Raw genomic sequence first — 66,881 nt, 5'->3', positions numbered from 1 at the left:
CATCCTGAGGAAACATCAGAAATAGTGATGAGACTGTGATGAAGGTAAATAATGTGTAGAGGTTGTAGTTCAATAAGCCCAATTCACTGCATTTTTATCAAACAGGAACATTTCTAATCCATTCTGGATAACAACTGAATCAATAAATCAATGATGTATCTGTATAATTTAAGCTGCTTTTTTTAACTGTTCCCTGCAGTGAGAAAAGAACTGGCACCTTTTCCAGCCCCTCATCCTGCAGCACTGAATGTGCTCTAAAGTTCTTTCCAGAGCAAACGTCTCTGCACTTGCAGCAACATGTTGTAGTCATGGATCCGTGAGGAGAACCGGATACAGGAAACGCCCCCACTTTGATCCCAAAACCCAACTGGTGGCCAACGGTGGTCCGGCAACGACGGGGACGCTGGTCCATGGGGGCCGACAACACTGGTTTTCCACAGGCCAACATGGTGAAAGGACTGTCTTCAGCTCAGCCAATAAATTATCTGGTGCTACATAAACATGCTAGTCAGGACTTTTTAACTTCCCCTCATTTGTTCCCCTCTTCAATTATTTCTATGATCCAAGTCCTCAAAGATCACTGCTCTATTTAAAATAGATGAAAGAAATGACACCCACTCCTGCATTTCTTTCACAGTGGTTCCACAACATAGAACAATAAACCACTGTGAGAAAACGTGCAACATGAACCCAAAATCCTGTTGGTGTCCTGTGATCCTGTGTTGATTTATTTAATTATTTTTAAAGTTTATTGTCTTAAATAATACCAAAATATCCAGCTGTAACCTGGACTGTTGAACAACTCTAATAACTTTATGAGCTTTTCACCTGTCACAAAATGTCGCTCTTCCTGCGTCGTCTGAACAGAATAGTTTCACTTTTAAAACCTAATCAACAGCTTCATGGCGTATATATTACTACCATTAAAGCATTCTGGGAGGGTTTAAAGTTCTTTTAGAATCAGTAGCAAAGAGCAGAAAAATAAACTAAACTTCACTTAGAAAGACTATTCAACTATAACTAAAGCCAGACTATAAGAATGTTAAATAAGACCTATTCATTTATAATGTATAACGATGTTTTGTGCTAAAACTAAATATGAAGTCTAGTTGAATCAAATCTTGATTTTATCTCCAAACACAACTGTCAATTCTCTTCAATAATGCTCTTCGTTTCCACTCACCTTGTCGGTCTTCAGTCTTCCTGCTTAGTCTGAAAGGAATACTTTGAAAAACTGGTTTGTTGGGTTCCCAGTTTCTGGGACCGTTGTTGCTGGTGTCTACCTGCAGGGGGCGTGGAGGAGCCGCTCATCAGCCACAGCTGGCCCCGCAGACACACGCACCTGCGGTCTCTCTTCAATCTCCCGTTAGATTTAAGGACAGAACTCCCGTCTGCCAGCGGCGGAGTGTTTTCATCGCCAAACCCTGACTTCTGTGGCTTGACTATTTTTGAGAGTTTTCCTCGCGGACTTGTTTTGGACTCTCTCGAGGTCTCTCCGCCTCTCTGTGAACGCGGACCGAACTGTTCTTGTTCACTTTAAAATAAAGACGCTTTTCGGACACCATTCTCCGCCATTATTCAACCTGGTTAAATAAATAAGATTTATGATGCTTGACAGATTTGAAAGACTTGTAAAAGCATCATATTTCTGCAGCCCTGGAGTCCAGGAGGAGCAGCAGAGGTCAGAATGTGTCGGAGCGCGTTTAACTAGTATCTGCAGTTCCACGCGTGTCCACCGGGTGGCGGTAAAGCACCACATGATATTTCTCCTTTTTGGAACTTCTTCAGCTGCGTTGAGCTTTAAATCTTCACCTGTCGCTCCCTTTAAGCTCTAAACTCTGTGGTTCTGTGTGTAGTTTGTTGGTTTAAATATTTCTGATGAATTCTGATGACGATGAGTGAAACTGTCAATGACCAATAGAAAGTTCGTCCATTGTTCTACTGCGTCACACATTTTCATTATTTATTGTCATTTTTGGGTCTAAACTGGACCAGTTCTGTGAGCTGTTTTGCTTTTTCTGTGGACCAGATGTTCCAGGCAGGTTCCATCATCGGACACAGACGGAGACAGGTCACGTGACAACAGTCAGCCTTTAGTTCTTTATTCCAGGAGGATCTGGTTTATATACAGACACGTATCTGCAAAATACTAAAAAGTCTATGAACCCAAAGTACTAAAAAGTCTACATCCACGCACACGTGTGTATTAAGTGTTTATACACACGTGTGCGCGTACGTGCACACTGTATATTCATCTAATAACTGTTAGTTTCTAAAACAGCAAAGTAGAGTCACTGAGGCACGGCTTCACCTCCTTTACACCGAGGTTTCCCTGAGCAGGTGTGATGAACTGTTGCAGAAGGAAAAGCATGGAACATGTTAATAACCGGACACAAAAACACTCAGGTTTATTGTCTGACGGCATCAGTGTCTCTGGTTGCATCTGTCTGAGGAGCATTGTGAAACCAGGAGCAGTGTAAATGAGGGGGGGGGGGGGGGGGCAGTGAGTGGATGCTGCATTCATCAAACACACAATAGTCAGAAGAGAAGAAGGAAGAACAGAAGCCCGTGTTCCTCAGTGTTGGTGTGGAGACGCCTGTTTGGAGGAGCAGGAAGCAGGCTGGACTCTTCCAGCTGGCTTTAATGCCACTTCTCTTCTGAGAACCTCCCAGCAGCTTTCTCTCCACCATCTTTTTACGCTGAAGGCTTTTTGATCATTTCAGGTCAGATGTTCTTGGACTGAGGTTAAACATGTTTGTTCTTGTGCTCGGAGCGAACCGACTGATCCTCTAAAGTCAGGCATCCTAAAGGTGGATGTTTTCTGAGGCCTGGAGGCTTTAAAGTGGCGCTTTTACCCACTTGTCCTCGTTCTGTTGGAAACTTGATCCAAAAACCTTTTCTGGAGCTTCATGTTCTGCTTTTTTGAAGGAATGAAATGGTTTCATCAGCGCTGCCGGGGGCTGAGCAGGCTTCATAAATCTGAAGCTCTGAGATCCTTCAAAGATCTCCTGGAATCAGCAGATGGGGGTTTGATCCAAAACTGTAAGAATCAGTCAAGCTATCAAATCTTGACTCAGTCCAAGCGTGAACCAGTCCATCCAGAGCTGATTATGGCTCAGCCAGGAGGAAAGCACGGCCTGGGGGGGTTCATATGGAGCAGGCACACTCTGGCTCTATTGCTACTGAAAACAGCCCTTCAGCACAGCAGCCTGAAATACAGTTCTGGAGAACACCTGTTCCCAACAGAACCTGTTTAAAACGGGACCAGTAAAGATGCCCGGCGTGACCACGACCACGGGGAGAGAGGGGGGGGGGGGGCAGAGACAGGCGGTAACGCCGCTGCCCACCGATTCACCTGGAAACAACAAAAACCCCAGCAGCTTGGACCCAATATGGCAGCGTGTTCCTCAGAAACGCTCCTCAAACTCTCCCCACAGCTTCATTGCTAAACAGGATTTGGGTTTTTTTGTCCGTGCTAAATGGAAAGTGTTTGTCCTTTGGTGGTCCAACAGGACCACGACTTGGATGGATGGATGATTTGATGTTATTGAGAATAAAAACAGCTGAAAATGGAAGCGGAGATGTTTCAGAGCACCAGAGTTCAGAAAGAGTTTCTAATCAAACACCGCCTGTTGGGAATGATGAATGGATGGATTTTTATTTAATCTAGACTAATTTAGACTAATTTTAACATCCTTTATGCCAGTTCCATAGAGCGTGCGCGCGCACACACACTAGCAAAGATGATATCCAAACAGCCAAATAAATGGGAGTCAAAAGAAATCATTTAAAGCTCATATGTCAGAGTCAAGGTCGAGGGTTTTCTATGGCCCCCGGGATGATATTGATTTATTATTAGAACCGGCCCGCAGGCCGCAGATGTTTTACACAGGCCAATACTACATTTCCCACAATGCAACGGTGACAGTCTGAGCAGGGAGGTGGCTTCATTTCATTATTTATCAGTAGTCAATAGCATAACAGCAAAAGTTAACTTTCAGATCCCCATAAAATGGCAAAACGGAAGGTGGACACTGAGAACCGGGGGTTCAAACAAGGTGGGAGTGGGAGCACATGTTCACGGAGGCAGCTGGGAAATCTGGGTGTCTTCGGTGTGGAGAAAGGGTGGCGGTAATGAAAGAATATCATCTGAGATGCCATCATGAAGCTAAACACGCGGACAAAGACAAGAATATGGACATGGAACAAAAGCTACAGAAGGTTGAGGAGTTAAAACCAGGCCTCAAATCTGGACAGGCTCTGTTCAGAAAAGCCAAATCTCAAAGCGAGGCTGCTGTCAAGGCCAGTTTGATTCTGGCAGAAGAGATCGCTCAATCAGCCCGGCCATTTCCAGAGGGGGATCTCATCAAACACTACATGCTTAAAGTTTGTGAGCAAGTTTGCCCAGACAAAAGGCAACTCTTTTGAAACGGGAGCCTGAGCAGAAACACCATTGTTGTCCCTCAATCTAAAAGAGCAGCTGGAGAAAAAGGGGAAAGATTTCATGGCATCTTCCCTGGCTGTGGATGAGAGCAGCGACATTAGAGGGGACTCCAGCCTCAACGTGACAGAGGAGTTCCTGGCGTTACGTCCTGTGCACGGCACAACCACAGGACAGGATTTGTATGAAGAGGTGTCCAGATGTGGAAATGAGATGGAGCTGCCTCGGGAAAAACTGGTGGGTTGGACAACAGACGGAGCAGCTGCCATGTGTGGACACAGGAGTGGACTGGTGGCCAAGATACGGGAGAAGATGCAGGAGGAAAACGTTACGCTGAACTGACAGCTCATCATTGCATCATACTCCTGGAATCGTTGTGTGCTGAAGCCCTGAACATGGAACATGGAATGTTCACCATCACGCACGCAGGGAACTTTATCAGAGCCAAAGGTTTAATTCAGCGCCAGTTCAAGGCGTTTCTGAGCCAGTGGCAAACGCAGCGTGGTGATTTGCCCCATCACACTGAGGTGCGATGGCTAAGCCAGGGAAAGGTGCTGCAGAGATGTTTCCAGCTTCCTGAGGAGATCGGATGTTCTTGGACAGCAAAGGGAAAGACACGACTCAACTCCCAGACCAAAGGTTCTTGTGTGAAACGGCTTTTCTGTGGGACATTCCGAGTCATCTGAATGCAATGAAGCTGCAGCTGCAGGGTCGGGGTGGTGTCCCCTCTGATATGTACAGTACAGTGAAGGCCTTTAGAACCAAACGGACTCTGTGGGAGGCACAGATGCACAAAGGAAACTTGAGCCACTTTCCCAGCTGCCAGACCCTGAAAGAGAAGCTCTCTACCAGCGTGTTCCCGAGCACAGTTTGCTGATTAAATGAGTGTTCTGGCCGCTGACTTCCCACGCCGAGTCACTGACTTAAAAGCACCAAAAAGCAGGTTTGAACTGCTCAGCCGTCCGTTTGAGGTTGAGGTGGAAAGCTCAGCACCAAAGCTCCAAATGGAGGTGATTGAGCTCCAATGCAGTGATGCCCTGAAGGCAACACATGGGGCAGTGGGTGCTGCGGAGTTTGCCCGTTTCCTCCCCGACACACATCCAGGCTGCTCCAACGTTGCCTGTGTTGGGCAGCACAGACCTGCGGGAACAACTGCTTTCTTTGATGAAGCTGAACAAAACATCACACAGAAGTGGACTTCCTGCTGAACACCTTCACTCAATTGGGAGGAGTTCCTCAGCTCAGAGCCGGACCCCCAACATTGATGAACTCGTCCAAAAGATGAGACACCACCAAGTATCAGCCTCAAACAAGTGAACATTAAGCTGCAATAACACATTTACAATTATTACTCAGCTCAAGTTTAAAAGGTAAAGTTAAATATTTTTCACTGCACATGTGCCTTTTCCTTGAAGAAAGTGTTGTTTTTGCTTCATAGATTTTTGCACTTTATGTTATTGTATTTCAATCCAATTATGTTCTAAAAATATTTCAGCTGAGTGAATGATAGAAAATTGCTGTTATAATTTTTTTCTTTGAAGTAAATTTAGCCCACTTTTGCTAAATGAGAAAATCTACTGATGGTGCCTTGAATAATACCGCTTCATTCATTTAATGTTCATGTTATGGGGATTTTTATAGAAAGCAAATTTGTCTTTTGTGCCTCTTGAAAATTAAAAATGACTGACAGAGCCATAAGAAACTATTGCTTTATTTATCTGATCATACTGTAAAATATTTGTTAGGTTTTCAGTTGGCTCAGTTTGGTTCACTAGACCAGGGGTCACCAACACGGTGCCCGCGGGCACCCGGTCGCCCGTCAGAACCACATGAGTTGCCCACCGGCCTGCTCTAAAAATAGCTCAAATAGCACCACTGACCAATGAGCTGCATCTAATTTATTTTGTTTGCTCTTCTTGTTTAAATCACACTGACACATAAACTGGAAATAACAATAAAACAATTAAAAAAAACTTTAAAAAATGTTTAATGAGCTATGACCTAGTATAGTTCAAAGGTCAGTATGATGCGCATGACCAAAACGTAGCGTCTACGCAGATCGCTACGACCAAACAGCCTAGCGGGCGCAGCCAAAACGAGGAGATGACTGACCCATAAAAAGATGGCAGAAAAAAGAAAGAAGACAGATCATTTTCACCACGAAAGTTTCTTTCTCCACAAGAGAAGAACTTCTCACACTACTGCCCCTAAAGACAACTACGAGGGGAGTTGACATATATAACGAGGGCAGTTGACACATATAACGAGGGGAGTTGACATATATAACGAGGGCAGTTGACACATATAACGAGGGCAGTTGACATATATAACGCGGTGAAGGAGTTTTTGGTGGAGAAAAAAGTGCCGCTGGAAAAGCTGGTATCAGTGACTACAGACGGGGCTCCCGCTGTGAGCGGCCCACTACAGACGGGGCTATGAGCGGCCCACTACAGACGGGGCTCCCGTTGTGAGCGGCCCACTACAGACGGGGCTCCCGCTGTGAGCAGCCGACTACAGACGGGGCTCCTGCTGTCTGTAGGCCTCATGTGCCAGAGTGATGGGCTTTGAGCACGTGATGACTCCTGTGGTGAAGATCATCAACAGCATCCGCTCCTGAGCCAAACAGCTCAGAACATTCAAGGTTCTGTTGGAGGAGCTGCCAACTGAATATGGTGACCTGCTCCTACACACAGAAATCCAATGGCTCAGCAGGGGACGGATTTTGCTTCCTTTTTTGTCCCTTTTGAGTGAAATAAAAGAGTTCATGCAGTCCAGAGGGGAAGACGCCGTGCTGCAATCAGGTCAGATGGTTCAAACAGAGTCCTCAACCCAAAGTCTGATTTAAAAAGATCAAAAGTGGCGTAAATGTCTGGTCCTGACAGGAGAAGGATAACTGGAGCGGCATCGCTCGTACAGTAGACCGACTCTGCCTCTTCCTGGTTACCCCGGTGATGACCTTTGGCACCGTAATCATCTTTCTGAGGGGAATCTGTAACCAACCTCCTCATCTGCCCTTCAAAGGAGCCCCGCATGACTCCAGAGAGGAGAACCCACGCCTGCTGTGATGCACACACACAGCCAGGGCTTTTTCCATCGCCATCGCTTCTCTGGGGGAAATGTTGCATTTCTTTATCTTAATAACAACAAATCTTTAGTTTGTTCTATAGGAGCTCCATATGTTTAGTGTCAAAGACTTCTTAGATTGTGTTCATTGCTGGCACATAAAGAAAAATGCTTTGATTTTACTAAAGTGACACAAACCCATCTCTACACTGTTTTTTATATCCTCTATATTATTGTGCGTAGTCTGTGTAACTGTTGTGCTTTATTTCTGCTGGCTTCTTTAATGGGATGTAAACCAGCCTGACATAATACCAGTTGAGTACTTTATTTGATGTTGCCAAAGGTTTAAAAACAGCCTGACAGAATAAGAAATTGTGAAAATTTAGAGGATGAATTATACCTGGTGGTATCTGATCTTGAATGGCAAATTTTAGAGTATTTTATAGGGAAGTGAAATAATGTTTGGACCACTTATCAGGCAAAGAGAAAGTAGTTAAGAACTGCTCTAAAAACACCACTTCAGGGGGACTATATCCAAATCTCTCCGTTTACTGATGGGACGTTGAAACGTCAATACGCGGATTCATACATTTAGAACTGGACGTTGCACCAGAACTGGAAGCGCGGACTGATACATTTTTAACAGCGGTCCTGCTTCAGCCCTCCGGGGTTTAATAACAAAATACGAAAAATACGAAAATTTTAATTTTGAAAACATAGTTGTCTGTTGCCGGCTTTTGCAAAATTGCTAAATACACGCTAGCATGCATGTTTTAAGCTATCGTAGCGGTATGTTTTACCATGCCCGCGCCCTATAATCCGGAGCGCCTGATGTATGTGTTAAATACAGAAACATCACCCGTAACTGAGGCTGCACCTTTTAATACCGTGCGCCCTTTGGTCGCGAACATACGGTATATAGAACATAGGGCACGTTTGTGCGTGATATCACTCCGCGTCTGCGCAACGACAACAACCTCCAATCTTTAGTATTGCTGCGCCAACTGGTGGTCTTTTGGGTTGAGGATAACGGTGATTTATATGTACCTATATGTAGCTATAGCGTCATTGGCCTCCACTCCAGCCACTCCTGGTAGTTCCTCAAAAACACTGAGTTTCTAGTGGATGCACAATCTGTGGAAGCCAACATAGAAACTTCTGAAGAGCCAAAGTTCTTGCAACAAAAATATAGTCCCCAATTAGGTTGTTTTGTTATCACACGACCCCGTCTCCATTATCTTAAGAGAATATAAAAAAATGAGTGGAGACAGAAGAGAGAATGAGACGTTTCTGGCGCGTGTCGCTCTTGATTTTGTGTTTATTTTTGCAGTAAACTTAAAGGAGGCCTTTTCACTTTATGTTTGATTAAATTTAAGCTGATATTCCATTCTTGACATCTTTAAATTTACAGTATTCATGGGAGTTTTATTTGGTCATTTTGCTTCTTTTTATTTCCTATTTCCCACATTTATTCATAGTTTTTATTAGATTGCAATAAATCCTATAACATTGAACAGACTGACTAAAGTCAAATGACCTGTGGTTCCCACCGATAGCCGTCATTCTGATGGGTTTTTGCTGGAGCTGAAATATTCCAATGCTCCATGTCACAGAGACAGTAAATACTAAACCCTAAAGATTCTGAAGGCATGATATAAAATAGTAACGTATAATACAGACATTTGAAGAGACAATTAAGAGAATGTTTCCATGCTTCTAAGAGTGGCCGAGGAGCCATTTAGAACTTTATAAAGATGCATCGTGTGATACCAGGAACTAATTTAACTTCAAAGCGAAGCTGCTTCTGCTTTGTCGACCATCGACTGATCTCCTGAAAGTCCACCAGCGCTTTTTAAAAACTGAATTTTTCATCTATGGAGGGAGTAGACGGCAGATGTTTCCACAGACGCTCTTCACCAGTGGTCAGTGAGTGATGCAGCAGATGAGCGGAGAGTTGACTGGCTACAACCAGAAATGTCTCAGTGTCTCCAGCCCATAGTCTGGATTCTCAACGAGATCAGACAGCAGCTTCACTCCTGAATCCTTCAGCTGGTTCCCACTCAGGTCCAGTTCTCTGAGATGGGAGGGATTGGACCTCAGCGCCGAGGCCAGAGAGCCACAGCTGATCTCTGATAAGCTGCAGTCCCATAATCTAAATAAAGAAGGGAAACTTTTATAAGGTTATAAGTGAAACCAGTATTAATCTGAAAGGTTAATCAAAGGCATGATCTGTAAATATTTAATTTAGTTACAGGTTAAAAAATGATAGTAATATGTAATTACCACAATTCCAACCTCTCAGGTTTGCACTGTTCCAAAGGAGAATATATATTGTTCTGGCCCTCACTCTTCCCAGGTTCTCCCACCTCTTTCCCTCCCATCTCATCATGGAGATCCATCTCACCTGTGGCTCATCTTTAAAGGCACAACCTGTCTTAGATGACTTCCTGTCTCCCTCACCATCTCCCTCCTCGTTGGCTGGTGTCTACCAGGCACCCTCACCTAGTTTTGTCTAATTTTGGTGACCATCTGTCGGCTTTTTCATTGTCCTTAAATCAATTTATCATGAATAAGTGGTCCCCGTGTGGCCCTCCCTCCTGAAGGAACTGGGCACAACACACACACTCAGAAAGTGTGAGGACCCTCGGATGGAATAATGGACATTTTTGAGAATGGTGTTTACCTCAGAGTTTCCAGTCGGCAGTTTGGAAAGTGGAGAAAACCACAGAGCAGCTTCACTCCTGAATCCTTCAGCTGGTTCCCACTCAGGTCCAGTTCTCTGAGATGGGAGGGATTGGACCTCAGCGCCGAGGCCAGAGAGCCACAGCTGATCTCTGATAAGCTGCAGCTAATCAATCTGAAAAATGCAGGATGAGGTTATACGGTGCAGGTCTGCATGTTATCTGCGTCAGTACTAAACCTACGTTAGTTCTTAGTTGGGTCAGACCTGAATTCACAATATTACAAGGAATTTTTTTAATGTGGTGCATCACAGCAGTGTTGAGAACAGCCTCACTTCACCATCTTAGCAGCTGGTATATAGGTAGAAAAATGAAGACTGACCTGAGCCTCTCCAGTTTACAGTTTGGACTCTCCAGTCCAGAACAGAGCAGCTTCACTCCTGAATCCTTCAGCTGGTTCTGACCCAGGTCCAGTTCTCTGAGATGGGAGGGATTGGACCTCAGCGCCGAGGCCAGAGAGCCACAGCTGATCTCTGATAAGCTACAGTGCCTTAATCTAAATAAAGAAGGGAAACTTTTATAAGGTTATAAGTGAAACCAGTATTCATCTGAAAGGTTAATCAAAGGCATGATCTGTAAATATTTAATTTAGTTACAGGTTAAAAAATGATAGTAATATGTAATTACCACAATTCCAACCTCTCAGGTTTGCACTGTTCCAAAGGAGAATATATATTGTTCTGGCCCTCACTCTTCCCAGGTTCTCCCACCTCTTTCCCTCCCATCTCATCATGGAGATCCATCTCACCTGTGGCTCATCTTTAAAGGCACAACCTGTCTTAGATGACTTCCTGTCTCCCTCACCATCTCCCTCCTCGTTGGCTGGTGTCTACCAGGCACCCTCACCTAGTTTTGTCTAATTTTGGTTACCATCTGTCGGCTTTTTCATTGTCCTTAAATCAATTTATCATGAATAAGTGGTCCCCGTGTGGCCCTCCCTCCTGAAGGAACTGGGCACAACACACACACTCAGAAAGTGTGAGGACCCTCGGATGGAATAATGGACATTTTTGAGAATGGTGTTTACCCCAGAGTTTCCAGTCGGCAGTTTGGAAAGTGGAGAAAACCACAGAGCAGCTTCACTCCTGAATCCTGCAGCTGGTTCCCACTCAGGTCCAGTTCTCTGAGATGGGAGGGATTGGACCTCAGCGCCGAGGCCAGAGAGCCACAGCTGATCTCTGATAAACTGCACTTAATCAATCTGAAAAATGCAGGATGAGGTTATACGGTGCAGGTCTGCATGTTATCTGCGTCAGTACTAAACCTACGTTAGTTCTTAGTTGGGTCAGACCTGAATTCACGATATTACAAGGAATTTTTTTAATGTGGTGCATCACAGCAGTGTTGAGAACAGCCTCACTTCACCATCTTAGCAGCTGGTATATAGGTAGAAAAATGAAGACTGACCTGAGCCTCTCCAGTTTACAGTTTGGACTCTCCAGTCCAGAACAGAGCCGCTTCACTCCTGAATCCTGCAACGTGTTGGAGCTCAGGTCCAGAACCCTCAGATGGGAGAGGTTGGACTTCAGAGCCGAGACCACAGAATCACAGCTGGTCTCTGATAAACTGCAGCGACTTAGGCTAAAATAACAATTATTTTGAGAGAAGACAAATAAAAATGAACATGTACCAGAGCAAAACACAGCTTACAAGCAACAAACCTCTGGTCCTGCACCGGCTTATCTGCCGTATGTTCCTATTTTGGGTTCTTTCAGGGCGGTTGGACAAGATCTCCACCGTATGTAAAGTGTGTGTGGGTCAAAATACCTTCCAAGTTTGTGAGACCACATTTCTCAATAGCACTCAACTCTTGTCAGGAGTTGGGACAAAGCGACCCACTCCTGATAGCTTGTGGGCGATGCTGCAGCGACCCTGCAATCCCTACACTCTCTGGTGAAACCAAATCAAAGGTTTTAGACACTGCTGGATGCTGGAAGGGTGGCTATAGTCTGGACGCATCGTTCCCCTGACTGCACATTTCTCCAACAATGATTGGCAGCTGGCGTCACTTGTTCTCCAGATGAGAGAAGGAAAGAGAGCCCCCCCACAGTGTGTTTGATTGCCCCACTGCAAGCTCAATGCTGCCAGAAAACATTGCAGGAGCATCAATTCCCCTCAGGGCATCAACAAGGAGCTCAGGAAAAGGTGCAGCTGCCACCTACTAGAGACAAGCACACTGAGCTGAGATTCAAAGCCCTCTCCTCCCAAGAGAAGAGCTTGTTTGTTGGAGGCTCTTCTGGGCGATACCTGGTGCCACAGCTCCAGCTCAGCCCGTCTCTGGAGCTGAGGTGGAGCTTAGCAAGTTTCATGGTTCTCCACCACTTCCTCTCGCTGAGGACCTTCTCAGCTGGTGGTTTCTGCTCCACCTTCCAAGTTGAGCAGGTGATACTTCTGCATTCCTGCCACCAGTGTCTCTGCAGAAAGAGTCTTCTCTACTGTTTTATATTAGATTGAATAAAATTAGGATTTTTGGTTGATGTCTTAGATGTTGTTGACTAAGAGCAGATTTTTCTTTAATACCATAGAAAGATTCGATGAGAAGAGCAAATGTATTATTTTATGAGCTCCTTCCACTACTATTATATACACATACTTCCATATTGTCTTAGATTGCAAGCTGCATTTATTGCATCGTTCATAGAAAGTCATATTTGTGAGGAGAAAAACTCCAATAAGGTCATTTTCTTTAATGACCATTACAACAGAAGGAGGCGATGAACAAACAGATTTATCTAAATATTCGTGAAAACTTATGGATGGAAACCTTTTTAAAATGGTTGCATTGTGTAGAATCAGTGTAGAATCAACTTGTTGACTTCTGATTTGGACTCCAATGGAAGTGAGGTGCAACAATTGTGGATGCTGAAAGCTTCAGATCTTCATGAAGGTTTCTGTGGTTGGACTGACCTGCTGCCCCTTTAAGAGGGAGGCAGGTTTGGGCTTCTGGCTGGAATGAAGCCACCTAAGATGAGAATGACTGCAGGCTTTCGGTACCAAGGTTTAACAGGGTGCTCACTTCACACTTGGGCTTTTCTCTTTTTTGGGATGGCTTTTCTCAGGAGAGAAGGGGCATGGCACACTGCAGCAGCTTTCTTTTTGGGGTTTCTAGTTTTCCTTCTGATCTTTAAAAGACAGGAAGAACCATTTTTGATTGGTCTGAATGTTTGGGCGGTTTTGTGGCCAGCCTAAAATAAAACAAGACAAATCTACAACTGATACTTACTTTCTAGTCATTGATGACCATCCTCACATGGGACAGATTTCCACAACCAATTTAATACTGCAAATCTGTCCTGTGTGGTCTTTTTTCTGAGAACTGTAACACTACGTTTATAACAAAGATCAAACATGTAAACAGTTATTGTCTAACTAGTTACACCTGGGAAAGTACTGGATCATCTCTGACTGACCTGAGAGTCTCCAGCTCACAGAGAGGATCCTGGAGAAAACCACAGAGCAGCTTCACTCCTGGATCCTCCAGCTGGTTCCAACTCAGGTCCAGAACCCTCAGATGGGAGGGATTGGACCTCAGCGCCGAGGCCAGAGAGTCACAGCTGATCTCTGATAACCTACAGTGTGACAGCCTGGAAAAGGAATCATGGCAAGAAATGATCTCTTATTGGAGGAAAAGTCATATTACACTTGCTCAAAATCATTATTTCATTTTATTTCATTATTTAATCAGGGCCCTTGGAGTCAGGAGAGCTCTGCCCCCACTGATAAACTGGGATATTACAGCAACAACATAGTTAAAAAGTATCTATAAAATTGACTTTCGATGGCTCATTTAAATTCATACTACACTTCTCTTCTCCAAAAGTCAATGGAGTTTATCTTGAAGCCTTTCATTGTTTAGTTGTTATGTCGAAGATAAAAGGAAGCTGACCTGAGAGTCTCCAGCTGACAGTTTAGACTCTCCAGTCCAGAACAGAGCAGCTTCATCCCAGAATCCTCTAGACTGATGTAGCTCAGGTCCAGAACCCTCAGATGGGAGGGATTGGACCTCAGCGCCGAGGCCAGAGAGTCACAGCTGATCTCTGATAAACTGCAGCACCCCAGCCTGGAAAAGGAATAAATGGGGCAAATAAAAACACATTTCTAAATCTGAAAATGAAGAGAAAAGTAGAAAATGTAAAGAAATTTAGAAAAGACCAACAGAGGCCTCCTGACCTGAGCGTCTCCAGTCTGCAGTTTGGATGCATCATTACAGAAGACAGTAACTTTACTCTGGCATCTGTCAGGTTTTGGTTCATGCTTAAGTCCAGCTCCCGTAGATGAGAAGGGTTTGACGTCATTGCTGAGGCCACAACTTCCCAATGACTCTTTGAAAGAACACTACCAGACAGTCTGTTGTGTATGAAACAAAAATAGTGAGTCAAACTTTGGGATTTCTCATCAACTTATCTGAGAATCTACCTCAACACAAATGTAGCTCATTTCCTGGAAAAGCTAAATTCAACACCGTAGAGCAACAGTTTGAACGACCATCAGATCTGAAATGCAACTGAATTATTCTCAACATTTGTCTTATTTTAGAACAGCTCATAATTACTCAATATTTAAAATGATTGTAGCAAATGGTTTAAAGAAACGTGCATCTTTTTATCTGTCTATCGGCTCTTTGGATATTTTGCATTTCATCCAATTTGTACGATGGTGCGTCAAGTCTTAATTCAGCGATCCGATCGATGACATCAGAGTCTCTGGTTGCATCGATTGCCCTCAGCTTCTGTTCTATCTGCCCGTTTCCCTTCAAATCATTTTCACTGCACCTTTTGTTGCTAGTGATGAAGTTGCCACCTAACGGGTGTGGAAAGGGTCAAACAACTTTGTGGGTCACATAAAGGCTCCAAACAGAACCGCCACAAAGACCTAAAACACCCATTTAAATCAACGAGGCCGGCTGTTTTTACGTTGAACAAATGAAGCAAAATAGTCACGTGTCATTAGTTAAAATGTGTTTTTCTGTCGTTAGAATACGATGTATACAAACAAACAAAAGTGATTTAATGACATGACAGTAATTTCATGATAGTCAGTTAACTTGTGGCTCCTATTATTCCTGCCTTATGTTGGTTTGTCTGGATTGACCTTTGAACTTATATCCAGTGAAGAGAATTGTCTTTATTTTATTAGCATGTGTTGTACCATATGTTTCTGTTTTCTGTTATAAGCACTTTAGAAGTTAGGAATAGTAGAATGTTTAATCAGTGGAATAAAGATAAGCAGTCAGTTGACCCTTCCTTGACATGAATGTTGTTTAGACAGTTGGAGCCAGGAGGAGACAGTCAGAAGGAAAGTGGTAGACCCCCATCGTAAAACGTGACAGAATAGTTTACTGGTGTTGATAAGTTCCTCGGCGGGAATGACCTCTGACCTGGCTATCTGGGAAGATAATGGAGAAGAAGGACTGCACCAACACCAAATGAGGCGGGAAGAAGAAGATGAGGTCATCCAAGAAGAAGGACTGGATTGGACTGAATTAGCATCAATAATTTACATATATTGTTCTATAAAAGACTGGGCCAAGGGATAGTTAGGCGGTCAGACTTCATGCCCTGACAATTGACTTTGTTGTTGCTAGGGTTATGAACTGGCCCGGAGCTCTGTAATATTTGTATCTTGAATTGATTCTGTTTGCTAAATACATTTGTTTGCTAAATACATCTGTTTGCTAAATACATCTGTTTGCTAAATACATTTTGAAATTGACATTTGTTTACTTGAAGTCTTCATTTAAAGAACACACGGATTGGCAGTGACACACGAGAGGTACTGCAATCCAACAATTTGGTGACCCCGACGTGATGAAGACAGAGAAGTCATCTGAGGCAAAGAATTCAACAACGGTCACTTCGGAGGACAACTGACGACAAAGGGATCCCTAATAAAAGGTAAGCAGACACCTGTTTAATCAAAAGTTCTGCACATTGGCAATTTCCAAAAAATTGTCGTCACTGTCAATTGAAGTGTCCTAGTTATAAATTCCAGATACAATATTGCAAATATTGAAACGACTGCAGTAAGTACGGTTAGAGTCCGTAAATTTGAACGGTTAGAGTCCCTAAGTACGGTTAGAGTCCGTAAATTTGAACGGTTAGAGTCCGGAAGTACTGTTGAAAAAACAGGGAATAGACGGTTAGAGTAAACCGGAACTAGTACAGTGCTGTATTGCATATACAGTGCACTGTATATGAAAAAGATTTGGGTTGGGACTCGGAGCGCAGTTGACGGGACGGACACTCCCGACGCCCGAGATTTGTGTTTTGTGTGGGTTGGAAAAGTGACAGTGAATTAAAAGGCTCTTTGTCCTTGGGAATTAACCCCCAGAGTGGAACCGGACCAACGAAGTTTGGTCTAGAAACTTGTTTCACTAAGGCATTGAGTTGACCGTTGGAGTCATTCACATTCAATCTCACTTGGGAGCATAGTTAAAGATGGAACTGGAATGTGGTAAAGCGTGTTGGGATCAGGGAGAATGTTCTCCCTATCCCCGGTCTGTGGAAGAACAGTGGAAGTGGACTCTTGATCAGGTGGTGAGTGGCATGAAAGAAGAGGACAGGGAAGGAGAATTGGATGCAATAAAAAAGTTGTGGAAAGAAGCTCAGAAGCAAAAGGTACTTCCCCCTCCAGAGGTGAAGGTTAATTTAGCTGAAGCATTGTGTAAGTGGGAGTCAGAAATTCACACTAGATTACAGGATCATTTGGATAATCCAAAATCCAAAGGTTTTATAGCAGGAAAATCATGGAAAAAACAGGGTAAGGAGTTAGAAGATAAGCGTCGAAGGATACATGTTGTGGCTGTGGCATGTGCAGCGGTGCACTATTGCAGATCGAGGGGGGTCACACGAGTGCCCAATGTGGAGAAGCCTCCATTAGAAGATCCAAACCAGACACTGACACTTAACACCACTCTTTACCCAGTATTACCTACTACCTCTTCCTTACCCCCATATCAATTGCCAGTTTTGACTACTAATAGTGGTCAGTTAGATGTGGACAGAAATGAAGAAATGCAGGAGTTACGTGAGACAGTGTGGGACCTTCGGAGACAGGTTAGCAGGATCAAACAGAGACAGGAAGAGGTTGAGGATAGCTTGGGAAAATTTGAATTTAGAGAGAAAGGTCAAGTGGTTCGCCCTAAAATCTCCCAACAAACTATATTTAAGAAACAGGACAGTCAAAAATCTGCATTAAATGTCTTTAAAAGACTTAACAATCAAACAAAACAAGAGAAAAGAGCTGATCCCTCAGGAGGATTTGCCAGGGCTGAGCTCAGGGAGGAGAAGGCAAGACTGATTTATGGCAGTGATAAAGAGGAGAGTGAGAGTAAGACAGACACCCTCAAACTTCCAGCTACATTTATGGGAGAATCGGATCTTCAGGAGCCCGTTGAAGCTCAGACAAAATTATATGAAAAAGACCCAGCTTCAAGTATGGAAAATTATGAATCAGAATCAGGGGAAGAGAGTGAGTGTGAGGATAGAGGTGTACCGTTGACAGGGGCCATAAATAATGAGGAGGCAGGTCAAACAGGAATACACATGAGGAGTAAGGGGCCCGTTTCAGGAATGCCGCAGTTCCAGGCCCCTCTGATACAGAAAAGAGGAGGACAGGAACCAGTATATGTTCCGTTTGCTATCACAGACATTAATTGTTTGGTGGATAAGATGCCCCCACCTGCAGAGGGAGGCGGCAAGTGGATGTCCAGCCTTTTCAGTTTAACACAGAGCATGCAGCTGGCGATGGGAGATTTTAGAGGAATTCTAGGGAGACAAGTGTCTCTCTGGGATTTGGATAAGGTCGAGGTAGCAGCAGGTATTAAAGACAGACCTAACGCTGCACGTTTTGGCCCTTGTGCAACCAGGGTTGGTGAAGCTATGAGACAGATATTTCCAGTATCTCCAGGAGCAATGCAGAACTTAAGATTTAAATGGGAGGAAAGTGAGTCGGCACATGGATTCCTTGCGAGGTGTAAAGAGGAATGGATGTGTGCCACAGGTTGCCATCCTGGCTCAGATAATCTACACACCATTTTGTTCCGTCAGGCAATAATTTTAGGACTTCCACAGTCAGTAAAAGAAGCCATGGAAGGAAATCCTGACCTTCCAGGCAGTACGGCGGATGTCTGGGAGAGACATCTTTCACACCACATCAACACATTTAAAGTTAAACAACAGGGAAAGAAAGAGGAGGTGATGACAGCGCAGGAACAGCTCCTTAAAATGCAGTTAGATGAGGCACGGAAAAAGCTTAATGATAAACAAAAGGAAGAGAAACAGATGGTTCAGCAGTTTTCTCGGCAGGTGCAGCCAGATCAGTTAGGTCCGCCAGAAGATTTTGCTCCAATAAACCCTTATTGGGTCAGTCCAAGGGGAGGCATGTGTGGGAGACACGGCGGGCAGGGATACGGCTTGATAGGCGGGTACTTAGGCCAAGATCAGTGTCACGCCTGCAAAGGGTACGGTCATTGGCAAAGGGACTGTCCATATCACAACTACGCGGAGGTACCAGGCAGTGTTCCACCATCTCATGGAATTTATCACCGGAGCCAATCTCATCTGACACCGTCGAGCTTGTGGGGTTCTCAGGGAGACCGGAGAGACTGCCGTTTTCTGTGCCATTAGTGACTCATTTTGCCGGACAGACTGTGTTGCACCCTTTTTTGATTTCACCACATTGCCATATAAACCTGTTGGTACGAGATCTCCTGGTGAGGACAGGAGCAGCTATTCTGTGTGGAGATAAAGGTCTTTTGGTGCAATTTCCTAATGGAATGAAACTGAACTGCTGTATTTCACACCAAGGTGTGAAGGGACAAATGCTGATGAGTCCGACACCCTCGCCAGAACAGGGGGTGTGGGCGGACATTTATTGGGGAGAACTTGAGCCTGAGACCTCACCTGGTGTCGGTGTTGTGGCATTGTTTCAGAGCTGGAGGCCCTGGTTGTCGATGCTAAGTCCTTTTGCCCCGCCAGTTGATCCCTATCATGTCACCCTATTTTACGACCGTGAGAATAATGAGGTGTATCAGGATACATTTAGAGAAAAGTTATAGGGAAATTTCTGGATGATTACATCACCGTGTTTGTGTGTTGGGCCTGAAGGTGTGGCTGCGCAGGTCGACTTTGCTGAACAGAATGAGTGGCATGAGAGACTGTAAAGGAAATGTTGTTATTTCTGGGTCTCGCGAGCTATAGTAGATATTTTATTCCCACATATTCAGAAAAGACTATGCCCCTACGTGCAATGGTAAATGAACAGGGAATGCGTGATTTGGCAGCTCGGTTAACATGGACAACTGAGGGAGAGAAAGCGTTCATTGCTCTTAAACAGGCACTCACTACAGCTGCACATTTGGCAGTTCCAGATTATAAGGATACTTTCTTTTTGGATGTTTCTGAAGGAGAACATACAGTAAATGGTGTTCTCTTTCAGAAAAAAGGGGGTGAAAGGAAAGTATTAATGTATGCAAGGATAATACAGTGTAAGGCATGTAGCAGGGGTAGCAAAACTTTTACAAAAACAGCACATTTAGTTACGCTCTGACAGTTCTTACAACACATAGTGTGGTATCACTGGTCAGCTCAGCAGCATTTACCATGACCTCACTTAGGCAGACCAGGATGGACAAGATTTTAACGGCATCACACATAACATACACACATGAAGGGATCAATATGGCAGATGGTATAGGAGAGGGTGAACCACACAGATGTGAGAAGAAAGTGAAGAAAGATGAAAAAATCAGAGTAGACCTCAAGGCGGAGCTGTTAAAGGATCCAGATGAAATATTAATCACAGATAGCTGTTGTTTCAGAAACCCACAGGAGGGGCTGAAAGCTGCCTAGGCAATAGTTAGAAAATGGAAGTGGAAACAGGAAAGATAACAGGTAAAGAGTCAGCACGACTTGCAGAATTGAGGGCAGTTATTAGAGCATTAGAAATATCAAAGGGAAAGAGAGTGACCATCAATACAGATTCAGCGTATGTAGTGCGAGCGATTCACTTAGAACTTTGTCAACTTGAACTTTGGTTGCGGGCAGGTTTTAACACAGCATCAGGCTCTCTTAAAAAAAAATGAGGCAGATATGAGGTAATTGGCACAGGCACTCATGGAACCAGCAGAGGTCGCAGTCGTAAAGTGCAAAGGTCACAGCAAAGAGAACTCTCTGGAGGGAAGAGGTAATGAGGCTGCAGATCAGGCAGCAAAGAAGGCTGCAGGTTATAAACCAAGTTACAATTTGTTGATGGCAGAGAAAACAGTTCATGAAATTCTTCCAAGATACGATAGGGAAAGACTTGGTTGTGATCAAGAAGAAGCTTCTCCACATGAAAAAACAGTTTGGAAGGAAAAGGGGGGCTGTGAAAGTTGAAGGAATTTGGCGGGGCCCAGACGGCAGACCTGTTCTCCCGCCCGGTCTGGTAGATGCCGTTCTGGAAGAGGCCCACGGCCTGACACACTGCGGGAAACCATGAATGATGCAGAGAATGTTCAATATGCACACAATTTAATGTAAAATCAACAATTCGACCACATGAGGGCAAGTTTCCATAGCAGGGCAAGGAAAATTATAGATTTCACCGATATGATAGACCGAGTCAATGGGTTCCGATACCTCTTGGTGGCAGTGGATGCATACACTGTCTGCCCAGAGGCGGTTCCCGTAGAAGTAGAAGATGCAAAAAGTTTTATAGTTATTAAATTTTTGATTAATCCGACACACGGTTTCCCCAAACAAATTAGGTCTGATAATAGAACTCATTTTAAGAAGAAAGATTTTCAAGAAGTAAAGAAGGTGTTAGGCAAAGGTAGAAAGAATGAATCAAACTGAAGAGCAAAATTGGCAAGATATGTGCTCACAGGGGAATGAAATGGACACAGGCGCTTCCAATTGCCTTGATGTCAGTAAGAAGCTCTGTTAAGCTCCCGGACAGGATTCACTCCCTTTGAGCTCAAGCGGGGTGTTCCCTTTCTGGGACCAGGAGCAGAAAATCCATAGGCCAGCCCAGCACTTGTATGAAATATAAATTGTTCAACTAAAAACAACTCTCTCAGTTTTCTCCCAACAGGCAACTTCAGTAACCACATCCAGTAAGGATCCAGGAACTCAACACACAGCTGAGTGGGTTCTTCTGAGAGTCATCAAGTGAAAGTGGTCAGAGCACAGGTGGACTGGTCCCTTTGAAGTTGTAGAGTGAACATTACATGTTAACCCTAACATCCTAACATACTAACACTCTAACACATTAACCCTAACTCTGGTATCACTGGAATCAATGTACCCCAGCAGATAATCCACAGAGAACGCTTGGACAGATCCAGGAACATCCAAAGAGGATGGCACCATGATTAAACTTATATTATTCTTGATTACATCAAAGGGAGCGGTCAATGAATTGTTAGTATTGGCCTAGCATAGGCTAGGCCAAAAGGGGGATTGAAGAGAATTGTCTTTATTTTATTAGCATGTGTTGTACCATATGTTTCTGTTTTCTGTTATAAGCACTTTAGAAGTTAGGAATAGTAGAATGTTTAATCAGTGGAATAAAGATAAGCAGTCAGTTGACCCTTCCTTGACATGAATGTTGTTTAGACAGTTGGAGCCAGGAGGAGACAGTCAGAAGGAAAGTGGTAGACCCCCATCGTAAAACGTGACAGAATAGTTTACTGGTGTTGATAAGTTCCTCGGCGGGAATGACCTCTGACCTGGCTATCTGGGAAGATAATGGAGAAGAAGGACTGCACCAACACCAAATGAGGCGGGAAGAAGAAGATGAGGTCATCCAAGAAGAAGGACTGGATTGGACTGAATTAGCATCAATAATTTACATATATTGTTCTATAAAAGACTGGGCCAAGGGATAGTTAGGCGGTCAGACTTCATGCCCTGACAATTGACTTTGTTGTTGCTAGGGTTATGAACTGGCCCGGAGCTCTGTAATATTTGTATCTTGAATTGATTCTGTTTGCTAAATACATCTGTTTGCTAAATACATCTGTTTGCTAAATACATTTTGAAATTGACATTTGTTTACTTGAAGTCTTCATTTAAAGAACACACGGATTGGCAGTGACACACGAGAGGTACTGCAATCCAACACCAGCCAGTGTTGAACATTTCTGGATGAATTGTTGTGTTTTTTAATTTATGGACGCTGCAATGGAGATAAAGAATTGAAGGAATGACCACTGGAGGGGGTATTGCTACCTGACACGATCCACTCGCTTGATTTAAACGCCGATGTCCGGCCCCAAAAATCTCTACTTACACGACCTTCCTGCAGTTCCTCACAGCTGGAATCAGGCGACGTCGTCCCTCCACTGAGGTGTTGTACAGCTGCAGGTTCAGCTCATCCAGAACCTCCTCTGACATCTGCAGCAGGTAGGCCAGAGCTGAACAGTGGATCTCTGACAGTCTCCTCTCTGATTTCTTCTCTGACTTCAGGAACTCTTGGATCTCCTGATGGACTGACTGATCCTTCATCTCCATCAGACAGTGGAAGATGTTGATGCTTCTGTCTGGGGAGATTCCATCACTGTTCACCTCCTTCAGGTTGTTGAGGACCTTCTGGATGGTTTCTGGGTGGCTGTTCCTCTGATCCAACAGTCCACCCAAGATCCTCTGATTGGACTCCAGAGAGAGACCATGAAGGAAGCGAACAAACAAGTCCAGGTGGCCATTTTCACTTTTGAGAGATTTCATTAGTGCTCTCCTGAGGAAGTCATCAAGAGATGTGGCTGGTTCAGAATATTCTAGGAACTGATTTATAACCGCTGTGTCTTTCCTGGTGTGACGGTGGAACATGTAGACGGCAGCCAGAAACTCCTGAACGCTCAGATGAACAAAGCAGTAGACTGATTTCTGGAAGATCACACTCTCTCTTTTGAAGATCTCTGTACAAACTCCTGAGTACACCGACACCTCGGAGACGTCCAGTCCACATCGCTCCAGGTCTTCTGAGTAGAACATGATGTTTCCTTTCTCCAGATGTTCAAACGCCAGCCGACCCAACTTCAGAAGGAGTTCTTTATCAGCCTCAGTCAGTTCCTCTGGTCTCTGCTTTCCTCCATACTTCTGCTTCTTCCTCTTTATCTGAACCCTCAGGAAGTGTGAGTAGAGGTCAGTCAGGGTTTTGGGCAGCTCTCCTCTCTGGTCTCTGGTCATCATGTCCTCCAGAACTATAGCAGTGATCCAGCAGAAAACTGGGATCAGACACATGATGTGGAGGCTCCTGGAGGCCTTGATGTGTGAGATGATTCTCTTGGACAGATCTTCATCACTGAACCTCCTCCTGAAGTACTCCTCCTTCTGGGAGTCAGTGAAGCCTCGTACTTCTGTGATCCTGTCAACACACGAGGGAGGAATCTGATGGGCTGCTGCAGGTCTGGAGGTGATCCAGATGAGAGCTGAGGGAAGCAGGTTCCCCTGGATGAGGTTCACCAGGAGCACGCCAACGGACGATACTTGTGTGACATCAGAGATGAGCTGATGCTTGTTGAAACCCAGTGAAAATCTGCTTTCATCCAGGCCATCAAAGATGAACAGAAGTTTCCAGACAGTCAGATCTTCTGCTCTGATCTTCTGTAATGTTGGATGGAAAACATGAAGCAGTGAGAGAAGACTGTGCTGCTCATCTCTGATCAAGTTCAGCTCCCTGTATGAGAGCGGAAGCACCAGACTGATGTCTTGGTTCTCCAAACCTTCTGCCCAGTCCAGACTGAACTTCTGCACTGAGAAGGTTTTTCCAACGCCGGCGACACCGTTGGTCAGAACCACTCTGATGTGTCTCTGTTGCTCAGATAAGACTTTGAAGAGGTCCTGGCACTTGATTGGAGTGTCCTGGATGTTCTTCTGGGAGGTTCTCTCAAGCTGTCTCACCTCATGTTGTGTGTCCACCTCCTCACTTTGTCCCTCAGTGATGTAGAGCTCAGTGTAGATCTTGTTCAGCAGGGTTCCACTTCCTGCTTCATGAGTTCCTTCAGTCACATGTTCACATCTTCTCTTCAGACTCATCTTATGACCTTCGATCACCTCCTGCAGATCACTTCCTGAACATAAGTAAACCAATGATTTCCATCTATAATAAATCATCAACACAACTCCAAATTCATGACATCACAAATTAAATCTCATATTGAACAGTTTTACTTTGTTTGGGCTTCATTTCAGCATCTCCAGATCTGCTTCCAGATTGTGAACAAGAGGACTCTCCTGGTGGAGCTGACTGGTCCCAGTTTGATAGGATGTGCTCCCCCCTCTCACTATGAAACACATCTCTATTAGTCCTTTGATTTATAGGATGAAAGAACCTGATCAAGACTCAATATTGTTCCAGCATTTATGTCTGAATTCATCTTTCAGTTTAAACCTGATTCTTGTTTCTAATCAACAATATTCTCATTAAGTCTGTAACTATATGACTGTCTGAGGTTTAAGTGTTAAACATCTCCAATAATAAACTCACAACCTGCTGCTGTTAATGTGACTAACAGCTGCCACACAAACACATCATCACGCTTTAGTTTTCTTACATTTGGCCTGAACTTCTGAAGGTTATTAGTCCACGTTTGGACCGGTCACTCTTCAGGGACACCCAGCTGGGCACTGTGGACTCTGCTCTGTCCTCGTCCATCCTGAGGAAACATCAGAAATAGTGATGAGACTGTGATGAAGGTAAATAATCTGGAGAGGTTGGAGTTAAATAATCCCAATTCACTGCATTTTTATCAAACAGGAACATTTCTAATCCCTGCAGTGAGAAAAGAACTGGCACCTTTTCCAGCCCCTCATCCTGCAGCACTGAATGTGCTCTAAAGTTCTTTCCAGAGCAAACGTCTCTGCACTTGCAGCAACATGTTGTAGTCATGGATCCGTGAGGAGAACCGGATACAGGAAACGCCCCCACTTTGATCCCAAAACCCAACTGGTGGCCAACGGTGGTCCGGCAACGACGGGGACGCTGGTCCATCGGGCCGACAACACTGGTTTTCCACAGGCCAACATGGTGAAAGGACTGTCTTCAGCTCAGCCACTAAATTATCTGGTGCTACATAAACATGCTAGTCAGGACTTTTTAACTCCCCTCATTTGTTCCCCTCTTCAATTATTTCTATGATCCAAGTCCTCAAAGATCACTGCTCTATTTAAAATAGATGAAAGAAATGACACCCACTCCTGCATTTCTTTCACAGTGGTTCCACAACATAGAACAATAAACCACTGTGAGAAAACGTGCAACATGAACCCAAAATCCTGTTGGTGTCCTGTGATCCTGTGTTGATTTATTTAATTATTTTTAAAGTTAATTGTCTTAAATAATACCAAAATATCCAGCTGTAACCTGGACTGTTGAACAACTCTAATAACTTTAGGAGCTTTTCACCTGTCACAAAATGTCGCGCTTCCTGCTTCGTCTGAAGAGAATAGTTTCACTTTCAAAACCTAATCAACAGCTTCATGGCGTATATATTACTACCATTAAAGCATTCTGGGAGGGTTTAAAGTTCTTTTAGAATCAGTAGCAAAGAGCAGAAAAATAAACTAAACTTCACTTAGAAAGACTATTCAACTATAACTAAAGCCAGACTATAAGAATGTTAAATAAGACCTATTCATTTATAATGTATAACGATGTTTTGTGCTAAAACTAAATATGAAGTCTTGTTGAATCAAATCTTGATTTTATCTCCAAACACAACTGTCAATTCTTTTCAATAATGCTCTTCGTTTCCACTCACCTTGTCGGTCTTCAGTCTTCCTGCTTAGTCTGAAAGGAATACTTTTAAAAACTGGTTTGTTGGGTTCCCAGTTTCTGGGACCGTTGTTGCTGGTGTCTACCTGCAGGGGGCGTGAAGGAGCCGCTCATCAGCCACAGCTGGCCCCGCAGACACACGCACCTGCGGTCTCTCTTCAATCTCCCGTTAGATTTAAGGACAGAACTCCCGTCTGCCAGCGGCGGAGGGTTTTCGTCCTCATCGCCAAACCCTGACTTCTGTGGCTTGACTACTTTTGAGAGTTTTCCTCGCGGACTTGTTTTGGACTCTCTCGAGGTCTCTCCGCCTCTCTGTGAACGCGGACCGAACTGTTCTTGTTCACTTTGAAATAAAGACGCTTTTCGGACACCATTCTCCACCATTATTCAACCTGGTTAACTAAATAAGATTTATGATGCTTGACAGATTTGAAAGACTTGTAAAAGCAGCATATTTCTGCAGCCCTGGAGTCCAGGAGGAGCAGCAGAGGTCAGAATGTGTCGGAGCGCGTTTAACTATTGTCTGCAGTTCCACGTGTGTCCACCTGGTGGCGGTAAAGCACCACGTGATATTTCTCCTTTTTGGAACTTCTTCAGCTGCGTTGAGCTTTAAATCTTCACCTGTCGCTCCCTTTAAGCTCTAAACTTTGCGGTTCTGTGTGTAGTTTGTTGGTTTAAATATTTTTGATGAACTCTGATGACGACTGAAACTGTCAATGACCAATAGAAAGTTCGTCCATTGTTCTACTGTGTCACACATTTTCATTATTTATTGTCATTTTTGGGTCTAAACTGGACCAGTTCTGTGAGCTGTTTTGCTTTTTCTGTGGACCAGATGTTCCAGGCAGGTTCCATCATCGGACACAGACGGAGACAGGTCACGTGACAACAGTCAGCCTTTAGTTCTTTATTACAGGAGGATCTGGTTTATATACAGACACGTATCTGCAAAATACTAAAAAGTCTATGAACCCAAAGTACTAAAAAGTCTACATCCACGCACACGTGTGTATTAAGTGTTTATACACACGTGTGCGCGTACGTGCACACTGTATATTCATCTAATAACTGTTAGTTTCTAAAACAGCAAAGTAGAGTCACTGAGGCACGGCTTCACCTCCTTTACACCGAGGTTTCCCTGAGCAGGTGTGATGAACTGTTGCAGAAGGAAAAGCATGGAACATGTTAATAACCGGACACAACAACACTCAGGTTTATTGTCTGACGGCATCAGTGTCTCTGGTTGCATCTGTCTGAGGAGCATTGTGAAACCAGGAGCAGTGTAAATGAGGGGGGGGGCAGTGAGTGGATGCTGCATTCATCAAACACACAATAGTCAGAAGAGAAGAAGGAAGAACAGAAGCCCGTGTTCCTCAGTGTTGGTGTGGAGACGCCTGTTTGGAGGAGCAGGAAGCAGGCTGGACTCTTCCAGCTGGCTTTAATGCCACTTCTCTTCTGAGAACCTCCCAGCAGCTTTCTCTCCACCATCTTTTTACGCTGAAGGGTTTTGATCATTTCAGGTCAGATGTTCTTGGACTGAGGTTAAACATGTTTGTTCTTGTGCTCGGAGCGAACCGACGATCCTCTAAAGTCAGGCATCCTAAAGGTGGATGTTTTCTGAGGCCTGGAGGCTTTAAAGTGGCGCTTTTACCCACTTGTCCTCGTTCTGTTGGAAACTTGATCCAAAAACCTTTTCTGGAGCTTCATGTTCTGCTTTTTTGAAGGAATGAAATGGTTTCATCAGCGCTGCCGGGGGCTGAGCAGGCTTCATAAATCTGAAGCTCTGAGATCCTTTAAAGATCTCCTGGAATCAGCAGATGGGGGTTTGATCAAAAACTGTAAGAATCAGTCAAGCTATCAAATCTTGACTCAGTCCAAGCGTGAACCAGTCCATCCAGAGCTGATTATGGCTCAGCCAGGAGGACAGCACGGCCTGGGGGGGTTCATATGGAGCAGGCACACTCTGGCTCTATTGCTACTGAAAACAGCCCTTCAGCACAGCAGCCTGGAATACAGTTCTGGAGAACACCTGTTCCCAACAGAACCTGTTTAAAACGGGACCAGTAAAGATGCCCGGCGTGACCACGACCACGGGGAGAGAGGGGGGGGGGCAGAGACAGACGGTAACGCCGCTGCCCCCCGATTCACCTGGAAACAACAAAAACCCCAGCAGCTTGGACCCAATATGGCAGCGTGTTCCTCAGAAACGCTCCTCAAACTCTCCCCACAGCTTCATTGCTAAACAGGATTTGGTTTTTTTGTCCGAGCTAAATGGAAAGTGTTTGTCCTTTGGTGGTCCAACAGGACCACGATTTGGATGGATGGATGATTTGATGTTATTGAGAATAAAAACAGCTGAAAATGGAAGCAGAGATGTTTCAGAGCACCAGAGTTCAGAAAGAGTTTCTAATCAAACACCGCCTGTTGGGAATGATGAATGGATGCATTTTTATCTAATTTAGACTAATTTTAACATCCTTTATGCCAGTTCCATAGAGCATGCGCACACACACACACTAGCAAAGATGATATCCAAACAGCCAAATAAATGGGAGTCAAAAGAAATCATTTAAAGCTCATATGTCAAGGTCGAGGGTTTTCTATGGCCCCCGGGATGATATTGATTTATTATTAGAACCGGCCCGCAGGCCGCAGATGTTTTACACAGGCCAATACTACATTTCCCACAATGCAACGGTGACAGTCTGAGCGGGAGGTGGCTTCATTTCATTATTTCTCAGTAGTCATTAGCATAACAGCAAAAGTTAACGTTCAGATACCCATAAAATGGCAAAAGGGAAGGTGGACACTGAGAACCGGGGGTTCAAACAAGGTGGGAGTGGGAGCACATGTTCACGGAGGCAGCTGGGAAACCTGGGTGTCTTCTGTGTGGAGAAAGGGTGGCGGTAATGAAAGAATATCATCTGAGATGCCATCATGAAGCTAAACACGCGGACAAAGACAAGAATATGGAACAAAAGCTACAGAAGGTTGAGGAATTAAAACCAGGCCTCAAATCTGGACAGGCTCTGTTCAGAAAAGCCAAATCTCAAAGCGAGGCTGCTGTCAAGGCCAGTTTGATTCTGGCAGAAGAGATCGCTCAATCAGCCCGGCCATTTCCAGAGGGGGATTCCATCAAACACTGCATGCTTAAAGTTTGTGAGCAAGTTTGCCCAGACAAAAGGCGACTCTTTTAAAACGGGAGCCTGAGCAGAAACACCATTGTTGTCCCTCAATCTAAAAGAGCAGCTGGAGAAAAAGGGGAAAGATTTCATGGCATCTTCCCTGGCTGTGGATGAGAGCAGCGACATTAGAGGGGACTCCAGCCTCAACGTGACAGAGGAGTTCCTGGCGTTACGTCCTGTGCAGGGCACAACCACAGGACAGGATTTGTATGAAGAGGTGTCAAGATGTGGAAATGAGATGGAGCTGCCTCGGGAAAAACTGGTGGGTTGGACAACAGACGGAGCAGCTGCCATGTGTGGACACAGGAGTGGACTGGTGGCCAAGATACGGGAGAAGACGCAGGAGGAAAACGTTACGGCTGAACTGACAGCTCATCATTGCATCATACACCTGGAATCGTTGTGTGCTGAAGCCCTGAACATGGAACATGGAATGTTCACCATCACGCACGCAGGGAACTTTATCAGAGCCAAAGGTTTAATTCAGCGCCAGTTCAAGGCGTTTCTGAGCCAGTGGCAAACGCAGCGTGGTGATTTGCCCCATCACACTGAGGTGCGATGGCTAAGCCAGGGAAAGGTGCTGCAAAGATGTTTCCAGCTTCCTGAGGAGATCGGATGTTCTTGGACAGCAAAGGGAAAGACACAACTCAGCTCCCAGACCAAAGGTTCTTGTGTGAAACGGCTTTTCTGTGGGACATTCCGAGTCATCTGAATGCAATGAAGCTGCAGCTGCAGGGTCGGGGTGGTGTCCCCTCTGATATGTACAGTACAGTGAAGGCCTTTAGAACCAAACGCACTCTGTGGGAGGCACAGATGCACAAAGGAAGCTTGAGCCACTTTCCCAGCTGCCAGACCCTGAAAGAGAAGCTCTCTACCAGCGTGTTCCCGAGCACAGTTTGCTGATTAAATGAGTGTTCTCGCCGCTGACTTCCCACGCCGAGTCACTGACTTAAAAGCACCAAAAAGCAGGTTTGAACTGCTCAGCCGTCCGTTTGAGGTTGAGGTGGAAAGCTCAGCACCAAAGCTCCAAATGGAGGTGATTGAGCTCCAATGCAGTGATGCCCTGAAGGCAACACATGGGGCAGTGGGTGCTGCGGAGTTTGCCCGTTTCCTCCCCGACACACATCCAGGCTGCTCCAACGTTGCCTGTGTTGGGCAGCACAGACCTGCGGGAACAACTGCTTTCTTTGATGAAGCTGAACAAAACATCACACAGAAGTGGACTTCCTGCTGAACACCTTCACTCAATTGGGAGGAGTTCCTCAGCTCAGAGCCGGACCCCCAACATTGATGAACTCGTCCAAAAGATGAGACACCACCAAGTATCAGCCTCAAACAAGTGAACATTAAGCTGCAATAACACATTTACAATTATTACTCAGCTCAAGTTTAAAAGTTAAAGGTAAATATTTTTCACTGCACATGTGCCTTTTCCTTGAAGAAAGTGTTGTTTTTGCTTCATAGATTTTTGCACTTTATGTTATTGTATTTCAATCCAATTATGTTCTAAAAATATTTCAGCTGAGTGAATGATAGAAAATTGCTGTTATAATTTTTTTCTTTGAAGTAAATTTAGCCCACTTTTGCGAAATGAGAAAATCTACTGATGGTGCCTTGAATAATACCGCTTCATTCATTTAATGTTCATGTTATGGGGATTTTATAGAAAGCAAATTTGTCTTTTGTGCCTCTTGAAAATTAAAAATGACTGACAGAGCCATAAGAAACTATTGCTTTATTTATCTGATCATATTGTAAAATATTTGTTAGGTTTTCAGTTGGCTCAGTTTGGTTCACTAGACCAGGGTTCACCAACACGTTGCCCGCGGGCACCCGGTCGCCCGTCAGAACCACCTGAGTCGCCCACCGGCCTGTTCTAAAAATAGCTCAAATAGCACCACTGACCAATGAGCTGCATCTAATTTATTTTGTTTGCTATTCTTGTTTAAATCACACTGACACATAAACTGGAAATAACAATATATTAAAAAAAACTTTAAAAAATGTTTAATGAACTATGACCTAGTATAGTTCAAAGGTCAGTATGATGCGCATGACCAAAACGTAGCGTCTACGCAGATCGCTACGACCAAACAGCCTAGCGGGCGCAGCCAAAACGAGGAGATGACTGACCCATAAAAAGATGGCAGAAAAAAGAAAGAAGACAGATCATTTTCACCATGAAAGTTTCTTTCTCCACAAGAGAAGAACTTCTCACACTACTGCCCCTAAAGACAACTACGAGGGGAGTTGACATATATAACGAGGGCAGTTGACATATATAACGAGGGCAGTTGACATATATAACGAGGGCAGTTGACACATATAACGTGGTGAAGGAGTTTTTGGTGGAGAAAAAAGTGCCGCTGGAAAAGCTGGTATCAGTGACACAGGTCTTTGCAAAAGCCAACTCAAGGCGGCAGATTCCTGAATTGAAAACAATATCTAAAGAACTCAAGTATCATACTAACAACACTAATATTCCATCTGTCTATCCCCAACTGAATTAACTCCACACCTATCTCATCAGATTATTTGTAACAGAATAAGCAGATAACGTAGCATTTCCCTGTTCATATCTGCTACTTGCAATTTAGAAAGCGGGATTATGGGGTTACTGGAAATGTCTCTTTATTGAATAGGGACATAGAAAACTTTATTTTGTGGGTGTGTAATTTATCTATTGTATTGATTTGTCCTTAAAGTCTAATGGTGGCCAGCAAGGCTGCTGGACTCGTTCAGCCCCAGAGGTTTCACACACTGGGCCCCTGGGCCCGGGACCCCTGGGCTCCCCCCTGGGCCCTGGACTTATCTCCATACACTGCATAAATGGCTGATGCTAATGCACTTTGATGCACTAATGCACTTAAACTTTGAATTTTCAGGTTCCAGTTCAGATGATGAATATTGAGAAGAGATTTGAAACCTATCGTGACCAGATGTTTAACACATCGGTCCTTCACCTCCCATTTAACAGCTCTCACTCCATGTTGCTGCTGTTGCCGGACGACATGGCAAAACTGGAGAATGCAATTTCTGCCGCTCATGTTACCAAATGGCTGAAATGGATGAAACACAGGTGTGGAATTGCATCACATATAAAGAGCCTTAAAAAAGAAACATTTGCCTTGTAGAGTCTCACTTTATTCATCCTTAGAATGTTTCTGAATCCACTCTTAAAATAAAATAGGTGGCTGAATAGCACAATTTTAATCTGGTTTGATACAACAAACACTGGATGATCTCAGCTGAAGATCCTGGAGCTGGCATATGTATTTACCCACGTATAATGCTGCCTGCTAAAGTATAACCGCACAGAGAGGCCTGCAAACACGTGCAACGCTATTGTGGAACGACGGGGGCGCACAGTCCAGGAAGGCCAGATGAATGTGACGTAATCATCTGTGTGGTTGAGAATGCCTTCAGTTCTCTTGTTAGAATCTTGACCCAGGTGTCGTCCACATATCTAAACCAGTGGCTTGGGCCGGTTCCTGTGAAGGATGTCGGGCTCGGGTTTCAACCTTCTCCCAGTATACTGTAGACTGGCAACTATGGGAGATACTGGTGAGCCCGTTGCACCACCATGGTTCTGCCTGTAGAGGCCTTCTCTGTACTGGAGGTAGTGGGTCAGTAACTGGGAGTTGATGGTTGGGATCAACTTGAGCTCTGCTGGCAGCTCTACCAAAGTTTAAATGTTTTCCATATGAATCCAATTCTGCTAATGTGGTGGCGCTTCTTCGTGTCAGGGCAGACTCGTGCGCGGGGCTCGTGCACATGAGGGTTAGGCTGGTTTGATGCAAGTCACGCATGGGCCGGCCCCTCTCAAACTGTAGCCTAACTCGGCCTTGCTCACACCCTGATGATTGGCGGGGGCGTGAGCCCCTCACCTGTGCTAGTCTGGGCTGGGGAGGGGGCGAGGCAGAACTTTCCTCTTTCTCCATGAGGCTGGAGCAGCGAACGGATCTGTTCATGACTGTTAGAGTGTGTGTGGTCATGGCAGTGGCTTTTTTGTTGTTTCTGCTTCAGGCTGCAGAAGATGGGGTGCTGCTGTAGTAAGACTGACGAGTGGAGAGACAGCGACAGCGACAGCGAAAGCATCAGCGACATCGACAGTGACATCAGCAGTCTGTCAGACATCCTGCCCTACAGTGGATGGAGGACGGTGATGGTGGAGCACAGGCAGCACACCACCGCAGGAACCCAGCATGCATGGTCGGATGCAGATCTTAAAGGAGACAGCAGATGTAAGGAGGAACCTGAGGTTCTTAGGAACCCAACACGTGGTGTCGGGCCCACCCTTGAATCACATCCCTGTGTGGCGTTGGACAGACTGAGCACAGGCGGAGAGGAAAACACTCCAGATGGGTCAAAGCCGTCCAAACCGGTCCAGTCAACTCTTGTTGAGCCGCTGTCCGTTGCCTTCATGGTGACTGAGGCATCAGGTGACCATCAGAGGCCGAAGGTAGATCCAAAACCCCAACGCAATGATAAGGGCGGCGAGGAGTTACATGTGTTAACGACGGCTCCGCCTCAGGCCTTCAAAACAACGACCCGCAGCTTCGGCTGCATGTGCGACATTGATGCTGATGACCTTGAGCAAGAGCAGAGCCAGTGTGCAACAGCAGGAGCAACAGATGAGTCCATCCACTGTGCTGCAAACCAGGTTATTAACACCTCCTCGTGGACCAGACCCTGGTTCATTCCACACACCCCCTCCTGGACCAGACCCTGGTTCATTCCACACACCCCCTCCTGGACCAGACCCTGGTTCATTCCAAACACCTCCTCCTGGACCAGACCCTGGTTCATTCCAAACACCTCCTCGTGGACCAGACCCTGGATTATTCCACACACCTCCTCCTGGACCAGACTCTGGTTCATTCCAAACACCTCCTCCTGGACCAGACCCTGGTTCATTGCAAACACCTCCTCATGGACCAGACAGTGGTTCATTCCAAACACCTCCTCCTGGACCAGACCCTGGTTCATTGCAAACACCTCCTCCTGGACCAGACGCTCCACCAAACGTCTCCCAGCATCTCCACGTCCTACCACAGTCACTGTGCACTGTTAGTAACAATGCGTGGACGTCTCCTGCTTCTGTGGCTGACAATTGATCATCTCTGGCCAATCTATGATGTTCAGAGTTCTCTTTTCGTGGTCATTTAAATAGATAAATCTAAATGTACATGCACCATATGTCCAGCAGGTGGCAGTGTTGGTTTTTATAAAGTAGTTCCAGATTTCCTACCGTGCAGGATACTGCAAACAGAAATGATCTGAATGGTCTTCAAAAGATCACAGCTTATATGGGTAGAGATTTCCCTCTCCTCATCCCTCTCTGTGTCTTACTCACCATCATTGTTCACCTCTGAAACAAGCCTCCAAAATCAATTTGTCACTTTCCTTTATTTCTTTATTTACACATCACCATTTTACAGGAATATTATTACAATTACTTTGTTAAAGCCATATTTCAATGTACAGTTTTGCATGAAAATATACAAAAATAAAGTTGGATCTGTTGTATATCTGCCTCCTTTTGTCTCGCTGTTAGGAAACGGTGCCTGATTTCCTGTTGCGCTTTGCTCGACTTGTGGCTGAAAAGCAGATAAACTCAAAGTGTTTGCTCTGGTCCATGTTGGGGAAGGGCGGGGGGCCTGCGTGGAGCCTCTTGATGAAGTGGACCTCTCTTTGGTTCTGCCTTGTCCTGGAGGCTTTGATGGGCCTCCCTTTCCGACTGAAGGCAACGTACCAGCCTTCAACCTTAGCATTCTGCAGAGCTGTGTAATTGTTTTCCAGCACTATCTCTGAGAAGATGCACTCCCTGCTCCGACCGTTGCGCTGGAACACAGAAAGCTTCTCCATTAATCCATTAACTGTCCCATCTGGACATTACAGACGGGAGACAGCTAAAGACGTGTTTCTGAGCTACAGCAACTAGTGGAGCAGGTAACAGGGCCCCTTTTGAGAACCCCCAAATGTCCGCGTAGCAGCTGTAACGGTACGTGAGTAGTGACGGTACCACCAGCTCAGCTAAAAGGAGGCTACAGGTTCAAACACAGACATGTTTTGGTTCTGAATTTTGATAGTTGATCCCACTCCAAACACTGGCTGCCAGTGAGGATGGATGCAGGTTCCATGCCTCTGATGTCTTCACTGACATGAAACAGGTGAACATCAACCCTACTGAAATGTTCAGGTGAGGGGCCTAATGTCAAATGTGCTCATTATCAGTGTTTTCTACAGCAAATGTGTGTGTATGTGAGAGAGAGAATAATTATTACATTGTTATCATTTAAATGCATTTGTATGTTTAGCACCTAAGTGCATGGAGAAGAAACAGTGTTTTTCACCTCTCTTGATTTAGTACACTTGTCCAGAGCACCAGATTTACTGTGAGGTTGTTATCTGAAACCCTAAAAGCATCTTGGGAGAAGGTGAAAATTCCACATGGATAATGAGCTGATGTGAATAAAGGAAGGAGATTTGCAGGGGAGCAGCAGAGCGACGGAGGGTGTTCCAGAGTGAACTGCTGCTCGCTCTCCCTTGCAAGGTACCTGTGTTTGTGTCTTTTGTTGATTCACGCAGGGTTTTGCTGGGTTGCTCTGTTTCAACTCTAATATCCAGCCTGGAAGTAACAAATGCTGGACTAACTTTTCAGCATCACGGTGGGTCAGTAGCTTCCTGATCTTTCTGAGGTGAAAAAAGGCACTTCTAGAGACTAATTTAATGTGTGAGTTGAAGGAGAGATTTTGGTCAAAAGTTACTCCTAGATTCCTCACAGAGAGACTAGATGTTAATGAGATACCATCTAGAGTGATCATGTGATCTAATCTATCTCTGAGAAGTTCAGGACCAAACACCATGACCTCAGTTTTTCCTGGGTTAAGGAGGAGGAAATTTGAAGACATCCAGGACTTTATGTCTTTAAGACAGGTCTGGAGCTTCACTAACTTCTCTGTCTCCTTGGGTTTCATGGATAAATAAAGCTGAGTGTCATCAGCATAACAATGAACATTTATCCCATGCTGCCGAATAATGTTCCCTAAGGGAAGCATGTACAAGGTGAAGAGGATTGGTCCAAGTACAGAACCTTGAGGAACCCCATGGCTAACCCTACTGTATGAGGAGGGAACACCATGGACATGGGCAAACTGGTATCTATCAGATAAATATGATCTAAACCAGTCTAGTGCTGTCCCTTTAATCCCAATCACATGTTCCAGTTTCTGTAACAAGATGCTGTGATCAACTGGATCAAAAGCAGCACTGAGGTCCAGCAGAACCAGAATAGAGACCAGTCCATGATCGGAAGCTATGAGAAGATCATTAGTGACTTTAAGAAGTGCTGTTTCTGTACTGTGATGAGCTCTCAAGCCTGACTGAAACATCTCAAACAGGCTGTTCCTCTGCAGGTGCTCCAGTAGCTGAGTCACCACCACCTTCTCTAGAACTTTAGAGATAAAAGGAAGGTTGGATATCGGCCTATAATTTGATAATACGTCAGGATCCAGTGATGTTTTTTTAAGCAACGGCTTAATCACTGCCACCTTGTAGGACCGGGGTACATAACCTGTCACTAAAGAACCATTGATCTGGTCCAGGATAGATCTGCCTATCAATGGTAAAACATCCTTCAACAGGTGTGTTTGGATGGGATCTAAAAGACACGTGGTGGTCTTGGATTTCTGAATTAGCGATGACGCCTCAGAAAAATATATAGGGGTGAAGGAGCTTAAGGGCTCGTTGGAGAACCTGTATGTTCCCACAGTCAGCACATCTGGTGATGATCCAGTTGTTGGGATGGCCTGCTTAGCTTTCTCTCTGATAGCTAGAACTTTATCAGTGAAGAAGCTCATGAAGTCTTCACCACTAAGGGAAGAAGGGATACGTGGATCTAAAACACTGTGACTCTTAGTTAATTTGGCCACAGTGCTGAAAAGAAACCTGGGGTTGCTCTTATTTTCCTCAATTAAAGAAGAAAAATAAGCTGTTCTAGCCTTGCGAAGGGCCTTTTTGTAAACTACTAGACAGTCTTTCCAGGCTACATGATAGCTGTCTATTTTACAAGAATGCCACTTCCTTTCCAGTCTTCGCACTTTCTGCTTGAGGGTCCTGATATGTGAATTATACCAGGGGGCACACCTCCTCTGATTTACTATTTTCTTTTTCAGGGGGGCAACAGAATCAAGCGTGATTCTCAGTGAGGTTGCTGCACCTTCAGCAATAGAGTCAACCTCAGCAGGGCTAAGATTATAATGACTGATCCCTGGGGAAAGACACGGTGGTCCTGGGATCAGCACAGGGATCACTTCCTTAAACTTAGCTACAGCATTATCTGAAAGACATCTGCTATAGTAAGACTTTGTTCTGAGCATAGAAGAATCCTTAATCATAAATGTGAAAGTGATCAATGAATGATCTGACAGGAGGGGGTTCTGAGGGAACACTGACGCATGTTCTACCTCAACACCATAAGTCAGGACTAGATCTAAGGTGTGGTTGAAGCTATGAGTTGGTTGGTTTATCTGCTGGAGGAAACCAACTGACTGAGTAATGAAATGAAGCCATTTCTAAAGCTGTCATTTATAACGTCCATATGGATATTAAAGTCTCCAATGATAATGACTTTGTCCGTTCTAACGACCAAGTCAGATAAGAAATCAGAGAACTCAGACAGGAACTCTGAATGTGGCCCAGCAGGGGGCCGATATACAACTACAAACAGAAGTGGCTTTTTTGTCTTCCAGCTCAGATGAGTGATGCCAAGAGTCAGGCTTTCAAATGAACTGGAGCCATGTTTTGGTCTAGAATTAATTAATAACTTGGAGTGATAGATTTCTGCCACTCCCCCTCCTCGACCAGTAACACGTGGAATATGAGAATTAAGATGGGTAGGAGGAGTAGATTCATTTAAGCTCACATACTCCTCCTCCTGAAGCCAGGTCCCAGTAAGACAAAATAAATCAATGTGATGATCCGCTATCAGGTCGTGCACTAACAGGGATTTACACAAAAGAGATCTAATATTTAACAGTCCACACTTAATTGTGATATTAGTTTCTCCAACTTGTACTTTGGTATTAATTTTAATAAGATTATGGTGATTGACCGCTCCCCTGCTCTGTGCTTGGGGAACTTTTAACCGTGGAACAGAGACTACCTCTATAGTGTTAAATATGTTATTGTTGGTGAATGAGGGTTCTATGGAAGCAGCAGAGAGGTGTGTAAGACTACACCTCTGCATCCTGGTCTGGACCCTGGATTGTCAGGTCACTTTGGGTCTAAAAATTAGCCAAATTACTAGAAATGAGAGAGGCACCATCCCGTGTGGGATGGACACCGTCTCTCCTGATCAGACCAGGTTTTCCCCAAAAAGTGTTCCAACTGTCTAAAGGCCACCTGGTTATCGGGGCACCACCGTGACAGCGACGACATGCGGCTAAACATCTCCTCGCTGGCCAGATTGGGGAGGGGACCAGAGAATGCAACGGAGTCCCACATCGTTTTTGCGTAGTTACACACCGACTCCAAGTTAATTTTAGTGACCTCCGACTGACGAAGCCGGGTGTCGTTGGCTCCGACGTGAATAATAACTTTACCAAATTTACGTTTACGTCTCGCCAGCAGCCGTAAATTTGCTTCTATGTCGCCCGCTCTGGCCCCCGGAATGCTCTTAACTATGGTCGCTGGAGTCGGCTTCACGTAGCGCAAAACAGAGTCGCCAATTACCAGGGTCGGTTTCTCAGCGGGTGTGTCGCCGAGTGGGGAAAAGCGGTTAGCCACAGGAAGCGGGTGGTGGGGCACCGTGGGCCTTTGTTTGGGCTCCGCTTCCTACGAACCGTCTCCCAGCCGCCCTGGCTAGCCAGCTGCTGCCGGGGGACCGCTAGCTGAAGCTACGCTAGGCGGCTCCGCAGCAGCTAGCTGAAGCTACGCTAGGCGGCTCCGCAGCAGCTAGCTGAAGCTACGCTAGGCGGCTCCGCAGCAGCTAGCTGAAGCTACGCTAGGCGGCTCCGCAGCAGCTAGCTGAAGCTACGCTAGGCGGCTCCGCAGCAGCTAGCTTCTCCTGGCTACCTGACGCAACTCCAGCTAACTCCAAACTGCGGAACCGCGTCTCAAGCTCGCTAAGTCTCGTCTCCATAGCCATAAATAAACTACACTTTCTGCACCTATTCCCTTCGCTAAGGAAGAGGAGTAACTAAACATTTCACACGCTGAACAGACAAAGACACCGGGTGAAACAGACGGTGAGGCCATGCTAACGCTAATAATCGGCGAAGCCCGGTATTTGTTTAATATGGGTTGTTTCTCACTGTTGTTATCGGGTGACTAGAATGTCCCAAGTGTTCAAATTTTAAGTAAAGTGAATACAACACACCAAGTGTTCAATATTAAGTGAATACAACACACCGTGCACAATGCAACCAACGAACGATTGAGAAGACAGGAAGTAAAATGGAGACTCAACGGCTAACTCTTGGTTATTGATGTGGCGGTTGGCTCCTGTCCGTCACCTCATGGTTGTGTCTGTTCCCCAGGAAATACAGTGTTTATATTCCCAAATTCTCCATCAAAACATCATACTCACTGAAGACTGTGTTGACTGAAATGGGGATGGTAGACATGTTTGGTGACAGAGCAGACTTGAGTGGTATTGCAGAGGGGCAACAACTGGCAGTCTCAGAGGTAAAGATGTAAAACAGGAACAGCATCAACAATGAGCACAGATTTCTTTATGACAATTAATTATGTCTGGTATTTCTTGTAGGTTGTCCATCAAGCTACCCTGGATGTCGATGAGGCTGGAGCCACTGCCGCAGCTGCTACAGGCATCACAATAACACTTCACTCCTATAATTATGTTCCAGTCCTGAAGTTCAATCGTCCCTTCATGGTTATCATCACTGACCACAGCTCAGATAATATCCTCTTCATGGGCAAGATTACCAACCCAAACATCTGATGCACTAAATGCCTGTTTTGCTCAATAAGAATTGCATCACATATAAAGAGCCTTAAAAAAGAAATATTTGCCTTGTAGAGTCTCACTTTATTAGAATGTTTCTGAATCAGCTCTAAAAATAAAATAGGTGGCTGAATAGCACAATTTTAATCTGGTTTGAGACGGGGCTCCCGCTGTGAGCGGCCGACTACAGACGGGGCTCCCGCTGTGAGCGGCCCACTACAGACGGGGCTCCCGCTAGGAGCGGCCGACTACAGACGGGGCTCCCGCTGTGAGCGGCCCACTACAGACGGGGCTCCCGCTAGGAGCGGCCGACTAAAGACGGGACTCCCGCTGTGAGCGGCCCACTACAGACGGGGCTCCCGCTGTGAGCGGCCGACTAAAGACGGGACTCCCGCTGTGAGCGGCCGACTACAGACGGGGCTCCCGCTGTGAGCGGCCCACTACAGACGGGGCTCCCGCTGTGAGCGGCCCACTACAGACGGGGCCCCCGCTGTGAGCGGCCCACTACAGACGGGGCTCCCGCTGTGAGCGGCCGACTACAGACGGGGCTCCCACTAGGAGCGGCCGACTACAGACGGGGCTCCCGCTGTGAGCGGCCCACTACAGACGGGGCTCCCGCTGTGAGCGGCCCACTACAGACGGGACTCCCGCTATGAGCGGCCCACTACAGACGGGGCTCCCGCTATGAGCGGCCCACTACAGACGGGGCTCCCGCTATGAGCGGCCGACTACAGACGGGGCGGCCCACTACAGACGGGGCTCCCGCTATGAGCGGCCGACTACAGACGGGGCGGCCCACTACAGACGGGGCTCTCGCTGTGAGCGGCCCACTACAGACGGGGCTCCCGCTATGAGCGGCCCACTACAGACGGGACTCCCGCTATGAGCGGCCCACTACAGACGGGGCTCCCGCTGTGAGCGGCCCACTACAGACGGGACTCCCGCTATGAGCGGCCCACTACAGACGGGGCTCCCGCTGTGAGCGGCCCACTACAGACGGGGCTCCCGCTGTGAGCGGCCGACTACAGACGGGGCGGCCCACTACAGACGGGGCCAGAGTGATGGGCTTTGAGCACGTGATGACTCCTGTGGTGAAGATCATCAACAGCATCCGCTCCAGAGCCAAACAGCTCAGAACATTCAAGGTTCTGTTGGAGGAGCTGCCAACTGAATATGGTGACCTCCTGCTACACACAGAAATCCGATGGCTCAGCAGGGGACGGATTTTGCTTCCTTTTTTGTCCCTTTTGAGTGAAATAAAAGAGTTCATGCAGTCCAGAGGGGAAGACACCGTGCTGCAATCAGGTCAGAGGGTTCAAACAGAGTCCTCAACCCAAAGTCTGATTTAAAAAGATCAAAAGTGGCGTAAATGTCTGGTCCTGACAGGAGAAGGATAACTGGAGCGGCATCGCTCGTACAGTAGACCGACTCTGCCTCTTCCTGGTCACCCCGGTGATGACCTTTGGCACCGTAATCATCTTTCTGAGGGGAATCTGTAACCAACCTCCTCATCTGCCCTTCAAAGGAGCCCCGCATGACTCCAGAGAGGAGAACCCACGCCTGCTGTGATGCACACACACAGCCAGGGCTTTTTCCATCGCCATCGTTTCTCTGGGGGAAATGTTGCATTTCTTTATCTTAATAACAACAAATCTTTAGTTTGTTCTGTAGGAGCTCCATATGTTTAGTGTCAAAGACTTCTTAGATTGTGTTCATTGCTGGCACATAAAGAAAAATGCTTTGATTTTACCAAAGTGACACAAACCCATCTCAACACTGTTTTTTATATCCTCTATATTATTTTGCGTCGTCTGTGTAACTGTTGTGCTTTATTTCTGCTGGCTTCTTTAATGTGATGTAAACCAGCCTGACATAATACCAGTTGAGTACTTTATTTTATGTTGCCAAAAGTTTAAAAACAGCCTGAAAGAATAAGAAATTGTGAAAATTCAGAACTGGAAGCGCGGACTGATACATTTTTAACAGCGGTCCTGCTTCAGCCCTCCGGGGTTTAATAACAAAATACGAAAAATACGAAAATTTTAATTTTGGAAACATTGTTGTCGGTTGTTCGACTTGCCGGCTTTTGCAAAATTGCTAAATACACGCTAGCATGCATGTTTTAAGCTATCGTAGCGGTATGTTTTACCATGCCCGCGCCCTATAATCCGGAGCGCCTGATGTATGTGTTAAATACAGAAATAGCACCCGTAACTGAGGCTGCACCTTTTAATACGGTGCGCCCTTTGGTCACGACCATACGGTATATAGAACATAGGGCACGTTTGTGCGTGATATCACTCCGCGTCTGCGCAACCACCACAACCTCCTATCTTTAGTATTGCTGCGCCAACTGCTGGTCTTTTGGGCTGAGGATAACGGTGATCTATATGTAGCTATATGTAGCTATAGCGTCATTGGCCTCCACTCCAGCCACTCCTGGTAGTTCCTCAAAAACACTGAGTTTCTAGTGGATGCACAATCTGTGGAAGCCAACATAGAAACTTCTGAAGAGCCAAAGTTCTCGCAACAAAAATATAGTCCCCAATTAGCTTGTTTTGTTATCACACGACCCCGTCCCCATTATCTTAAGAGAATATAAAAGAATGAGTGGAGACAGAAGAGAGAATGAGACGTTTTTGGCGCGTGTCGCTCTTGATTTAGTGTTTATTTTTGCAGTAAACTTAAAGGAGGCCTTTTCACTTTATGTTTGATTGCATTTAAGCTGATATTCCATTCTTGACATCTTTAAATTTACACTATTCATGGGAGATTTATTTGGTCATTTTGCTTCTTTTTATTTCCTATTTCCCACATTTATTCATAGTTTTTATTAGATTGCAATAAATCCTATAACATTGAACAGACTGACTGAAGTCAAATGAGCTGTGGTTCCCACCGATAGCCGTCATTCTGATGGGTTTTTGCTGGCTGCAGCTGAAATATTCCAGTGCTCCATGTCACAGAGACAGTAAATACTAAACCCTAAAGATTCTGAAGGCATGATGTAAAATAGTAACGTATAATACAGACATTTGAAGAGACAATTAAGAGAATGTTTCCATGCTTCTAAGAGTGGCCGAGGAGCCATTTAGAACTTTATAAAGATGCATTGTGTGATACCAGGAACTAATTTAACTTCAAGGCGAAGCTGCTTCTGCTTTGTCGACCATCGACTGATCTCCTGAAAGTCCACCAGCGGTTTTTAAAAACTGAATTTTTCATCTATGGAGGGAGTAGACGGCAGATGTTTCCACAGATGCTCTTCACCAGTGGTCAGTGAGTGATGCAGCAGATGAGCGGGAGGTGACTGGCTCCAACCAGCCATGTCTCAATGTCTCCAGCCCATAGTGTGGATTCTCTACGAGAGCAGACAGCAGCTTCACTCCTGAATCCTGCAGCTGGTTGTAACTCAGGTCCAGAACCCTCAGATGGGAGGGATTGGACCTCAGCGCCGAGGCCAGAGAGTCACAGCTGATCTCTGATAAACTGCAGCTCCTTAATCTAAATAAAGAAGGGAAACTTTTATAAGGTTATAAGTGAAACCAGTATTAATCAAATATAATCAAAGGCATGATCTGTAAATATTTAATTTAGTTAGAGCTTAAAAAATTATAGTAATATGTAATTACCACAATTCCAACGAGAGGTTGGAATTGTGGTAATAAAACTGCAGTTAATCAATCTGAAAAATGCAGGATGAGGTTATACGGTGCAGGTCTGCATGTTATCTGCGTCAGTACTAAACCTACGTTAGTTCTTAGTTGGGTCAGACCTGAATTCACGATATTCCAAGGAATTTTTTTAATGTGGTGCATCACAGCAGTGTTGAGAACAGCCTCACTTCACCATCTTAGCAGCTGGTATATAGGTAGAAAAATGAAGACTGACCCGAGACTCTCCAGTTTACAGTTTGGACTCTCCAGTCCAGAACAGAGCCGCTTCACTCCTGAATCCTGCAACGTGTTGTGGCTCAGGTCCAGAACCCTCAGATGGGAGGGATTGGACTTCAGAGCTGAGGCCACAGAATCACAGCTGGTCTCTGATAAACTGCAGCCCCATAGGCTAAAATAACAATTATTTTGAGAGAAGACAAATAAAAATCAACATGTACCAGAGCAAAACACAGCTTACAAGCAACAAACCTCTGGTCCTGCACCGGCTTATCTGCCGTATGTTCCTATTTTGGGTTCTTTCAGGGCGGTTGGACAAGATCTCCACCGTATGTAAAGTGTGTGTAGGTCAAAATACCTTCCAGGTTTGTGAGACCACATTTCTCAATAGCTCAACTCTTGTCAGGAGTTGGGACAAAGCGACCCACTCCTGATAGCTTGTGGGCGATGCTGCAGCGACCCTGCAATCCCTACACTCTCTGGTGAAACCAAATCAAAGGTTTTAGACACTGCTGGATGCTGGAAGGGTGGCTATAGTCTGGACGCATAGTTCCCCTGACTGCACATTTCTCCAACAATGATTGGCAGCTGGTGTCACTTGTTCTCCAGATGAGAGAAGGAAAGAGAGCCCCCCCACAGTGTGTTTGATTGCCCCACTGCAAGCTCAATGCTGCCAGAAAACATTGCAGGAGCATCAATTCCCCTCAGGGCATCAACAAGGAGCTCAGGAAAAGGTGCAGCTGCCACCTACTAGAGACAAGCACACTGAGCTGAGATTCAAAGCCCTCTCCTCCCAAGAGAAGAGCTTGTTTGTTGGAGGCTCTTCTGGGCGATACCTGGTGCCACAGCTCCAGCTCAGCCCGTCTCTGGAGCTGAGGTGGAGCTTAGCAAGTTTCATGGTTCTCCACCACTTCCTCTCGCTGAGGACCTTCTCAGCTGGTGGTTTCTGCTCCACCTTCCAAGTTGAGCAGGTGATACTTCTGCATTCCTGCCACCAGTGTCTCTGCAGAAAGACTCTTCTCTACTGTTTTATATTAGATTGTAGAAAATTAGGATTTTTGGTTGATGTCTTAGATGTTGTTGACTAAGAGCAGGTTTTTCTTTAATAACATAGAAAGATTCGATGAGAAGAGCAAATGTATTATTTTATGAACTACTTCCACTACTATTATATACACATACTTCCATATTGTCTTAGATTGCAAGCTGCATTTATTGCATCGTTCATAGAAAGTCATATTTGTGAGGAGAAAAACTCAAATAAGGTCATTTTCTTTAATGACCATTACAACAGAAGGAGGCGATGAACAAACAGATTTATATAAAAATGTGTGAAAACTGATGGATGGAAACCTTTTTAAAATGGTTGCATTGTGTAGAATCGGTGTAGAATCAACTTGTTGACTTCTGATTTGGACTCCAATGGAAGTGAGGTGCAACAATTGTGGATGCTGAATGCTTCAGATCTTCATGAAGGTTTCTGTGGTTGGACTGACCTGCTGCCCCTTTAAGAGGGAGGCAGGTTTGGGCTTCTGGCTGGAATGAAGCCACCTAAGATGAGAATGACTGCAGGCTTTCGGTACCAAGGTTTAACAGGGCGCTCACTTCACACTTGGGCTTTTCTCTTTTTTGGGATGGCTTTTCTCAGGAGAGAAGGGGCATGGCACACTGCAGCAGCTTTCTTTTTGGGGTTTCTAGTTTTCCTTCTGATCTTTAAAAAGACAGGAAGAACCATTTTTGATTGGTCTGAATGTTTGGGGCGGTTTTGTGGCCAGCCTAAAATAAAACAAGACAAATCTACAACTGATACTTCCTTTCTAGTCATTGATGACCATCCTCACATGGGACAGATTTCCACAACCAATTTAATACTGCAAATCTGTCCTGTGTGGTCTTTTTTCTGAGAACTGTAACACTACGTTTATAACAAAGATCAAACATGAAAACAGTTATTGTCTAACTAGTTACACCTGGGAAAGTACTGGATCATCTCTGACTGACCTGAGAGTCTCCAGTCTGCAGTTTGGATGCATCATTGCAGAAGACAGTAACTTTACTCCGGCATCTGTCAGGCTTTGGTTCAGGATTAAGCTCAGCTCCCGTAGATGAGAAGGGTTTGACGTCATTGCTGAGGCCACAACTTCCCAATCACTCGTTGAAAGAACACTATCAGCCAGTCTGTTGTGTATGAAACAAAAATAGTGAGTCAAACTTTGGGATTTCTCATCAACTTATCTGAGAATCGACCTCAACACAAATGTAGCTCATTTCCTGGAAAAGCTAAATTCAACACCGTAGAGCAACAGTTTGAACGACCAATCAGATCTGAAATGCAAACTGAATTATTCTCAACATTTGTCTTATTTAGAACAGCTCATAATTACTCACTATTTTAAAATGATTGTAGCAACGTGCATCTTTTTATCTGTCTATCGAGCTCTTGGATATTTTGCATTTCATCCAATTGTACGATGGTGCGTCAAGTCTTAATTCAGCGATCCGATTGGATGACATCAGAGTCTCTGGTTGGCATCGATTGCCCTCGGCTTCTGTTCTATCTGGCCTGTTTCCCTTCAAATCATTTTCACTGCACCTTTTGTTGCTAGTGATGAAGTTGCCACCTAACGGGGTGTGGAAAGGCTCAAACAACTTTGTGGGTCACATAAAGGCTCCAAACGGAACCGCCACAAAGACCATTTAAACCAACGAGGCCGGCTGTTTTTACGTTTGAACAAATGAAGCAAAATGTCACGTGTCATTAGTTAAAATGTGTTGTTTCTGTTGTTTGAATACGATGTATACAAACAAACAAAAGTTATTTAATGACATGTAATTTCATGATAGTCAGTTAACTTGTGGCTCCTATTATTCCTGCCTTATGTTGGTTTGTCTGGATTGACCTTTGAACTTATATCCAGCCAGTGTTGAACATTTCTGGATGAATTGTTGTTGTTTTTAATTTATGGACGCTGCTGAAATAAAGAATTGAAGGAATGACCACTGGAGGGGGTATTGCTACCTGACATGATCCACTCGCTTGATTTAAACGCCGATGTCCGGCCCTAAAAATCTTTACTTACTCGACCTTCCTGCAGTTCCTCACAGCTGGAATCAGGCGACGTCGTCCCTCCTCTGAGGTGTTGTACTGCTGCAGGTCCAGCTCATCCAGAACCTCCTCTGACATCTGCAGCAGGTAGGCCAGAGCTGAACAGTGGAACACTGACAGTTCCCTCTGATATCTTCCCTGACTTCAGGAACTCTTGGATCTCCTGATGGACTGACTGATCCTTCATCTCCATCAGACAGTGGAAGATGTTGATGCTTCTGTCTGGAGAGATTCCATCACTGTTCAGCTCCTTCAGGTTGTTGAGGACCTTCTGGATGGTTTCTGGGTGGTCCTCCATCTGATCCAACAGTCCACCCAAGATCCTCTGATTGGACTCCAGAGAGAGACCATGAAGGAAGCGAACAAACAAGTCCAGGTGGCCATTTTCACTTTCAAGAGATTTCCTTAGTGCTCTCCAGAGGAAGTCATCAAGAGATGTGACTGGATCGTTATTTGCAAACATCAATGTAACCTGGTAAAGGGGTTTGGTTTAGAATATTTTAGGAACTGATTTATAACCACTGTGTCGTTCCTGGTGTAACGGTGGACATGTAGACGGCAGCCAGAAACTCCTGAACGCTCAGATGAACAAAGCAGTAGACTGATTTCTGGAAGATCACACTCTCTCTCTTGAAGATCTCTGTACAAACTCCTGAGTACAACCGACACCTCGGAGACGTCCAGTCCACATCGCTCCAGGTCTTCTGAGTAGAACATGATGTTTCCTTTCTCCAGATGTTCAAACGCCAGCCGACCCAACTTCAGAAGGAGTTTTTTATCAGCCTCAGTCAGTTCCTCTGGTCTCTGCTTTCCTCCATACTTCTGCTTCTTCCTCTTTATCTGAACCCTCAGGAAGTGTGAGTAGAGGTCAGTCAGGGTTTGGGGCAGCTCTCCTCTCTGGTCTCTGGTCATCATGTCCTCCAGAACTATAGCAGTGATCCAGCAGAAAACTGGGATCAGACACATGATGTGGAGGCTCCTGGAGGCCTTGATGTGTGAGATGATTCTCTTGGACAGATCTTCATCACTGAACCTCCTCCTGAAGTACTCCTCCTTCTGGGAGTCAGTGAAGCCTCGTACTTCTGTGATCCTGTCAACACACGAGGGGAGGAATCTGATAGGCTGCTGCAGGTCTGGAGGTGATCCAGATGAGAGCTGAGGGAAGCAGGTTCCCCTGGATGAGGTTCACCAGGAGCACGCCAACGGACGATACTTGTGTGACATCAGAGATGACCTGATGCTTGTTGAAACGCAGTGAAAATCTGCTTTCATCCAGGCCATCAAAGATGAACAGAAGTTTCCAGACAGTCAGATCTTCTGCTCTGATCTTCTGTAATGTTGGATGGAAACATGAAGCAAGGGAGAGAAGACTGTGCTGCTCATCTCTGATCAAGTTCAGCTCCCTCCATGAGAGCGGAAGCACCAGAATGATGTCTTGGTTCTCCAAACCTTCTGCCCAGTCCAGACTGAACTTCTCTGCACTGAGAAGGTTTTTCCAACGCCGCGACACCGTTGGTCAGAACCACTCTGATGTGTCTCTGTTGCTCAGATAAGACTTTGAAGATGTCCTGGCACTTGATTGGAGTGTCCTGGATGTTCTTCTGGGAGGTTTCTCTCAAGCTGTCTCACCTCATGTTGTGTGTCCACCTCCTCACTTTGTCCCTCAGTGATGTAGAGCTCAGTGTAGATCTTGTTCAGCAGGGTTCCACTTCCTGCTTCATGAGTTCCTTCAGTCACATGTTTATATCTTCTCTTCAGACTCATCTTATGACCTTCTATCACCTCCTGCAGATCACTTCCTGAACATAAGTAAACCAATGATTTCCATCTATAATAAATCATCAACACAACTACAAATTCATGACATCACAAATTAAATCTCATATTGAACAGTTTTACTTTGTTTGGGCTTCATTTCAGCATCTCCAGATCTGCTTCCAGATTGTGAACAAGAGGACTCTCCTGGTGGAGCTGACTGGTCCCAGTTTGATAGGATGTGCTCCCCCCTCTCACTATGAAACACATCTCTATTAGTCCTTTGATTTATAGGATGAAAGAAACCTGATCAAGACTCAATATTGTTCCAGCATTTATGTCTGAATTCATCTTTCAGTTTAAACCTGATTCTTGTTTCTAATCAACAATATTCTCATTAAGTCTGTAACTATATGACTGTCTGAGGTTTAAGTGTTAAACATCTCCAATAATAAACTCACAACCTGCTGCTGTTAATGTGACTAACAGCTGCCACACAAACACATCATCACGCTTTAGTTTTCTTACATTTCCTCTGAACTTCTGAAGGTTATTAGTGCACGTTTGGACCGGTCACTCTTCAGGGACACCCAGCTGGGCACTGTGGACTCTGCTCTGTCCTCGTCCATCCTGAGGAAACATCAGAAATAGTGATGAGACTGTGATGAAGGTAAATAATCTGTAGAGGTTGTAGTTAAATAATCCCAATTCACTGCATTTTTATCAAACAGGAACATTTCTAATCCATTCTGGATAACAACTGAATCAATAAATCAATGATGTATCTGTATCATTTTCATGTTTCAGAGTTTAAGCTGCTTTTTTTAACTGTTCCCTGCAGTAAGAAAAGAACTGGCACCTTTTCCAGCCCCTCATCCTGCAGCACTGAATGTGCTCTAAAGTTCTTTCCAGAGCAAACGTCTCTGCACTTGCAGCAACATGTTGTAGTCATGGATCCGTGAGGAGAACCGGATACAGGAAACGCCCCCCACTTTGATCCCAAAACCACTGGTGGCAACGGTGGTCCTGCAACGACGGGGACGCTGGTCCATCGGGCCCGACAACACTGGTTTTCCACAGGCCAACATGGTGAAAGGACTGTCTTCAACTCAGCCACTAAATTAAACAGCTGTAACCTGGACTGTTGAACAACTATAATAACTTCATGAGCTTTTCACCTGTCACAAAATGTCGCTCTTCCTGCTTCGTCTGAAGAGAATAGTTTCACTTTTAAAACCCTAATCAACAGCTTCATGGCGTATTTATTACTACCATTAAAGCATTCCGGGAGGGTTTTAAAGTTCTTTTAGAATCAGTAGCAAAGAGCAGAAAAATAAACTAAACTTCACTTAGAAAGACTATTCAACTATAACTAAAGCCAGACCTATAAAGAATGTTAAATAAGACCTATTCATTTATAATGTATAACGATGTTTTGTGCTAAAACTAAATATGAAATCTCATAGATTAAATCTTGATTTTTTATCTCCAAACACAACTGTCAATTCTTTTCAATAATGCTCTTCGTTTCCACTCACCTTGTCGGTCTTCAGTCTTCCTGCTTAGTCTGAAAGGAATACATTTAAAAACTGGTTTGTTGGGTTCCCAGTTTCTGGGACCGTTGTTGCGGGTGTCTACCTGCAGGGGGCGTGGAGGAGCCGCTCATCAGCCACAGCTGGCCCCGCAGACACACGCACCTGCGGTCTCTCTTCCAATCTCCCGTTAGATTTAAGGACAGAACTCCCGTCTGCCAGCGGCGGAGTGTTTTCATCACCAAACCCTGACTTCTGTGGCTTGACTACTTTTGAGAGTTTTCCTAGCGGACTTGTTTTGGACTCTCTCGAGGTCTCTCCGCCTCTCTGTGAACGCGGACCGAACTGTTCTTGTTCACTTTAAAATAAAGACGCTTTTCGGACACCATTCTCCACCATTATCAACCTGGTTAATTAAATAAGATTTATGATGCTTGACAGATTTGAAAGACTTGTAAAAGCAGCATATTTCTGCAGCCCTGGAGTCCAGGAGGAGCAGCAGAGGTCAGAATGTGTCGGAGCGCGTTTAACTATTGTCTGCAGTTCCACGCGTGTCCACCGGGTGGCGGTAAAGCACCACATGATATTTCTCCTTTTTGGAACTTCTTCAGCTGCGTTGAGCTTTAAATCTTCACCTGTCGCTCCCTTTAAGCTCTAACTTTGCGATTCTGTGGTGTAGTTGTTGGTTTTAATATTTTTGATGAATTCAGATGACTGAAACTGTCAATGACCAATAGAAAGTTCATCCATTTTTCTATTGTGTCACACATTTTCATTATTTGTCATTTTTGGGTCTAAACTGGACCAGTTCTGTGAGCTGTTTTGCTTTTTCTGTGGACCAGATGTTCCAGGCAGGTTCCATCATCGGACACAGACGGAGACAGGTCACGTGACAACAGTCAGCCTTTAGTTCTTTATTACAGGAGGATCTGGTTTATATACAGACACGTATCTGCAAAATACTAAAAAGTCTATGAACCCAAAGTACTAAAAGTCTACGTCCACGCAACGCGTGTATTAAGTGTTTATACACACGTGTGCGCGTACGCGCACACTGTATATTCATCTTATCACTCCCGTCAGAGAAGCACGGACCACAGTTCTTTTGACACAGATGATTTATTGGCACGACATCACCGTAAACGCCATCACCACCGTCGAACTGTTTAGCACAACACACAATTAAACAGGTTTCACATATACAACACGTACAAACGCAACATAAGAAAAACAGATTACCTCGCTGGCTGCACCCGAGGGAATGAGTCCACCATGAGCAAAGAAAAACGTCTTAAAAAGAATGTCTTCTTGCAACTTCCTCTTCTTGCAGGTATTACCTCAAATAAAAGTTCGTGGAGTGGAGTACACATTAAAGGTCCGTCACTAAACAAAGAACAGAAACCACTTCCGCCTGTATGATGTGTTAAATAAAGGAATTAAATATTCATAAAAATAAACAATGTTAAATAAAATATTCTACAGACATAAAATGACAACATAATGATATTTATGGCCAGTTAAACTCCCACCAAATCACAGTTATGTGATTTCAATACACACTTTACACCTTTGCTACAACCTTACGTTTTAACGTAACATTTAACGTAACAAGTGAAGTATGACACTTATTCTGCTTCAACCAATACAACAATCTTTTGCGCAGGCCGATCAAGATACACTGACTTAGTAGTACGCTTCCCTTGTTTGTCTAGGTTGAGTCACTGACGAACAGTTTCACTTTTCTAACCTTTCCATCTGCACTGGGATACACTTCTGTCAACTCTTGCCAGTTCCACTGATTTCTTGGAGACTGTCCCTCACAAATGATAACTATGTCATCAACCTTTGTATCTCTCTTATCTGTTTGCCAGATTTGTCTCTGCTGAAGATTAAGGAGATATTCTTTCCTCCACCTAACCCAAAACTCATTTGACAGAAACTGCACCTGTCGCCACCTCTTACGCATATACAGATCCTGCTTCACAAATTGACCAGGAGGGGGATACACTATGCTAGACTTCATCATGAGAATGTGGTTGGGAGTCAAAGGTTCGACACTTGTGGGCTCATTTAAGTGTTCAATTGTTAGAGGTCTGCTGTTTATAACAGCCATCACCTCGTACAGAAATGTGCGAAGTGAAGCAGTGTCAAGTCTTTTAGCAGATTCATCCAGGATTGCAAGTGAGAACACTTCTGATTGTCCTTATTTGTCTTTCCCATACACCTCCCATACGGCTTGATGATGGGTGTTCATTAGGAACTCACATCCATATCCCTTCATTTGTTCATGGTTCAGATCTTTCATTGCATTCATGAACTCTCTTTTCGCCCCCTACAAAGTTTGTGCCTTGATCACATCTCAGCTGTCTCACATTCCCACGGATTGCAATGAATGTGCGCAGCGCATTGATGAAAGCATCTGTGGTAAGATCATCCAACATTTCTATATGTACGGCTCTTGGACACATACATGTAAAAAGGAGACATATTTCTTGAGTTCTTTCTTGCTTCCTTCATGTAGAATGGTCCAAAGCAATCTAGGCCACAATATGTAAATGGAGGAGTACGTTCCATCCTGTCTTCTGGCAAATCTGCCATCTTTGGATCTTGTGTGTTTCTTCTGTACTTTCTTGCCACATCATACATTTGTGGATGTGTGAGGCAACTGCACTACTGCAGCCTATGATCCATATTCCACTCGATCTTAGTTCATTTACAGTTATGCCTCTTCCTGATGATGCACCTTTTGGTGGTAATGCTTGATAAGTAAAGAAGATACATGGCTTGTCTTAGGCAAAATGACAGGATGCTTGACATGTGGGTGAAGACTAGACCTTGTCAAACGTCCTCCTACCCTGAGCACACCATGCTCATCCAAGAATGGACTTAGCTGTGTAACTTGTTTGTTTTATCCTTAGGTCTTACTTCCTTGCATTGCTTTATACCTTTGATCTCAGAGTTGAATGCTTCCTCTTGGACCAGTCTAATAATGAAAAGCTCCACTTCCTGTCTTTCTTCAATGTTTGTGGTTTCATTAGTCTTAGCTTTGAGACCCTTTCTTTGCTGTACATATCTTTAAGACAGGCGATGGCTTTCCACAGCTCTTCTCCAGTCAGAAAACTTTGATAAACAATCAAGCAAAGTCTTCTCTTCCTTTGCTTTTGTGTTTAGAACCTGAACTTTCCGTAGCTCTGGATCATCATCTCGGATTTCTCCCACCTTGATATTTCCTGCAGGTAGGTCCTGTTTCCATAGAAATTCTGGGCCAGTGAGCCAATTTGAACTGACAAGCTGATGTTGCATCAGGCCCCTTGAAGCGTGATCTGCCGGGTTATCTTCAGATTTCACATACTGCCATTGCTCAGCATCAGTGATGGACTTAATTCTTTGGATTCTGTTTGCGACAAACACTTGAAACCTTTTTGGCATCATTGTTTATATATCCAAGAACGACCTTGGAGTCTGTCCAGAATATTCTTGAAGACCCTCTATATCAAGCTCATTTCCTGAGCATGACACTCATTGTTGCTTGCCCCCCCGACCAAACACCACCGCTGCAGACAACTCAAGGCGCGGTATAGTAGTTACTTTGGTGGGAGCAAACACGTGCTTTCGCCATCACTAGCGAGCAATGAACCTCTCCCTCAGCACTAACTGCTCTGAGATAACTACACTCACCATAAACCTGTGACGCTGGCGTCGGAAAAAGTGATGGAGTCGTACTTTCTCAACATCTGTGAACCTTTCTGGAGTGTAACATCTCCTAATTTTTACACTAGATAAATTCTGAAGATCTTGTAGCCATAACTCCCACTGTGATCTGAGCTCTTCAGGAGTGGCTCAATCCCAGTCAACTTTGTCTCGACACATTTGTTGTAAAAGCAGTTTTCCACGGAGGATGAATGGTGCAACAAACCCTAATGGGTCATAGATGGAAGCTACAGTGGATAACACTCCTCTTTGGTCAGTGGGCGTCCTTGACAGTAACTCTGACTGAAAATCATCAGAGAAGACGCACCACTGCACGCCGAGTGCACGTTCCATCAGTGGCTCTCCCAAGCCATATCCAGGTTTTTCACGCTTTCTGCACACTCTTCCTTGGGTATCGACTTTAACACTTTGTCACTGTTGGAGATGAACTTGTGTAGCCTCAACTTGCCTACACTGCAAAGCTTCCTAGCTTCTTCGACAAGCTGGATAGCCTCTTGAGTCAGACATCACACTAACAAGCCCATCATCCACATAAAAATTCTGCTGAACAAATTTCACAGTGTCTTGACTAACCTGGTCTTGACCTTCAAGAGCTATTGTTTCAGACCAAAATTGGCACACCCAGGTGAAGAGGGCTGCCCAAAGAGATGAACTCTCATCCGAAAAAACTGATGGTGGAGACTCAAGATCACCATTCTCCCACCATAAGAACCTCAAGTAGTCTTGGTCCTCAGGTCTCACATGGAACTGATGAAACAATCGTTCCACATCGCAAAATAACAGCAAACAGGGCCCTTACGGAATCTGCAAAGGACACCCACCAGGCTGTTTGTTAGATCTGGTCCAGTAAGAAGGTGATCATTCAATGATGTGTCCTGGAACCTCGCTGAGCAATCGAAGACTACACGAATTTTCCCAGGCTTTTGAGGTGGTATACCCCATGGTGGGGAATATACCAGGCTGGATGATTGTTGAGTTCTTCTTCTGGACCTTTTCTGCATCACCACATGTGATGATGTCTTGCATGAAGTTAATGTAATCCGTGCAGTATTGTTTGTCTCTCTTGAGCTTTCGTTCTAGACACTTCAAACGATGAACAGCACATGGCATGTTATTGGGTAAGTTCTGGCTTGTCTTGTTTAAAGGGTAAGGGCCTTTTCATAATGACCATCCTGTTTATGTTTGATTCCATCTTTCAGCTTGTTCAAGAATGGAGATCTTCCTGAGAGAAGACTGCTTCTTCTCCCACTCGCTCACTGAAGTCTGATTCCAGCACTTTGATGACATCATCTGGAGTAACCACTTCTTTGATGCGAGTGTTACCAACATAGTGAACTTCACTCTTGAGCTTGACTGTTGGTTTGTGTGCTGGTATTACCTGCCTTACAATGATGCGGTGACTTACACCAATTGCATCATCTCATTTCTTTTTGTTCACCCATAACTCACTATGCTCCAACCTAAATCAGTTCTCTGAGCAAATGGTTGGTTCTCTTCCCAATTACAACTTCTCTGGGCATCAGAGCTTGTGGGCAGTTGTAACCGATCAGCAGGCCAATCTCGCATTCCATCAGTGGAGCAATGTGCTCTGCAAGATGCAATCAGGTGAGGCCATGCCTTGGCAGTCTCTGGTGTTGGAATGTGTGAGCGATTAGCAGGAATGAATTCACGAGTGTAAGTTGTTGGCACTGTGATTTTCTTAGAGAGGAATAGCCCTCTTATTTGTAGGTCTTTCAGTCTTTACAGGTGACTACTGTTTTCTTTGATGTCATAGTAGAGAGTTTCAGTTTAACTTGCTCTGAATTCACATCTAGAACGACTGCTACATCCTCAAGAATGAATGACGAGTCACTTTGTGAATCAAGCAGTGCATAGACGAGAACTTCCTTGCTTGAATCACTTGAGGTTGATACATAAACAGGAATAATTGTTGAAGTCTGAGTATTATTACTGTCTTGTACAACTCTGTTAGATGTGATTTCTTTGGTTACACTTTGTGCTTCCGAATTTTCTTTCTTTGATTCTTGTTTTAAGTGATCTTCATGAAGACATGTAGGGTGACGTTTTGAGCAGATGTCACACACCATTCGCTTACTGCCAGCTCTTGGATTGATGGCCATGACTTAAGCATCCAAAACACAATTTCTCGACTTGAATAAACTTTACTCTGTCAGCAACAGGCCTTTCAATGAATCTTCTGCACTTATATAAGCTGTGTCCTGTTTTCTGACAAACACACATGTGACTATGCTCTTCTCACTAGTGTTAGTTGTGAGGATCTTTGCACCAACAGTTCTATTCTTGAAACAACTGTGGTTTGGTTCTTAACTTTTAGTCTCTCAAATTCACTCTGCTGTAAAGCATGGTAAGAGGTTATAGGGTTACATGCGATGCTAGCTTCCATGCTTAGGAAAGTCACAAAATAATCAAAGCTTGGGAACCTTCTGTGTTCCAGCTGATACTGAGTAGCTTTCCGATTCCATCTGGTACTTAGCCAGTCAGGTAGCTTGGCAGTAAGTTTCTGATTCTCAATTCCATCATTAAGAACATTTAAACTCTCATTATGGGTCATGCAGATTACAGCTACGTAAAAAATCCACAAACTTTCTCAGTTCAGCACTCTCCTTTGGGCCTATTTTGACCAAGCATGTAGTTTGTCTCGGAGGGCTTTAGCAATTACAAAGGGCTCACCATATCGTTCATTAAGCAAGTCCCATGCTGCGTGATACGAGTCTTCTGAATCAGTCAAAAAATATCCTTCTAAAGCCTCTTTAGCAGCTCCTCCTACATATTTCTGAAGGAAGAAGATTTTTTCTGCTGCGGGAATATTTTTCCTCTCAATCAGTGTATGGAAGGATGACTTCCAGTGGTTAAACTTGAGTGGGATCACCGCTAAAGATGATAGGCTCTGGGATAGGTAGCCTATTTGCTGATATGGCCTCAGCCAAAACTTTGACAAGCTCTCCTGAATTATCTGGAACAACATGTCTTGGAGCTGAATCACTTTGTGTGTGTTGATACACAGGATTCATCTGATTGGTTGCTTGCATATCTGTAGATAGTTCTGTGTTGTGTAGCATCTCACCTTCATCATAAACTTGAAGCTTTGCTCTGGCTGAGTTCAGTCTTTTCAGCTCCTCCAAACGCTCAAGTTCTCTTTTAAGTCTTTGACTGACCTTTTTCTTGCTGCACTTTCTTCTTCTTGTTGCCTTTAAAAGTGCAGCTTCTTTTCTCCTCTCTTTCTATTTTGCGTTCAGTTTCTTCCTTTTCTGCTTGTAGACGGCGAGATACTGCAGCTGCTTCTTGGTCTGCAGCTATCAGCTTGTCCTCGACCTCAAGTCTTTGCAGTTTCTCTTGGTGACCCTCTTGTTCAGCCATAATCTTCAGTACAGCTTGTGTGGCTGCATATTCTGCTGCAGCTTCTTGTCTTTTGGCTGAGGATACATTAGAGACAACAGAATTAGCTTTAGAATACTTAGAGGCTGAATGTGAGCCGCTTGATACAGACGACGCAATACAGAACCAGCATCAGGCCAAACAATCTTCTCTGCTGTTCCTTGCATTTGAAATTGGGCATTCTGAACCTCAATCCCTGTGACAGATACACACTTATCCATCTTGCGGCGCATTTCAATGTTCTGGGCCGTCAATCCTCCGATATTCATCATAAACAATATTCAGCTCTGACAACTCCCTTTGAACAGTGCTGATATGTTCTTCTAGAATGTTGCTAGGGTCCTCTTTTATTACAGACCTTTTAGGCAACCTTGCTGAGAGCTTTCCAGCGCTCATAAATGCTGTCAAAGCGTAGAAGTAGCCCTTTAGTCTTTTCCTTGTGAAATTCTTTTCCTTTTTCTGTTAATGTGCGGTCTTTCACTTCTACGAGGCTCTTCAAACTGGACTACTTGTGCATCATCAGGCTCATCTATCTGCTCTGGTTCTGCCATTTGAAAGCTACTTCAGAGTGACAGTTTTTACTTTTGACAAATGAATTACTTAGAAATTAACTATATGTCATTAGCTTGTCTGACATAAGCAGTTTAGCCCTAAACATGTTCTTGAGGCACTCAGGTCAATAAACTTAAAGATAATTTTGCTTCTAATTAACCCCTTAAAGCAAGCATTAAAGGGACTAAACTTAAATGCTCATGAATTATTTCAAACCTTTCAAAATGTACAGATTACCCCTTTAACGAATGAGGGTGCTCAAATAAGACATCAAACGTAAACGACATTAATTGCTCATTAAACTTATGACCACTGTCACTAAACTTCACAGTCCCTTGTGGTTTTCCAGACTTGTGTCCCTTTTCAGAGCATTTAACTTGTGTGTCTGACTTGTGGACGTTCATGGAGAACCGTTGAACATGTGTCTTCTTGTTAAACATCGGCTTATCTGCTTTTCCTTCTTGACGAGCCGTCTGCGCCTCCTTGCTGGGCCCGAGCAGGTCCCTCGAAGCAGACTCGAGTTCGACTATCACTCCGTCAGAGAAGCACGACCACAGTTCTTTTGATACAGATGATTTATTGGCACGACATCACCGTAAACGCCATCACCACCGTCGAACTGTTTAGCACAACACACAATTAAACAGGTTTCACATATACAACACGTACAAACGCAACATAAGAAAAAGAGATTACCTCGCTGGCTGCACCCCTGAGGGAATGAGTTCCACCATGAAGCAAAGAAAAACGTCTTGAAAAGAATGTCTTCTGCAACTTCCTCTTCTTGCAGTATTACCTCAAATAAAAGTTCGTGAAAGGAGTCACCACATTAAAGGTCCGTCACTAAACAAAGAACAGAAACCACTTCCGCCCTGTATGATGTGTTAAATAAAGGAATTAAATATTCATAAAAATAAACAATGTTAAATAAAATATTCTACAGACATAAAATGACAACATAAATGATATTTATGGCAGTTAAACTAATATTTCCATCTGTCTATCCCCAACTGAATTAACTCCACACCTATCTCATCAGATTATTTGTAACAGAATAAGCAGATAACGTAGCATTTCCTGTTCATATCTGCTACTTGCAATTTAGAATTTGTCAATAAAACTATGCTATGACACAAACTACAGTTTAATAGATGGCTGTGCTCCTAAAAAGAGCAGCATTTGTGGCTCATAAACCTCACAGACACTGCTATGCTCTTTAAACATTTTTATGATCGTGAATTTTTCAATCAAATATCTTCTCTTTTATAATGCCCAAAGCTGGATTCGAAACTCTCCCTCTGGGGTCTTCAGGAGGTTTCAATCAGGTTGTCTGTTACAGCAATTGTCAATGGCCCGGCACCGGCCCGGGATCGATTCCCGGCCATGGCACATTGCTTTAAGTTGATTTCATTTATCGGAGTGAATCTTGTTTTGATTTTTTTGAAGACGCTTTTCACCTCTCATCCAAGAGCCGTTCTAGGCAGATTTGATGATATGACGCTCATAGGCTATATAGCCTTTTCTTTTTGGGGGGAATGGATTGGAGGCTGCTCCAACATTGAGGTTTGGACTGTGACAAAGCAAAATGGACAACCTCCACCAGAATAAGAGTTTCAAGAAAATAATTTGAGTGTATTAACTTCAAAAGGCCATTTTCTTGCACCTGCTCTCGCTTACGGCCATACCACCCTGAGAAAGCCCGATCTCGGAAGCTAAGCAGGGTCGGGCCTGGTTAGTACTTGGATGGGAGACCGCCTGGGAATACCAGGTGCTGTAAGCTTTTTGCACTCCTCCACTTTACGTCCATCAGTAACTCACCTGTACCTGGACATTCTTCACACATTCATGTTTAAATGGTGTTTAAACACTTGTAATGGTTTTAAACACTCATCAAAGTCAGTGTTTTCAGATTCTGTGATTTCACACTGGACAGAATGTGAATGAGTTACATCTACAAATCCTCTTTACTTAAACAGAAGTTTCTACATCCAAAACACTCCTGATTAACTCAAATAAAAGCCGAACAAACTCAGTACCAACATGAGATAAAAAAGATGCAAACAGACATATTGCTCAGTGCTTTTTAATAGAAGAAATCAGAATTATGAGCATCAATTATGTATGTGTGTTAAAAGAAAAACACTGGAACATTCAAACATGGGAACAGAACCCGGATTTTAAAAAAAGACCCTAAACAAACTAAAGAAAAAAATCCCCTAAAGCAGCAATTGAAGAGTTGATTTTGTTCAGCTTCTTTTGTAAAGACTGAAAACCAAATATCCATAGCGGTCCATTCATAGCCTTGCATATCTCAGCTTTAGTGGACGGCGAGTCCCTGATTGGGGCTCTTGTTCTGGGTAGGGGGGGCTAAGGTCTGGGGGTGGGGCACGCTTCCGTGGGGGCATCATCAAGACCTGTGCGTACGTCAGTTTGGAGCCCACCTGAAAAGTCAGAGAACCAGGATTTAGTTTCCACCATGAGCATCTTTGCAACAGGTCTGCTATAACCTGGGGTATTTGTCCTGTCGGGGGTCTTAAACCCGATAAATGTTGATGTGTCTATGACCAATCAGGACATTCACTTTATGAATGAGTAACACGAATGGACACAATGAAATCAAGCATCAAATTAAGCATCAAAAACAACTCAACACCCAAAACTTACTTGCTGTCCTGGCGGATGAGCTGGTTGGTGGTCAGCCTTGGTCTTTGAACTCTGCTCCAGACCCCTGAAGAGGAACAGGTCTCAGGTGTTACCAAGTGCTCCACAAGTGAAATAAAGTGTGAGCGAGGGTGGGGGCCATAAACTTACTGATTCAACATTGGCCCACAATTCTGAGCCTTGGAGGGCTGGAGCTCTGACACTGGCCCTGGGGTGTCCACGCCGCCCCCCCTCTGGGGGAACCCAGCCTGGGGTGTGCCCTGGGACCACACCGTTGCCTTCGGCTTGTCCCCGCTGTGCCCCCTTCAGCCATCACCCGCCGCTCAGGACAGATGAGTCAATCTTGGAAGATGGAGTAGGAGCATCTCCACCAGCACCAGGGGGCAAAGTTTGAGTGCCAACATCCTGACACTCAGGTCTCGGGGTGCCCAGGTCTTCGAGTGTTTTATAAAAGCAAATTGAGACTGAGGGACCATCGCCCTCTTCTCGGCTTGCGATTTTCCTTACGTGGGAATTCACAGGAAGCCACGGACGTTGGAGCGCCGCATTGTCCTGCCAGTCGATCTCGGATTTGGTGAATCCACGGTGAGTTTGTTGAACGATATGTGGCGAGGATCCCGTGGTCAGACGCACGTTGACCTCGCTCAATAGAGACAGTTCAGGAGGTGGTGGTAATAAACCAGTTTCTGGTTCAGCAAGTGGTGGTAATAAACCAGTATCTGGTTCAAGAGGAGGTGGTAATAAACTGGTTTCTGGTTCAGGAGGTGGTGGTAATAAACCAGTGTCTGGTTCAGGAGGTGGTGGTAAAAAAACAGTTTCTGGTTCAGGAGGTGGTGGTAATAAACTGGTTTCTGGTTCAGGAGGTGGTGGTAATAAGCCAGTTTCTGGTTCAGGAGGAGGTGGTAATAAACTGTTTTTCAGAACCGTGGATGGACCAGGCTCATCTGTTGCACACTGGACCGGTTTGGACGGCTTTGACCCATCGAGAGTGTTTTCCTCTCCGCCTGTGCTCAGTCTGGGCAGCGCCACACGGGGATGTGATTCCAGGAGTTCCTCACATGTGCCACTGCCGTCTCCTTTAACCTCCTCATCCAAGCATGCATGCTGGGTTCCTGCGGAGGTGTGCTGCCTCAGCTCCACCGTCTTTGTGCTCCGTCTAACGAAGGGTGGGAGTTCTGACAGACTGCTGTCGCTGTCGCTGTCGCTCCACTCGTCAGAAGAAGTACTACAGGAACAGCCCATCTTCTGCAGCCTGAAGCAGAAAACAACAAAAAGCCACTGCCATGACCACACAACACTCTAACAGTCATGAACAGATCCATTCACTGCTCCCGCCTTCATGGAGAAAGAGGAAAGTCCCGCCTCGCCCCCTCCCCAGCCCAGACTAGCACAGGTGAGGGGCTCACGCCCCGCCAGTCATCAGGGCGTGAGCAAGGCCCAGTTAGGGCGACAGTTTGAGAGGGGCCGTCACATGCTACACAAGCCCCGCCCCCACCTGCTTCGCTGTGACTTGCATCAAACAGCCTAACCCTCATGTGCACGAGCCCCACGCACGAATCTGCACTGACACGAAGAGCGCAACCACATTAGCAGAATTGGATTTATACTGAGAACATTTAGACTTTGGTAGAGCTGCCAGCAGAGCTCAACTTGATCCCAACCATCAACTCCCAGTTACTGACCTTGGACCTTTAACGCGTGTGCACGTCAGTATGGAGGATGGTCTCTCCTTGGAGGGTGATGCTCGGTGGAAAGGATCGAAGAATGAGGCGACAGATCTGATGGTGGTTTCAGCTCAACCTTTAACGGGTAATGTCTGTAGGGTGCAGCAGCAACACTTTAATATGAAGACTTTTTTACTTTGAATCAATGCTTACAACCCAAAAATGGCCTTTATCTGTGATGACTTCACAAAAATAATCTCATTGAAGTAATTTAAAGCTGGTGTGCTTCGCATTAAAGCCAAAAAGCTTAAATGTATGAGTGGTTTAAATCGCTGCATATATGACAGTACTGTAAATCTTGTTCTGGAAAATAATTAATCTTGTGTTATTATACCCCACCGTGTCCCAAATTAATACCCAAATATTTTGCTATGATTCTTCTACGATGGCGGATTGCAACCGTTAAGCATTAAATTGAATGTTAAACAACGGGCAGGGGTAGCAATTCTCGTGCTCCCCAGCTCAGTGCCTGTATATTGGAGTTTTCCCCGGTGGATGAGAGGGTAGCCTCCTTTTGCCTTCGGGTGGGGGGACGGATCCTGACTGTTGTTTGTGCCTATGGTCCAAACAGCAATTCAGCGTATCCACCCTTTTTGGAGTCCTTAGAGGAAGGTGCTGGAGGGTGCTCCTTCTGGGGCTCCCTCGTCCTCCTAGGTGACTTCAATGCTCACGTTGACAGTGACAGTGTGACCTGGAGAGGTGTGATTGGGAGGAACGGTCCCCCTGATCTGAACCTGAGTGGTGTTTTGTTATTGGACTTCTGTGCTCATCTCAGATTGTCCAATACAAACACCTTGTTCAGGCATAAAGGCGTCCACATGTGCACTTGGGCACCAGAACGCCTGAGGCTGCAGATTGATGATTGACCTTATGGTCGTGTCATCGGATTTGCAGTCGCATGTTCTGGGACACTCGGGTGAAGAGAGGGGCAGAGCTGTCACTGATCACCACCTGGTGGTGAGTTGGCTCTGTGGGTGGGGAAGGATGTCGGACCCAAACATATTGTGAGGGCCGTAGAGGCTGAAGAAGGAGTCTATCGGGCCTTTTTGTCCTGTGGGACCCTGAGGCAGCAGATAGTAATGGCAGGCCAAGCGGAGAGCAGCTACGGTGGTTGCCGAGGCAAAGACCCGTGCATGGGAAAGAGTTGGATGAGGCCATGGAGAACGACTTCCTCGACGGCATTCGAAAAGGTTCTGGACGCACCATCTGGCATCTGAGGAAGGGGAAGGAGGACACTGTCAACACTGTGTATAGTGGCGATGGTGTGCTGCTGACCTCGAACTTGGGATATTGTGGATCGGTGGAAGGAATACTTGAAGACCTCCGTATACCACCATGCACCTTTCCAGTGAGGAAGCAGGGCCTGTGGACCTGGGAAACAGACTCACGTATCTCCGGGGCTGAAGTTGCCGAGGTAGTCAAAAAACTCCTCGGTGGCAAGGCCCCAGGGGTGGATGAGATCCGCCCAGAGTTCCTTAAGGCTCTGGATGTTGTAGGGCTGTCGTGGTTGACTCGACTCTGCAACATCGCGTGGACATCGGGGACGGTGCCGCTGGATTGGCAGACCGGAGTGGTAGTCCCTCTTTTTAAGAAGGGGGACCGGAGGGTGTGTTCCAACTATAGGGGGATCACACTCCTCAGCCTCCCTGGTAAGGTCTATTCAGGGGTACTGGAGAGGAGGGTCCGCCAGATAGTCGAACTTCGGATTCAGGAGGAGCAATGTGGTTTTCGTCCTGGGGATGGAACAGTGAACCAGCTCTACACCCTCAGCAGGGTCTTCGAGGGTGCATGGGAGTTTGCCCAACCAGTCCACATGTGTTTTGTGGACTTGGAGAAGGCGTTCGACCGTGTCCCTCGGGGGGTCCTATGGGTCCTTCAAGAGTATGGGGTGCCGGGTCCCCCTGATACACACCGTCCACTCCCTGTACGATGGTGTCAGAGTTTGGTTCCACATTGCTGGCAGTAAGTCGAACTTGTTTCCGGTGAGGGTTGGTCTCCGCCATGGCTGCCCTTTGTCAGTGATTCTGTTCATAACTTTTATGGACAGAATTTCTAGGCTGCCGGTCATTGGTGTTGAGGGGGTCCGGCTTGGTGACCTCAGGATCGCGGCTTTGCTCTTTGCAGATGATGTGGTCCTGTTGGCGTCATCGGCCCGTGACCTCCAAAGATCACTGGATCGGTTTGTGAAGCGGCTGGGATGAAAATCAGCACCTCCAAATCCGAGGCCATGGTTTCAAACGGAATAAGGAGGGAGTGTCTTCTCCGGGTCAAGGAGGAGATCCTGCCCCAAGTGGAGGCGTTCAAATACCTTGGGTCTTGTGTCAACGATTGAGGGAAGAATGGAGCAGAGATCGACAGGTGGATTGGTGCAGTGTCCGCAGTAATGCGGACTTGTCAGTCAGTCAGTCAGTCAGTCAGTCAGTCAGTCAGTCAGTCAGTCAGTCATCAGTCAGTCAGCCAGTCAGTCAGTCAGCCAGCCAGCCAGTCAGTCAGGCAGCCAGTCAGCCAGTCAGTCAGTCAGCCAGCCAGCCAGCCAGTCAGTCAGTCAGTCAGTCAGCCAATCCGTCAGCCAGCCAGCCAGTCAGTCAGTTAGCCAGTCAGCCAGTCAGTCAGTCAGCCAGCCAGCCAGTCAGTCAGTCAGGCAGCCAGTCAGCCAGTCAGTCAGTCAGGCAGCCAGTCAGTCAGTCAGTCAGCCAGCCAGCCAGTCAGGCAGCCAGTCAGTCAGTCAGCCAGCCAGCCAGCCAGTCAGTCAGTCAGTCAGTCAGCCAATCCGTCAGCCAGCCAGCCAGTCAGTCAGTCAGTTAGCCAGTCAGCCCAGCCAGTCAATCCGTCAGCCAGCCAGCCAGTCAGCCAGCCACCCACCCACCTGATTCAGCTGTCTGTCTGCTTCCTGTCCCTCAGAACCATAAGCTTGTCTTCTCCTCTTGCATGAGTGCTGTCTGTCAGACCTCCAGTCAGTCAGTCAGTCAGTCAGTCAGCCAGCCAGCCAGCCACCTGATTCAGCTGTCTGTCAGACCTCCAGTAGCCAGCCAGGCCAGCCATGTCAGCCAGCCAGCCAGCCAGCCACCTACCTGATTCAGCTGTCTGTCAGACCTCCAGCCAGCCACCTACCTGATTCAGCTGTCTGTCAGACCTCCAGCCAGCCACCTACCTGATTCAGCTGTCTGTCAGACCTCCAGTCAGCCAGCCAGCCAGCCAGCCAGCCAGCCAGCCAGCCAGCCAGCCACCTGATTCAGCTGTCTGTCAGACCTCCAGTCAGCCACTGGGTAAAGAAAGCTGCCTTTAATCTGCAGTCTAGAAGAATTCAGAGGGATTCAAATGTGCCAGGATGAAGAAAATCTCCCCTCTGAATGTGTTGTGCAGATGAAGCTGAAGGCAGCGATCTTCATCATGTGGAGGGGACAAATGATCATCCAGTTGATGAATCTGGAGAGGCCAGCGGTAAGTCAGAAGCCTCAGATAGAAAAGTGTCTCTCAGCTCTATTTGCTGCTCGTCAGCAGGGGCAGTAGAAGAGGACCAAGTCCGACAGTTTCCAGGGGACGCACATTTACTTTCTTTTCTCTTTCATCTGGAGAATGTCCATATATTTGACACAGACAGTCTTTAAATCAGATGATCTCCTGAGTCAAAGACAAGAACACAACAACATGATTAAAGGTTTAATCAGAAGCATTTAGAAGCACCTGACTGACGTGTGATACCCTTTTCTTCAGAACTCTGCCTGCCAGTATGTGGATGAAGGTTTTCTCTCCATGACAGCTGTCAAAGGCTTGACTTTACTTTTGTCTTTCAGTTTATTAAGTTCATCTGTTTTGTTCACTCTAACGTGAATATTTGATGCTCTTCCAAACGTCATGTTATCCAGCAGCTGTGTTGTCATGACAACAGAGGACAACACAGCTGAAACAAGTCTTCTATCATCATCATCATCATCACCAGCAGCAGTTTGATGCCTTCTACCAGTGAATCTATCAAGCTTTACTTCTGTTGTTGCCATGGTGATTTTGAAGCTGATGATTTGTTTGATTGACAGCTATAAATAAACAGTTGCATCATCTTCTGGTCTTCATCTGATCATTTACTAGCAGATTCAAAATAAAGAACAAATGCTGAATTCTGATGGTCAACGCATGGATCCAGGCTCATTTAGAGGACTCAGACAGGAGCTGAATGTGACCTGGCAAAAGGGTTAGCAAAAGTGGCTATTGTGTCCTTCAGTCCAGATGGGTGATGCAGTGAGTCAGTATTTCAAATGAACCCAAGCACATGTTTTGTTTGAGGTTTAGTTAATAAATTGGAGTGATATATTGTTGCCACGAGGAATATGATCATTAATATGGGCAGGAGGGTTAGGACGCAATACGTTAGCCAACGGAAGCTCCACTCGCCCAACTA

At 45.2% G+C, this 66,881-nt stretch overlaps 1 protein-coding gene, 2 long non-coding RNA genes and 1 pseudogene across 3 annotated transcripts; 2 read left to right on the top strand and 2 right to left on the bottom strand.

Annotated features, from left to right (window-relative positions):
- Window positions 1-14,247: 14,247 nt before the first annotated feature.
- LOC115248531 (uncharacterized) lies at window positions 14,248-22,556 on the bottom strand. Its single transcript, XR_003887362.1, has 3 exons — window positions 22,519-22,556; window positions 14,416-14,592; window positions 14,248-14,305 (listed from the first exon to the last, which is right to left on the bottom strand). It is a non-coding gene; the product is annotated as an uncharacterized lncRNA (long non-coding RNA).
- A 1,911-nt stretch (window positions 22,557-24,467) lies between these two features.
- LOC115248535 (uncharacterized) lies at window positions 24,468-26,027 on the bottom strand. The gene is made up of 3 exons (XR_003887366.1): window positions 25,988-26,027; window positions 24,782-24,883; window positions 24,468-24,511 (listed from the first exon to the last, which is right to left on the bottom strand). It is a non-coding gene; the product is annotated as an uncharacterized lncRNA (long non-coding RNA).
- A 12,919-nt stretch (window positions 26,028-38,946) lies between these two features.
- LOC115248545 (serine protease inhibitor A3K-like) lies at window positions 38,947-40,216 on the top strand. The gene is made up of 3 exons (XM_029832310.1): window positions 38,947-38,966; window positions 39,728-39,875; window positions 39,958-40,216. Exons 2-3 carry the CDS (start codon window positions 39,798-39,800, stop codon window positions 40,150-40,152), a joined length of 273 nt encoding a protein of 90 aa, XP_029688170.1. The 5' UTR covers window positions 38,947-38,966; window positions 39,728-39,797; the 3' UTR covers window positions 40,153-40,216.
- A 19,555-nt stretch (window positions 40,217-59,771) lies between these two features.
- Window positions 59,772-59,880, top strand: LOC115248570 (uncharacterized; annotated as a pseudogene).
- Window positions 59,881-66,881: the final 7,001 nt, after the last annotated feature.

The sequence above is a fragment of the Takifugu rubripes genome, unplaced genomic scaffold (genome assembly GCF_901000725.2).
Source record: "Takifugu rubripes unplaced genomic scaffold, fTakRub1.2, whole genome shotgun sequence".
NCBI lineage: Eukaryota > Metazoa > Chordata > Actinopteri > Tetraodontiformes > Tetraodontidae > Takifugu > Takifugu rubripes.
This window is presented reverse-complemented; position numbering and strand designations above follow the sequence as displayed.

Bases quoted from the DNA above. Each gene is read 5' to 3' on its own strand.
- LOC115248545 (XM_029832310.1), top strand. From the start codon at position 39,798: ATGGGGATGGTAGACATGTTTGGTGACAGAGCAGACTTGAGTGGTATT. The intron at 39,876-39,957 runs GTAAAGATGTAA...TATTTCTTGTAG, and splicing joins AACAACTGGCAGTCTCAGAG to GTTGTCCATCAAGCTACCCT.